Here is a 72,089-nt window from a genome sequence, read left to right as displayed (position 1 = left end):
TTTTTAGAGCTTTACTGGGAGAGAGGGGGAGGGGGGGAAAGGAGAGAGGGGGAGAGGGGGGGAGGAAGGAGCGGAAAGGAGAGGGGCGCACAGAGGGCACATCCGCTTTTTTAGGCTGGGACACCATCAAAGGCTGATGACATAATTAAGGACAGAATCCTTACAGTTCTATTTAAAAACTTTGTGTGTATGTGTGTGTGTGTGTGTGTGTGTGTGTGTGTGTGTGAGCTTAACTTTTTATTTTATTCTCAAAAATTAGGTCTGAATTCTGTGCTCTTGTATACAAAATGGAAACTAATAAAATGGAGCTTTCCAGAGCTTAAGTGTAACTGTAGCTTTTATCAATCGAGTGTTTTATTTTTGCTTATATTTACAGTGAAGCATATGTCAGAGCATGCTGTTGTTCTGGGTCCCTTAATTCTATTGACTCTTTTTGGTTTATGAAAAGATAAAAACAAGTCCAACTTTTATACATGCAGAAAACAGACCTCCACCCCCCACACCACACCACCCCTGCCCATCTGAGATGTAGTGGATACTTTTCACTGTACCTCTTTGTTTCCACAGATCTAAGTTGAAAAGGTTGTGCAGTCTTCTTAGCAGTTGAGAGGGATTTGGGAACAGGGCAAGGCTGCTGTAACATTAGAGCCGCCTCCATTACTGGAAGGTCTTATGCCCGTGTCATTTACTAGTTATAGTGTTTTTTTAGGCAAGGGCACAGGTATGGAAGGAGGCAGAGCTGCCCTTGTGGGCATAACAAGCTGTGTAGGGCTCCTCCATGACTGAGAGCAAGTTTTTAAGAACCACATTTTGTCTTCTCAAATGCAAGTGGATTTTCTTGAGTAATCTTTCCATTTTCTATTTTTGTTTGCTGCACATAATGAAATGGTTGGGACTTAAAAATGAATACAGCAGTTATTATATTTCCATTGTCAATGAAAGGCAATGAGAAGTTCTTCAAGCAAAATAGATCTACTTATTACCTGCTTAATGTCAACAGCAAGTTTTAAAAGATCCAATTGAACAATTATTTATTTCTAACTCTGTATTCCTCTTCTAATCAGTTAAGCCCAATTGAAAAGCATAATTACATGTATGTTAAACAATGAAATGTGAACAAATCCCATCCTCTGTATCATGTGGACTCAGTCTGCTGCTTGTACTCATAATTTCATCACCTACTTTGTGTGCATCTTCAACAAGCATGTACCTACACTGTGCCTCATGCTAAAGGTGAAGACATCTGCTACCTTAAGGGGCTTACGAGTTCTGAAGAGACATAGAGTAACCATTACCAAAATCAAAATCTTAAAGATAAGCTCTGAGATAGAACTGTCCTGGAAATGCTAGGAAGATGCATGACAACATGGTGACCTCTCTACAGGAAGAAATGCCCATAGTCAGGCTCCTTCTAGCTTAGATGCAGTGAACCCCTGTGGAGTCTAGGCTATATGTGCAACTGGGAGTGGTCACAAAGATCTAACAGAGTACTGGGGACGCTTGATGGACAAGAACTTGCTGTGTAAGGTGTCCCAACCTAAAAAGAGATTTCTACAGAGTGCAGTTTTTTACAAGTCTGGAGATATAAATTCAACTATTTATATGTAACCACAAAACGTCTAATGAAGAGCTTATTCGCTAGATTTCCCATAATTAAAATGACTACGCAAATTAAGAAAAGGTAATTTTTTTAGCTTTTCTATCATTCTATCAACAACCACACTATTCACAATATTGATGAACTATCTATCTCCATTAACAGCTGTCCCATTCTAATTGAGACCCTAAGTGTAAAAGTATGTGTTTATAATTTCTTCAAGATGTGACATTTTCTTTTAACAGTATTCCACTTAAAATTAAAAATATAATTTTATTCATTAAGAACAGATGCAAGAATCTAACTACTTTATTATGTCTTCAGGTATGCATGGGTTCAATTGTTCATATACTGAACTATGTGAATATTATAAATCCTTTTATTTCACCTATATGTAATTGTTTTATACAGACTTCAGTTTTGCTGTTACAATTATGAACTGTAACATTCAGTTCTTACATGCACATTTTAATAAGCTTTGACAAACATATACATCCATGCATTCAACACATCAAAGCATAGAACATGCTCTCGGTCTACTCACTTTATGCCTCTTTGTTGTTTATTCTCTTTGCTCTCTATCCTCAAAGGCAGCCAGTGTTCTGATTTTTAGTCTAACTGATCAAGTCAACTGCTCTTAGACTGTTTTATTTGAATTTAGTCACCATCGTGTTTTTGAGATTCATTCATTTTGCTTTGCATATCAATAGTTTTTCCTTTTTCCTACAGAGTAATATTTATTTCATTGTTTGAATTTGAAAGTTTTGTGTGACATTATTCACACATTGCAAAGGTATCTTTCAGATTTTTGTTGAGAGTACTGGATCTGATAGACTAAGGACCAACAATACAACAGTTAATAACACAAGACAGATAGAAGCTCCAAGGGTGAAATGCAGGTTTTGTTTCACTTGGTCTTTGATGGTGAGTTATATAACTTCTGCAAGCCTTTGCTTCACTTGTCTTGAAAACTAAGAATCGTAACATTGCCTACTTCATAAATTTGAGAATAGGTAATGTATATATGCTTTTGCATTGGTCAGCTTCATGTTACTGTAACAAATATTTGAAATAATCAATTTATGAGGAGAAAAGCTTATTTTTCCTCCCAGTTTGGGAGATTTCAGTTCATGATCAGTTACTCTCACTCTTTTGTGCAGCTGGTAATGGTGCAAATGACAATCACAGAGAGCACATTGTGGAGTAAAGCTATACTCCTCAAAGGAGCAGGAGAGAAAGAGTGTGGGATCCACTATCCCTTTCAAAATCGTACTCCCAATAATCTGAAGACCATACCATCCACTATGCCCCACCTCCTGAGGGTTCTGCTACCTCTGGGACAAAACCTTTAACGCATGGACCTTTAAAAGACACTGTAGATCCAAATTACAACAGCTTGACTCACACACACCATCCAATTCCTTGAGCATACAGCACAGTAGAAAATTGTTCATCATGTGTCTAAACTACTTTGGGACCTGCTTTTTTCTTCAGCTAAGGATATGCACTGACTGGATTCTGCCTCAGCTGCCCACTGATGGGAGCTGGCCCCGTTTCCAGCAGGAAGTCTACCCCTTTCACTTATCTAACCCAGGATGGTCACCACATGACAATATCATTTGGTGGCTCCGATAAAAGTTATGAATAGAGCTGTTGCTCCTCTTGTGAACGAAGTGAAGGCCACAGCGGGGCTCAGAGAACTGGAGAAAAAGCTAGGCTAGAAGAAAAAGGAGGGTCACAAGAGGCATAGCCCCAGCTCCCATAGCCACTTGACCACATAGGATCAGGGACAAGGCCCTAAAGAATTCAAGGAGTGATCCTTGAAGAAAATATATCCAACAAGGTCAATCAGCACTGACTCTCTAGTGCCAGACAGGAGCAAGGACAATTGTGTCTTATGAGTGGATTTTATAAATACACAGATTCACAGAACATATACCATAACAAATAACTGGAACCAATTGCCATTACTCAGGTTAGCAGAGAGCAGGAAATTTCACTGAAAAGGAAATCTAAGACTATAGTTTTGCATCATCCCAGGCTAGTTAGTGTATGATACTAGAGTAGAAGGCCTACCCCCAAATACTGATTTTTTTGAAATCTAGATTCTTTCTTTTCTGGCCCAAAAAAGGTCAGAATTTATGTTGTAAGCCTAAGAAAGTACAGTAGTCATACAAGTGCTATGCTCTGTGGCTTCTGAAAGTTCCAGAAACAGACCTCAAGCCCCTTTTTCATATAGATTACTTGAATCTAGTTTGTCTCATTTTAGCAGTATGCAGGATAGGCAGAGTCAAAGCACCCTGAAGACACTTCAGTAGTGGCCTCTGTTGCAAGGCTCAGCTTAAGAAGCTGACCAGAAATCAGAGGAGTCTTTCTGGGAGGAAAAAAAAATCTGTGTACCAATTTATAGTGTGAAGTGCTTGCATTTACAGAATTGTAGGTGATTTCAAACAGCTAAGTGTGGTCAGATTGCGCAGACGTGAAATCTCAAAGGCCAACAGGTGGGAACTGCATAGGGATTGTCTAATTTCAGCACGTATGGGAATCACGTGGGTAGGCTGTTAACCCAAGGATTGTTGAGCACAGTTGAGTTCATGAGTGAGTGGTTACTGGATGAGCCTAATAGCTGCATTTGTAGCAACATTTCAGATAGAGCAGAGCTACTGGTGTGGGAAAGCACACTATGAGAACCCCTGCCTAAGGATTATCTGTAGCCTAAACACAGTCTTATTACATTGTTACTTGACCTGGAGGAGGGAATTATCCTGGGAACTTCTGACCATACCAGGATCCCATGAAGGAAGATCATGGCTAAGATCCAACTAGAAATAGGACCTGCTCTGCGCTTGAGTTCTCATGATGCTAGGACCCTGTCTTTTGACTTCAAATGGTACCAGAGTCCCGATTCTACTCTGAAGGTGCCACATGCCACCTTCAGAAAGTCACCAATTTGGGGGCCTGTTTCCCTGTACCAACTTTTCAAGCTGGCCCAGGGCCTGTACAATTAGCTTTTCAATATTCCCTGCCACTCCTGGGAGCTTTTATTTAGGCCAAGGGCAGTCAGTCTAAAGAGATCACTTTCCCATGGATAAACTTTGGGCTGAATTATCTAAAAAGAGATAATCAGAAGAGTTCGGTGCATCCTCCATCTTTACAGTAGATAAAGAAAAAGTAAAAGAACCACTTGGTTAAACAACATTTTATTTGAATAAATCAACCTAGAATATATACAAGCAAATTATGCATTTTTAAGTGATGTAGAACTATATCTTCTTTAATGATTCTGTATTGTATGTAAAATGTATATCAAAACAGTAAGTCTCCTTGGGGAAAACAGCATGTGTTCATAATTTTTATTTTAAATGGCATAAATAATCAAAATCAAAAGTACTATTATAGTATTTTGTTTTCTTTCCACACTAGAACTTTACATTATAGTTGGAATGTCTTCAACAACGTGTGCCAATATCTACACATGTGACATCCACATGCAAGAACAAATTGCATTGGCTTTGGGACAAAATGAAACAATAAGTAATTCTTAGAACGTATCCCGTCTTTTCTGCCCTTCTTGACTTGAAAGACACTTAAGATCAGTGTTTATCTTTCCTTTGTTATTACCTGGAACCTGTGTTCCAACTTTCAAATTGGAAGCCATATCTGCCAAGATTAAAATTCACTGATCTTTGGGCCTTTTGTAATGTTAGTGAAAGTAACTTCCTGATCCCTACAAGTAAAAGCCGACAAGCCATCGGAGGTAGATACATGTGGGTTGGATTTTCTTACAAAAATAAATACAAGTTCACATCTAAGTGGAGAAGGGTTAGGCTGAAAGCATAACACTAGAATTCTGCTAAATGTGATAAAACAACCCAAACTGTCCCAGTTCACTTTCCTACTCCTAATGAACCCCCTCCCAAACAAAGATATATGTGTTCATTTCTTTCACAAAGAATCTAGACTGTTTCACAGCCCTTTTGTGGAGAATGAATTTTTATGGCTAAAAATGGCTACTGAACACACAATATACGGATATGAATGATCCATCTCACAAGGACAGGACAGGGTCAACCTGAGAATGAGTTATCTATTTTGACATAGAAAAAAGTAGCAAGTCCCCAGATCTAACCTCAAGGAACTATGTCAGATAACCTGTGAACAGAATATAGAACTGACTTTAAAGGAAAACTATGTCATGGTAAATGCAATTCAGAAAACAGAAAATCTCCTAAGTCACTGTGGTGACTTGCACTGTATGTTTGAGAACTGAATTTTTCAACTCAAAACCTTAGGAATTTTGGACTGAAGTTGTGCTTCCTGTTCCATAAACCACCTAACCCTTCCTCCTAGGCTATGCTGCTGATGCTCAAGGAAAGCCATAATGCCTAAATAACAAGCAACTGTGTAGTCTTCCTTTGTTCTTTTTGAAAAAAATCCATCCCAGCATTTTCGCCCCAGGTATCCCCACTTAGAGCCTTTTTTGGGTCTAAGCACTGAGCTAATTAATGTTTTTTTGTCTTATGTCACAATATGATCTAGAAATGACTAGTTCATGTTGATTAGATTAAGAAAGGATGGCAATTCAAAATGACATCTTGGGGTGTTCAGATCATAAGGCACCCCCGCATCAAGCTTTCTCGCCTTCCCATTTTGTTTCAATGCTGGGTGACTACTGACTGGTTCGTGCTGAGTCCTCAAGCATCTTTTAATGTGGCTCTAAGATCAGTATGCTGATTGCTCTCAGTTGGTTGTTGTCAGTTTACAGTGACCAGCCGTCACTCTCCTCAACTTTGTCTCTACTGCAAACTTTTTGGGCCACCGTTGCACTGGATGTTTGTTAACAGTTTCTGGGCCGGATTCCAGGTGAGGTTGTGAGTCGCTTTTGCTGCTTTATGACCCATTTTGAACTCGGAAAAGAAAAATTACTAAAATTTCTTATTTGTCTAACATCATCCCATAGTATAATATAAATATAAAATAAACAGCCAGTAATAATAAGTGATTGGCAAAAATACGAAGCAAAAATTCTCCATTAAAATGATGTATGACATAATCATTTTTGTGAAGAATAGATTCCAATACCAAATGATAAATTTCAACAATGCAAAATCTACAGCTTTTGCAAAAGACTCACATTAGGATTATTCTCAATTCTCTCTTTGCGGAAGAGACTGAACAACTCATGAGGATCAGAGCATAAAAATTGAATCTGGAGCTTTTTGATCCATAATTAAGCAACAATCATAAAAAGCAGCAACCAGGCCATCTGTTTTACTGTTGAGGGAACCAAGGCATTAGAATATCACATTGCTCACTAAAACCTCCCAACTGGGATTAGAATCCTTAACTCCCCTTATGCTTGCTGTGCTCTCTCTGTCAGTGAACTCTGGCTTCACTAAAGATCAAAAAAAAAAAAAAAAGTAGAGGAAAAGTGACTGAGAGAGATAAGGAAGAGGATACCATGGGAGGAAAGCCATTTGACAGCCTGCCACATCCTGGGGCTCTCAGAAGTCATGAGATAATGAAGAGAAAGGACATTTGAACTAGACTGTGGTGGGAGTATGAAAGGATGACTACATTTTAAATATGAAGGGAACTGAGGAAAACATGGGATGGGATGGACAAGACGCAGCTCTCATTTATAAGGGGAAATTTACAGACCTTGTGTAAGTGTTGGATAACTGGAATGTCAGGCACATTGTAAAAGTGCCTGGTCTACCTCAAGAACGAGATAGACTTTTGCAAGTTGAAATAAGGAGGGGGAGTCTTAGGGAAAGAGAAAATCTGTACTCATGTTCTCAGACCATTAAACTGAGATTTCCCAAACTATTATAACAGAATTGGGAACTGTAGTCAATTTTAACATGACTTATTGTCTATAATGTAACACATTATGTACTCATGACTTGTAATATTATCTCCTTTTATCCCCATTACAAACTTGTGAAGGTAGTACTGTTGTCCCTATTTCACACGAAAAAACTGGAACACTAAAAGGCTAAGTGGTGTTAATTTAGCGGGTGAAGCAGGAATTCTAGCTTATCTGAACAAAGAAAGCCACTTCAGTATTTTTTTCTTTGTTGCTGCCTGGTTTTATGCATCTAAACGGGTGTAGGGTTACATGAACACTGTATAAAACTTTGATAGAACAGGACAGTGGCTTTCATTATACTTTCACACACTCAGAAGCATGCTTCATTTCTTCTGTCCATGTTTGGCTGCTGGCATCTGGCCTTGACAAGGGAAATCCTGCAACTGCCCTTCAGCTTCCTCCACTTTCATCTACATTTTCTTCCAGGATTGAGGTAGCAGCATTATGAGGCAATCAATGCCAAAGATTGTTGTCAATTTTCCACTGCTTTGGCTTAAATAAACACAGTGTAAGCGAGGGGTACAGGTTGGGGGGGGAGGGCGCACTCACATAGATGCACTGTTGCGCAGATACACACTCTCACAAAGACACACTTTGTCATGGTTCACTTGGAAAACTCCGAAAGGAAAAGGAGGAGGTAGATGAATGCTAAAGCCAGGGAGAAAAGGGAACTAATTTAGAGATAATGAGTGTAAGACTGCCTCTCTAAAGAAGAACAAGTGTGTGTCATTAGATGGAAGCTTAGCCTTTGGGCAAGCTTACATGCGAAGCTCTGCTCCAATTACCTGTTTTTAAGCATAAGTGAAGAGGAAACATAAAGAGAGGGGGAAATGCTTATTCTTACCAAACTGTAGTAACACTCAGAGAGAACTGACAATTGCTCTCGTAAAAAGATTTTTCCACACTCGTAACTGTGAAAGGTAAGAACCTACCGTGCATATAAGAAGCCCTGCATTTGATCACGGGATGGACTCCAGTTCCATCCGGTATTCAAGAAAGGGAATCCATGGAAGTGTTTCTCCAGATTTGCGTCTTACCTAAACATCTGAGGATCTAGAAGCCTCCACACAAAGCAGCAAGCCTCCGTCTGGGATGACCTGTTGGAAGCACGGGTCAGTTCATGAGAATGGGGCTCTTTTGCCAGTAGGCCTAATGACAAGGTGGGAAAGCCTGCTGATGAGAAAGCTGTGAGCCTTGGACAATGAGTACAAAAGCCTGGCTAAGGAGCACTTCCAAAGTCACTCCTCCCTCACCTCACCACCGTGTCGGAAGGTAGGCCTGGGGTGGAAGGACAGAGATGATCAAGGAAAAAGAACCATAATAAGAGGCTTATCTCTGAATGACTCAAACATCCTCCTTTCCAGATATCGACTCTATTACAACTGATTGCCTTAGTTAATTCTAAGTCAGTCTGGGCTTGAGAGGTAAGCAGGAGATATTCTTTTCACAGTTTCCTGCTCTTCTCAAATGTCCAGCTTCCTAAAATCCCCTTTAATAAGGATGGCTGGAATGTAACTCAGCTTCCCTTCCGATGCTATAACAAGTATGCCTTGTAATCCAGAGAAAGTACAGGCTATTTTTTTTTAAACCATGTAGCTGGGTGAGTATTTCCTGCCCACAAGTGAAATTAGCACCTGCCCCTTCAGACTCCAAAATATTTACAAACATGTCCCCAAGAAAGTTAGGGATTCAAAATCCTTCCATTTGCTCTCCACAGGGAAAACCAGTTTGAGAAAGCATTCTCAGATATCTTGGATCCACTTGTTCTCACCTTCAGGGTCCTATTAGGAGATAGATGTCCATGTGTGGAACATTTGTCAACTTCAAATAATTGTGAAACAAATTTTAAGAATATTTAGTACGTTATTAAATTAAAAAGGATACATAAGTATTGCTATTGGCACAGCTTCAGAATGAGATGGTAATTTCAATATATACTTTAGGCTAGTCTTCTCATTTTTACAGTCTGTCAAAATATATCTTCAGAATTTAGTTATAAAAAGTCTAGGAGCCCATCACACTGGGCCTCTATTCTTTATTTCCTGTCCAACAACACTGATCCATAGATAAATCTGAGAATCTTTGAGGAGACAGGCAATCATCCATAGATAAATCTGAGAGTCTTTGATTAGAAGAATTGTGATTAGAAAAGCTTTAAGACTTTGGGCTGACTCCTATCCATGTCTCCTAGTGGCCTTAGCTCTTAGACATCCTAGCTCTGTTTGTCTTAGCTAAGGGCAGAACTCTCAAATACTTAGTCCAATTGTCCTTAGTTCTACTAGCCACCAAGAATAAAGACAGTAAGTCAAATAGGAGCCCTGAGGACTTCCTTTTCCAGCTTTCCTCTCTCTCTCTCTCTCTCTCTCTCTCTCTCTCTCTCTCTCTCTCTCTCTCTCTCTCTCTCTCTCTCTCTCCTGACATGTTGTGTATAACAGATACCTGAAGAATAAAAGATACTCTTTTATTATAAAGAAGTTCCTCATCACTCCCTTCCAAAGCCTTCTCCATCAACTCTAAGGTGTTGTAAAAAGATTAATCATTACCCCTACATAAACTTTTAATCATAAAAAGGTCATTTATTTAAGTAAGAGCTCTGTATTAAAGGACTCTAGCAAAAATTTCAGTTGTCTATTGGATTGGAAGTTTATGATTACATCTAGAAAGTAGACCAAGGTTGTAATTCCAACTCATTTACTTATCAGGTCAGAATGTACGATAATTTATGAAAACTCTGGGCCTTTTCTTCTTCAGCTCTGACATGAAGACACTCAAGCTTATATCAATAAAATGAAGTATTTTCTAGAAAGCACATGGATGGGCATGATAGACTCAAAACCAATATTACATTATTCTCTAAAATGAAACAAATCTAATCTTCAAAAAGATCAGCTAATTTCTAATTTATTCCCAGAAAGACAAAGTTATGAGCCAAGATACACAGGAAAGGGAACATGAGCTCCTATCTCTAGGGCCTGGGAAGGAAAGCAAAATATTAGAGAATTACAGTAGAGAACATGAGCAATACCGTGATTTTGTTAAAATCCACATTTGAAGAGAATGAGAAGGAGGCTCAGCTCACTTTCCTTAACCAACCATTTGAGTGACAAAGCAGCCATGTGAGCATCCTACCACACCGGATAAACCGACACAAATGCCGTAGCTCATGCTTCATTCAGCCTAAAACATAAGCATTTATGAGAAAAACAAAAAAGAACTTTAAAAATTGCTAGGTTAAAAAAATTAGCATTTTTTTCATTTTAGATACATTATTCCGTAATACTATATTTAATCACTAATAACATCCCTATATAATTGCTATAAATGCACTGCTTATTTTTAAATTTTTACATGCTTTGTTTTCTTGCCAGCATCTTCCCTCCCAGACTATTAAAAAGGCGTTTAACATAAATACTTTCAGTAGGGAAAAAAAAAAACCTTCCCAGGAATACACAGTACTACATTTCACAGCTCACAAAATTAACAAAGCAGGCAGTGATAAGAACAAATGATACCCTCTAAAACAATGACACTGGGACACAGTGTTCTCAGTCTTCACAAGAGCAAAGTGATGGCTGTGTGCCCACACAAGTGAGGGGGATGATTAGCTGGATACCCATGGAAGTTTAAATAGTGTGCAACAAAACATGCATGGGTCCAAACATCCTTTCAAACGGGGGTCGAGTCTCAATGCTCTCTGTGGGCCTGAGTCACTCACTATCGGTTGGTAGGGCAAGAAAGAAATAATCTCCAAATCTTCCAAACACCTAAATACCCAAGGAATTATGACAAATCAGCTTGACTATCACATCTGAGAAGAAAAACAATGTCTCAAATATCAGCAATGCACCACATGCTTTCATTTATCTATCTCATTGGTCACCACAATGGCCCTACTTGGAGAATAGTATTGATCCTAGTCTGACAAGTAGAGAAACTAAGTCTCAATGACTTTCCCAAGTTATATAGACTTGGTGCCAAAACAGATTCAGACTTGTTTTTGCCTGACTTGAGTGAGTCTGTGCCTTTCTATTATGAGTCCAGTGCATTCAGTCTTTGCTATTTTTTCACATCTAATTTCGTTGTCTTTTATAATGCTGTTACTATACTCTGAGCCTTCTCCTGTCTGTTTATCAGTAATAGGAGCATGGAAAACAACTTACACTTTTTACATACATACATATATGTATATATGTGTGTGTGTGTGTGTGTGTTTAATAGCATCTTATGTTATTAAAAGGAATCCCATGTTATGAGAGTGTTTCACACGTAAGAGAGTTTTTACTTTACTACAAGAAGGATCATACAAGAAATTCTGCTTAATTAATAATTGTCCTACTCAGAATAGCTGAAAATATAATCAGGAGGAAAGAAACGAAGCCAATATGGTGATCTAGTACCAATGTGAGCCTTTAATCTGCCTGATGACTGCAAGAGGTAATCTATGTGTCCATTTTATACATGAGAAATACAGATCTAAGTGATTGCTACGCTGGGATCTGAATCCTCATTTCTCTTTCTTAAAAAGGCTTATACTTCTCTTGCGTTGTGTTACCTTGCCTTCAGGCCTTGTTTGATCTCTCTCTCTCTCTCTCTCTTTCTCTCTCTCTCTCTCTCTCTCTCTCTCTCTCTCTCTCTCTCTCTCTCTCTCACACACACACACACACACACACACACAGTGTTTGAAACATCTAAGGTGTTTTGTGATTAACTTCAAGATACAGCTCCATCTCTCCAAACGTCTCTGATTTTCCTTCTTGGTGTCTTTTACTGATGACTGTGGCCAGGTGCTTGTCCCACGTGACATATCAGGAAAGTGTGTAGCCTCGTTCATCTGTGTTATTTTTGGCTTAAGTAAATATATATTTAAACTGGGCCTTGAATAATGTTTGAGGTTGGGATCAGTAGAAAACTCAGGGAGGACGAGAAGGGGTAAATGAGGAAAATGGATAAAAATGAAGTGCTGGGAACTTAAGAACAACCAATAACCCACCCCACATGCAACTGTGAGCATTTTTAAGGAGTACTTAATTGAGAATAAGTGAGGAATCCTCCTGAGACTGGACCATTCCTCTAAATATGTTCAACTGTGAGAGTGTGAACTGGTATTTAAATATGGGGTGATAGCTGAGCTGAAACACCAAATTAATCATCAGGCTATGGTATCCAAATCAATAGAGAGTTAACTTAGATACATTTTCAGCTAACAAAAGGAGGGAACCAGGGAGAAACACACTTGGGGTAATTTTTTTTTTTAAGAAAAAACTTCTTATTCATTTTACATACCAAAGATCCCCCTCTTCCCTCATCCTGTTCCTCCAGCCTCCCCCTCCCAGCTCACTCCCCATTCCCTCCCACAAGAAGGCAAGGCCTCCCATGGGGAGGCACACCTAGTAGAGGCAGGTCCAAGCCCCTCCCCTGTCTCCAGGCTGTGAGAGGTGTCCCATCATGGGGTAATCTTAAAGGCAATAAATGTTTACAGTCCGTCCTATTGATGAATTACATAAAGATGTACTACACGTTATTATGAATTTTCCTATCTAGAATTAGTGTCATTCCCTCCAGCTAAATGCAAGTTTGGTCTTAAACTACCCTAATACAGCACTGCTGGCAGCAAGCTGAACCCAAGGTTGAAAATGTGACGCAGCCCTTCCACAGTGTACTTTCCCAAGGATGAAGACTGCCTCCCCTCCTGCCTACAAGATGCTCTTTCAACATGTTCTTGGTGGGAACAAGTCTATAATCTCATCAAAGGAAGCCAAGTGGCAGAGACTTTCTCCATGGGGGCAGCTAATCAGCAAGGTGGCTTTTCTCTTCTTCCAGTCCCCATTCTTTGTTTTCCAGGGGACCTAATTCTCTGCTTTTGAAATGTCTTGAGCCCTCTTAACCCTCCATCAGGTTTGAGGAAGTGATGGTGTCTCTCTGGGATTCTTTCTTTTAAACTCACCCTTTTGAACTAAAGGTTTTACTTGGGTCTTAGCTCAAGATGTGGACAGCCTGGCATTGGGCATTTTGCAGTCTTCGTTAACAGTCTGAAATGGGTCTTGATAGTGAGGCATTAAAAATAATTATCTTTATTCAGCAATTTTATTTTAGGTCCCGTCAAATAGTACTAAACATAAGGTCATCTGATTCCCTCAGCATGTATCCAGTCTTCAAGACCAGAGTCCTATAGAGTAGGCTGTATCCTATCGAAATGATTAAAAAACAAACTCTCCTTTGCAGAAATAGGAAAGAGCCCTGTAACAAATCCCCCAGGTATTTAAGCAGGTTTATTAGAAAGGTATCCCGAGGGATAGGCCCATTAACTCTTGTTTTTTCTTAACACTACAAAGTATGGCAATCTTGACTTCCCTTTTTCTTTTCAGTTATTCACAGAGGGGACTAGAAATAATTCTCTTTTAAAAAAAAAAATGGAGGCCATTGGCTTCCCAGCTAAACAAAGATACCTGCTTATTAGGTAAGTCAGTTTCCTTTCCCCACCCACAGCTTTGGCTTGCCATCCAAATACCCATTAGTGAACCAGGTTGGTGTGTCTGCCATAAATCATGAGACAGGTTGGAAAAGAGGAATACCTGATCATATCCTATTGATTTAAAAGTCTTAAGTTTTTAACTATTACTTTAATCAACTGGTATAGCTGGATGACCTTTTTGATGTTGTTATCAAGTCTACAGCTGATTCAGCCTCTCTCTCTCTCTCTCTCTCTCTCTCTCTCTCTCTCTCTCTCTCTCTTCGGTGAGGAAATGTTTGTCCAGAGGTATTGCTGGAAGAACACACAATTTCTTGATAAAAATGAGTTGTATTGTTTATGCCGTGAATCCTGCTACCTGTTGTAATGTCAGCTATATTGCAGCACAGTTAGCCAAGATGGGCCAGACATTGTAATAGCTTCAAAGGCTCCGTACTCTGCTTTTCCAGCTCCCACTTAGGGAAGGAAGCAGCTGAAATCTGAGAAGGAGAAATGCTTCTGAGTTGGTTAGGAGCCTCCGAAGACCGCCCAGTTAATTATAGTCTTTATAACTAGCACTGAGGGATGTAACACTATCCGAGTCACACAATAAGTGTCAGTAGTTGTCAAATGATAAAGTTTCCTTTCCTTCTTTCCCAGCACTAGAAAAGCATCCTGTGTCTGGGACATTCTCTAAACAATGTATGCAGGACACATTTGGATACTTCTACTTACAAGCGCAAGCAAACAGCTGTTCAGCCTCAAGTGATAGATCTTGGAGTCTGCCAGAGAAATAAACACTGAGCCATGGAATTATTCTCATAAACAGCTGAATTTATCTCTTGGCAATTTTCACAGCACCTTCAGCAAACAGGGCACCCGTGCGTGAAAGAGAAATAATTAGGCACATGCCCTTAAGTGACAGGCTTTAGCGTGCACACAAAAGGCAGCCTTCTTATTCTCCCATACCCTGCAACCCATTGGTCCCACCCCCAATGCCACTTGAGATAACTATCTGTATATGGATTCCAATCAACCTCCTTCTCTGCAGAAACTCTTCTTCCTCCCAGGGTGAAGTTGACTTTCCAGTAAAACCCCTCGGGATTCACTCCAAATACATTCTGTGCTTGTAACAATAACATCATGTCATTCTTGTGCTTAGTCAAAAGAAAAAAAAAATGGTGTTGTCTTCTAAGAGTCTTTGTAGCCATGCATGGGGGAAGCCAACATGACCTTCTGGTTTTCAAAATGTCTTGAAGTCCTGTAACTACTGGGAGGCACTGTGTACATAGAGTCAGTGGTCAAGTGGGGAATTTCTGGGCTCCAGATGGTAGCTTCACTCCTTGAAAAACGTCCAGCTTCCAAATGGACAAGTAGTTCCTCAGTCATTCTTTTCTAAAATTTATAGAATTTTTGTATGTGTGTATGTGCTCACATGTGTTCAGATACCTGTGTACATACATGCTCAAGCGTGTGTGGAGGCCCAGGGACAACCTGTTATCCCAAGGAACACTATCTTCTTCTTTTACCACATGGTCTCTCATTTTGGTGGAGTTTACCAATTCGAGTAGAACCAGCTGGCCAGTGAGCTCCAGTCTATGTCTTCCCAGTGTTCTACTGTACCTGGTTTTATATGGTGCTGCTGATCTAACCCAGGTCCTAGTGCTTGCAAGGCAAATTGCTTTGTCAGCTAAGATGAAAACATATCCTTAGTCCTATAGTGAATATTCTAGGCCCAGTTCAGAAAGTAACTCTACCACTTACATGGAATTGGTGATACAGAAAGCATCAAATGATACCAAAATGAAAGTCAGGTGATCTGGTGGGAAATATGAGGTTTCCCATCACCTAAAACAGCACTACCACCAGGGAGTGATAGAGAATAGTGAAAGTGGAGGAGGGACAGGTTGGGCTTCATCTGGCTGTATTAGCTTTAAGGGTATGACTTTCCCAGAAAGCATAGTACCTATCTTGAATGCATGTTTACTTCCCCTAAACTTCTGTAAATGGTATCAAACAATCTGCAACAAATGTTTTCTAACAATCCCCTGAAAATTTAAGATTGTCCAAACTGGGCTAATAATGGATGTCCCTGAGACATTGTTGTATCTTCCTCCGGGCCGAAATATTCACTCCTGCAGGGAAGAAGGTGGCTTACAGAGCTCAGGATATTTATGAAACTTAAGCTCAGAAAGTTACAAAATTCACAAGGCTGCTCTCCCAAGTTTTGAAAACAGTAAGCAGGTGCTGGAGAGAGATGTTCTTCAACAGAAACTGTCTGAAAGTTGGGCAGGGAGCTCCAAGGATTTAGCTGTCTTGAGTCATCCCCCACAGTGGGGTGGACCTTTCTTTGATGTAGATGTTTTCAAGTCTCCCATGCACTTGTAAGTAATCTTTCACCCATGCTTCTGTATGTAACCCCAATAAACTCATTGGCTCACCCAGCTCCACTTGAGTGGAATCATTACATTGGTCTGTTGTTGATCTAGGGTGAGAAGACATGTGCTCACGTCTCCCCAGGAAAAGTCACACAAAAGATTAACCTATTGTTGATGAAACAGGCAGTTGTCAGGGTTTGGGTCTCCCTTTCATATATGTTTTGGGAGAGATCTTTGAATTCCAGCCAGGACATCATTTAGCTGAAGATGAATCTGTGTTACTTACAGGAAATAATGTCACCTTCCAGAGTTTTCATCATGATTACACCTAGTGAAAAATGTGATATTCAATATTTATAGGTAATGAACACTAATAAAGATGAAGTCATGTGTCCAGTGCCAGTGACAGACTTGGGTGTGCTATCTTAATTTAGTATTATTTTCTTTACCCAGTGCAGGCTTTAGTAAACCATTCTTGAATGACCTGATACATAATAAATAACCAGCATGTGGGGCTGGAAAGATGGCTCAGCAGTTAAGGGCACTGACTGCTTTCCCAAAGGATTGGGGTTCAAATCCCAGCACCCACAGGGCAGCTAACAACTGTCTGTAACTTCAAGATCTGACACTCTCACATAGACTTACCTGCAGGCAAAACACCAATGCACATAAAATAAAAGTAACTAAATTTAAAAAAAAAACAGCATGTTACTGCATATATGCTTAATATCAATGTTTCTTATTATTTCTCCATTTCTCTTCTTGATTTGGATTTTTTATTGTAACTTATTTATCAGCTTATATATGGTGAACAGTAAAATATCTATTTTTGTTTTGCTTTGTTTTTAGTAGTAACAGAATGTTATCTGGCATTTATTATAGCCTTTTAAAAGTGTACCATTTATTTCATACATACCACTCACATGCTTCACAACTATATTTATATACATCTGAATAGGCCCAGAGAGCTTACAAGACTTTCTCAAGGTAAGTGGTGAGATGTGGAAGGCAGATTTGAGTCCATCATAGGTGGCATTGCTTAAAATGTTGTATACATTGATATCTCACGTATTTATATGCCTATAATATGAATTTATTAGCTAAAAGTCATGAAATTATAAAATGAAGAGTTTCTGAGTAAAATTGATTTTATTTAAGAATGTTTATTATTGAAGTTTTATGACGTTATTAATTTCAAATTGGCAGTTTATTGAAAATGAAGGTGGAAAGTAAAGGTTTAAAGACTATCCAGAGTGATGGCACTATTAAAAAGGGAGACTCTTCTTGTGTGCCTCCAGTCTGCCATCTGTTTCTTCAGTCCATCCACAGAGAGTCCCTGTGGGTGAACATCATCCCCCATTCTATGGAATGGACAAACGTGCACTTTAATATAGTGTGACTGTATATTGTCGTATAATAGCATATAATGTTCAGCTGACACCAAAACATATAATTTTTCTCCTAAGTTGCCGTTCTCCAAAAGAAGAAAAAAGAGAAGCAGGAAAGAATGATGATAAATGCAGAAAAACAACCAAAGAAACGCAGAGTCATGGAGTCTGGAGAACAGAGGGTGAGGGAGGAAATGATCAAAAGTATCAAACAGACACCAAGGTTACGAAAATGAGGACAATGGGCTGCAGTCTTGTTTCAGAAGTCTGATTCGTCTCCTGTGATTAACAACTTGCACAAGAGCAACAAGGCCAATGATTCATTTCTGTTTATTGCAAATAAGCCTTACTGAATTCACTAACTAGACTGTTCACCTCCACAGGTTCAACACCAAGACTTGGTTCAATCATACTTAGAGTGAAAGAGAGAGACAAAAAACTTTATACCAAGTTTTTAACACCAGTACTAATGCTGTGACTTGTCCTTTCTTTAATGTAATTTTTATGTTTAAATAACAGCAGTTATAATTTCTTAGGTAAAACAAGTAGAATAGAAAAGTTATTGCAATGTCTTGTTGGGTTGCACATGGTGTGTTTAGGATTATCTGAGTCACGACTAATAGAATACCCAGGTTAAGGTGGACTTAAAAAACAGCAACTGCCCTCTCCTAGAATAAGGTTAAAGTTGTCATGTGGTTTAGTAGCCAGACAATATCATCAAAGACATGGGTTTATTCACTCCTTCTGGTCTGTCATCCTTAGTAAAAATAACTTTATCACCAATTTTGGTGGCAAGACAGCTGAAGTGATTCCAAGCAGATGCAACATCTCCTAGAAAAGGTGAAAGGGGACTCTTTATGTTCTATCAGGTACTCCTAGAAACTTCCCAGTCAACACCTCTTCTGCTCTTCTAGAGCAGATAATATGCCCACATATTTGCTCAGCTATTTTTCAAACACTGGAGATTATGCCACCCACCTGCAGAGACATTCATCCATATCTAAAAGTACTTTTTGGCTCAACAAGAGGAGTAATGTTAGAATTTGTGTTGAGGTTATCCTCCAAGGCACAGAACATTTCTCTACAACAAGGAATCAGCCAGCACAAAATGTCAGTAGTGCCAAAGTTGAGAAGCCTTGTCATTGACTATTTAAAAATGAATAAAAAAAAGAAGAACTCTTCATCTGGCATTTTGTCACAAGGAAAAGCTGTTCTGGGAGGATAGCTTCAGGGTAAGGAAGCAACACTCTTCTGGAAAGTGTGACATGGGCCTTCCCTAAGGAGATGCAAAAGATATGGAGGTTGTCAAACAAGAATTTGTGAAGAAATAACTAACATTGTCTGCTGTGTTTGGTGGAATGAGAGGCAGCAGAATAAGATAGCGAAAGCAATGAAAAATATCCTGAGGTCAGAAATGGAAACTGGTAGCTTCCTTTATTCTAATGCAATCCACACATTAAACTTTGCATCAAAGCATATTCCTACTAATGGCTTGTTATGGATTGAATTGTAGAGCCCAAAATTTACAGATCACAGTCCTAGCCCCAACTAGCTCAGAATACAGCATATGTGGAAGATAGCACTTTACAAGGAAAATTGGTTAAAGAAAGGTCATTAATGTGTGTCCTAATTCACTATGACTGCTTCCCTTATACAACAGAAAAATATAGGCATAGGGCTCGGTACATGGGAAACAATACATAGAGATCTGGGAGAACATTGTCACCTCCAAGCCAAGGAGATTGACCTAGAAGAGACTTCCCTCACTATCTTCAGAAAGAGCCAACTCTTGTCCTACCTGGATCTCAGACCTCAATTCTCCATGACTGTGAGATGGGAAGTGTTTACCCTTTAAGCCACAAGTTTGTGGTTCTTTGTGGTTGCAGTCCTAGCAAACTAATGGAGTTATGTAGCTCTTTGTGAGTCTTTGTGGCGGAATCTCTGAAAGTAACTGACTTATTTTCTGTACATCTGAATAAATAAGAAAAGGGTAGTGCTAAGAGAAATAAGAAAAGATCTGACCAGTTCTGTATCCACTGTTCCAAGACTGAGAAATATCATGAAGTTACTAAGTCACCACTTAAACACTAAGACAGCCAGATGTAATTTTATAATTTTTTTTCTTATAATCAGGAATTTATTGATTCGGTGAATACATAATATGGCGATCAATTGACATAGTTTGGTGAACAAATTATCCAAGCATTTAGGTTTAAGTCTTGGAAACACAAGCAAAGCTGGGAATGCGTTAGCCTGTTTGAGTTTCAGCAGCTCCTCTAGGGTACTTATGGAGTACTTGACCTCATTCCTGCCACAGAATGCAACTTTCTAAAGTAGGCATTATTATATTAACAGCTTTGCACTCTATATGGCAACATGCAGGATTAACTTCGCAAAAGTGGCCCCATCTGGCCTGCAAGATCTCACCTAATTGTCACAATCTTTCCAAAGGGATTTCATGATTAGTCACAGTGCCCCCATTATACAGATGCAAAAAGTGAGGTTTGCGGGGTCAGATACTTCAAACAAGATGATTCAGCTAGTCGAAGTAGCTGAATTCGCAAAGTAGAAGGCCTATCCGGCCCCGAAGCTCACGTGCTAACCACAATCGCATTCCCTCTTATCTCTCTCTTATGAAAGAAAATGGAAAGCGATCCTGCAACCTCTCTTGGAATTGAAACAAGTGCAAGTTATCAGGAACAGTGGTTTCATCTGAGCACACAGCTTTTGGAGATTGGCTTGCCAAGCTCTAATTCCTTCATGCTGTGCTCAAATAAAGGCGACCTGGTATTTAGGCTTTGGGGAAAAATAACAATTAGTTTTAGGAAAACATGGGAATTGTCTCCTGTGACATTTAGCAAGCAACCAGGCTAGGAACTTGGTAGGCTGGGGAGAGCGGACACATTATGAGCTGAGGGAGAGAATGGTTTGCTCCTGCCACTCCCTCTCGTCCTGTGCCAGGACACAGCTGGTGGGTCAGCCTGCATCCCAGGCAATACGCTTTTTCTGACCTCAGGCTTTCGTCCATATGGCTGTGGCCCCCTAACTAGAAAACGAAAGCTGCTTGGTTCGATTGAAAATCAGGTTTATATATACATAGTGTTGACAAAGGCATTACAGGAATAAGAGCCATTTATTTGTTAACTTGTAACTTAGCGAGATGCCCTAGGAGAAAAAAAGGGCGCTTCAAGGAGCCAGGAAAACGCCTGCTTACTGTTTGCTCAACACTAATCCCTCGGATCCGTGGCCTGAAACCAGACAAAGGACAAATTACATGGCTCTTGAGGAGTTTATTTTTCCAGATGGCCAACCTGAAGCTATAGTTCACTGGCAAATTAAATCTCCTACAGAAAAATCTACCCTGACCATGTCTTTAATAAAAAGCACAAAGTGTGCTTCTTAAACCAATTGTTTGGAAATGTGGAAGACGCTGGAGAGAGCTCTGAAGGGGAACCTTTGCCATATATTGGGTTTTGTCTTTCATGTTTGGTCAGTTGGTAGGAAAACAAAGCTGTGGAAACCACTTTCCAATTGTCTCTGTGTCTGCTGCTTACACTGGTCTCATTCTTCAAAGACAACTTTTGCCTTACTACCTCAGTAAGGTCAAGCCGCTTTTGTTGGCAGTCCAGTGAACTGATATTTTTAATATTTCCCCATAACAAGGAAATAAATACCTGAATATGGTAGATAATGTGTATATGGGGGTATACAAACACACATGCACACACACACACACACACACACACACACACACACACACATTTTGTGGAGGTAGAAAGTGAGAATAAGCTAGAATAATAAGGGAATATAGATATCAACTCACCTTAATGTTTAGCTGGCAAGACTAATTATTATAATCTTTGTTATAGTAATCTTATTTTTTGAAAACAGGCTTATATTGAGCAGCAGAGAAAGGAAGATAAATGGTCTAGAACTCAGAACCTACTCTTCATGACATTGATAGTAATGATCACAGCTCAAATTTAATTCAAGAAATATGTACTGTGTGCCTTGGAAAAGGCTAAGCCCTTTGCATATATCTGTGCTTTTAACCTCCCTGAAATTATATGGAATTGGAATTTCCATTACACAGATGATGAAATGGGCTTAGAAGATGGTTGTCTTGCTATTAATTGGCAGAGGAGCCAGAACACAACACCTGCCAGTCTTACAGCAGTGCTTACACCTAACTCCTCCTATGTTCTACCACTCACTTCTACAGCAAACATTCACTGAATAATGCTCTACACCCTGCCTCACCCAGGTACTGGGGATTCAGAAAAAGACACTCTTCCTTCACTGAATTTTCCATCTATTGGGAGAAACAGATGTAACAACTGAAGTACAGAATGATGAGGTGTTGGCTAGACAGGAACTGTGAAATGGTTCCCGACAGTTCAAAATAAAGTGATCTCCTCTGACCCCTTCTGGAGGGAGGATGAAGAATGTTTACAGGCAAAATCAGCCCCCAGAACATATCCTTTTCTTAAACCAAGAGAATGCTCTAAACAGGATTCATCTAACAGAAGTATTTGTTTGGATGATTGTTTTACCCTATGATTCCAATTCTTAATCTCTTACAACAGAGCCCCGGAAGTATCTTTCAGACACGCTAGGACTGCTGCACGTATGAATTCACAGAGTCTGTGGCAGCACACACCAAAACCTGAACAGGTTCAAGCCAAAGGAGTCCCCACCACTGAGAGGGAGATGACAACGTAGGTCCCACTCTCAACCAAGAAGCAATTTGCGGTTGATTCCTGCTGGCAAAGGTTAAATCAGTTTTCTCCAATGGAGTGTCACTGCACACATAAGCCACACTGCAGAGCAGGCCTCATACTCAGGAATAGTTGGTCAGCACAAAACAAACTCTGTGGGACTTTTGTTTCACTTTGTTTTAGTTGGGAGTTTTGTTTGTTTGTTTTGATTTTGTTTTTGTGTGAGTTGTTTGTTTTGTTTTTTTGTGTTTGTTTGTTTGTTTGTTTGTTTGAAAGAGGGGGAGAAAGAACATAAAGCTATGTGTATAGGGAGGTAGGAGGAACTGGAGGTGGGAAATAAATATGATCAAAACATATTGTATGAAAAGGAATTTAAAATAAAATAACATTAGAAAGTTCTGGTTAAAAGATGGAAGAATCTACACTTACCTGTGGGTGTAAGGATAAGGGTTTGGAATAGACTTAGAAATTGCATTGGTTTAGGAAAATGGCAGTAGCAGGTTCTTCGCTAGGGTCAATGGTATCTCCAGCCACAGGTAGTGGATTGGGTGTAGAGTACCAGGTATGAATTTCCTATTTAGTAGGACTACAGTCCAACTAGACAGTATTGGATTGGATTGTATCTGTTAGTTACCCCCAGATGAAAGGACCATGGTTACACCATTGAGGATATCTTACTGGGCTTGTTATTGATGTGGTCTGTAGGCTTTACAACTGGATATGACTACTGATTCCTTTCCTCCTTGCATAGTACCTTCAGCTACGTTGAGAGCTAGGTCTCATAGGAGAGGTTTCCAGGTCGGTTCCAGCTCAAGTATTCTAAGTCCTATGTGTGCAGTGTGTGGTGACTTCAACAAAAGGGTCGTACCTTCAAATTCTGAAGGCAATCAAGGGCAGTCGCAGTGGTCTATATCATCTTGGGATTCTCTTGGACTCCCCTGGCCAAAAACTTAAGAGAAAGTGTCCTATGACTGGTTAGGGTTTTTTATTAGATAGTTGTGGTGGTTTGAATAGGAATGGTCCCCATGGGCTCATATATTTGAATGTTTGGTCATTAGGAAGTGACACTACTTGACAGGGATTAGGAGGTGTGGCCTTGTTGGAGGAAGAGTGTCACTGGGTATGGGCTTTGGGGTTTCAAATGCTCAAGCCAGGCCCAGTATCTCTCTCTTTCTGCTGCCTGTGGATCCAATTGTAGAACTCTCAGCTCCTCTCCAGCACCATGTCGACTTACACATCACCATACTTCCTGCCATGATGATAATGGTCTAAACCTCTGAAACTATAAACAAGTCTCAATTTAATGTTTTCCTTTATAAGAGTTGCTGTGGTCATGGTGTCTCTTCACAGCCATAGATAGAATACCGACCAAGGCAAGTCTATGGTTCTTGGGAAGAACATTATCATCCTACATGGCTTAACTATATAAACTATACACGGGCACACACATACACATTATATATGCATTTTAAGTAAGCTTATGAAGTAAATAGTTTTCTGCCGGTGGCCATGTCAGAGGAGCAGCAGGTAGCAATTGAACTTCAGCAGTTCAGCTCACTAGAATGCAAGGCAGTGATAGGCGAATCTCAGATAGGCAAGGCCCCAAGGGCTTCCACTTCAGAATGTCTCTCGTTACTGGTGTGCCTTTACATGTCTGCTGCTGCATGAGAAGCATGTTGATTTTTACTTGTATTCATTGTAATCATTCACTTAAAAAATATAATGTAACCACTTTGTAATTTTTATATTGCTTGAAAGATTTTGCTGGGGTGTATATAAGCTGTAAGGGAAAAAATAAAAACGTTAGAAGGACGACATCAGGAAAGAAGAAGAAGAAGAAGAAGAAGAAGGAAACATCAGGGTAAAAGAAAAAGAATAGAGTAGAACAAGCAACAGAGAGAATAATAAAATGAAGAATTAAGCTTTGGTCCTAAGAAAAGACTTTGTGCCGGGCGGTGGTGGCGCACGCCTTTAATCCCAGCACTCGGGAGGCAGAGCCAGGCGGATCTCTGTGAGTTTGAGGCCAGCCTGGGCTACCAAGTGAGTTTGAGGAAAAGGAGCAAAGCTACACAGAGAAACCCTGTCTCGAAAAAACCAAAAAAAAAAAAAAAAGAAAGAAAGAAAGAAAGAAAGAAAGAAAGAAAGAAAGAAAGAAAGAAAAGACTTTGTGTGTCTGTTTGTCCAATAGTTCACCTACTCTGCATCTCCTCTTCAGTTTCTCTGACCTACTGAAGGCTTGCCATTCATCAGCACCCTAGGAGAGATCCTGGAGATCCTGACATATTGAGATGTGTGTGTGTGTGTGTGTGTGTGTGTGTGTGTGTGTGTGTGTGTGTGTTTCCCTTTTTCACTGACCCCAGAGAATCATGTTTTACTCCCTCAGACAGAAAAGTCAATTGAATGATTAGTCTGCCAACTCCATGGCTCCCCTTCAATTCCTGAGCTGCTGAAGGCTGGTCTTTCCAGCAGCAGTTTTCCTGTGGCTTTCCCAAACATCCTTGGTATTCCCTCTTTCTCACGCTCCCTTTACATAAACCTCCCTTCCCTATCTCCAGTTCAAGTCTCCCATCTGATCCTCTCTTTCTCTCTTCACAGTACCTGTGTTCTACTCTTCCCCTTCCTGAAGCTCCTCCTTTCTTTCTCTCCCTTTATGATTCCTTTCGATTTTCCTGGTTTCTTCAGTTACTTCAGGTTATATACTCAAGTCTGCAAATTCAGAGCTAAGATTCACAAGTAAGTGGGGGAATGGGGTGTTTGTCTTCTTGGACCTGGCTTACTTCACTCAGTATAATATTTTCCAGGTCCATCCATCTGCCTGCAAATTCCATGATTTCAAGAATGTCATTTAAAAGAAAGAATATTATACAATGTGACTTTGCTGTTACATCAGCAATAACATTTTTTGCATTGGTGAAAGAAATCACCCATAAAAATGAGAATGATGTATGAAGTCAAGATCATGGAAGACAAAGGTTGTTATTTACTCATTAATATACTCCCAACATAAAACTTATTGCTGGGCATAATGATACATACCTGAATCCTGGATGAGACAGAAGGATCATACACATCCAATGCATATAACTAGGTGGAGGTCAATTTGGGACACATAATGAGACCCTGTATTTAAAACACCCCCTTCTTTTACAATGGTGATGGAGATACAGAGCTTCTTTTGATTATTAAATTTCTTCCAAAGGCTATATATATAAAGGACCATTCACCCCCATTCTCAGTAATCCTTTAGAAATATACACTAATTTCCTAGTCATCTTATATTAGTGATGAAGAGGATAAAAGTTCTAACAAAGAATCCCTGAAGATGCTTTTGAATTGGTAAGTAAAACTACATCATATGCTCAAAATATATCAAAGCACAGTGCTAAAAGGCTTCTATTATCAGGGAGTGGACCTCTGAAGATGGAATCATAATGGAATTTACATCTCTTTCTTCCTACCAGCTCTACTACCAATAAAACATGAGTACATCTTTTACATAATATCCTTTTCACAAGGCTTTCTATCTACTGCAGTCTCACTCAGTAACTATCATTTGATAGGTGAAGGCAATAGGTATATTAATAGTGATTTTAGGCTTTTGAGTAAGAAACAACAAATAAGAGCCAAAGGCACCCCAAGAGATCTTATAACAGCAATGTTTATGCCTTTGATAGACAGGCAATGGTCTTCCTTAGCCCGGACTGGCCTTTTCTTCCTCCTGTATCTCTCACGCCTCCACATTGACTTTGCCTGTCCATAATGGATCTATTTTAATCTTTTCATCCAGAATTCTTTCCTGGATTAAAAGCTATTTGCACCACATCTGTTAGGATCTTATGTTTTTGTTTCAGTCTATCTTTGTATCTCTTAGAACTTGCCCCATACAGAGAAAGAATCTTCAGCATATACCTGTTGGAAGTTATGATCATGATGGAAAAAGACCTATATCCATCATATTTTCAATACTGCAACAAACACCAGAGAGAAACTATTTAAAAGGAGGAGACATTTATTTGTGCTGATGGGTGCAGAGTATATAGTTCATGGTCAGCTGTCTCAATTATTCTGAGGCAGGTATCATAACAGAGGGGCATGGCAGATGTAGATCCTTGCTGCTACCTCCACCTTAATGAATATCTGGCTCTTTGATCATAAACAGTATACCAAACCATTTAATAAGAAGAAGACTTATGGTTACAAACAATTCCTTATGAAGTCATCTAGGAATACCATATTGTTCAGAAGTAGAGTTGTTCAGAGAATGAGCCTTCTGAAGTATTTGAGCCCATCTTCTCTCTAGTAAGACAAGTGATGGGAAAGCTTATTTAACTCTTCAAATACATGTGATACACTTTTTTGAGCTATAGATGTACAGAAGTTATGTTGACAACTTTGATATAAAATACAACATACCTTAACACTCAAAACAACTCACAGAAAGATTTTTCTTCATTATCTCAAAGTTTTTGACTTATTTATTTTATTAGTGATGTGAGTTTTCTTACTGTTAAGATGGGTAATGGCCATCAAAAATAAGAGACAAATTAACTATAGCTAAAAAAAATCTTGGTTGAGAATTTTCTGATACAGTAACTATAAGAATGATGAGAATGTTGTAATTTTGACCAATCATGTATACAACATAGTTGGCCCCAACAAAATTACCTTGTTTCTTGTTACTGTCTATAAATCTCAAGAAATCCTAGTCTCAGACATGAAATTTACTTTTGTTTCCATAGTTACCCATTAGCCAAGAATGAAGAAATAAGCAGTCAATTGGAAAAGAACAAAAAGGGGTGTGCTAGTCCTCACTGCAAACAAGAAGCACAAGCCTGAAAAGGAGGCTTGAGCAGATGCTCATGGATCTTGTATCTTATTTCTGAAGCTGTGTAACTGTCAGAGTCACTTGGAACTTATCTTTTTTCCTCTCAGCTAAATGAAACAACCCATACACCTATGTTCCATGCTTTGAGGTCAAGGGAGATTTACAGAGTAGGGCAAATGAGTCATTCATATAAACAGTTCACTACAAAAGACAAGATTATGACGGATAAACATATTTTGTGAAAACAATTATCTCTTGATGCTAATAATCTCAGTATACTTTTAATTGATATAATCATGCAGTATTTATAACCATTGCCCACTAGCCCGTGCAGGAATTACCTTTTATCTTTACACTGACTAGTTCACCTAATACAACATGAAAATATCTATTTGTGTCTTTTTATTTGTACTCTGTTGTTACTCTTGTTCTGGAGAAAGTGTCCTGAGCTAACCAAAAAACTGTCAACCCTGCCAGCTGAAAAATACTCCCCTGGGTGATTCATGTTAAATTAGCATTGTTAGTAAAGGCTTTCGAGAAGACTATACAATTATGGCCAGATGAACGCAGTCCTCATACAATTTGGGGATTAATATTAGTCTCTTAACAACCTAGTAACCAAGATCATAATTACCGACTGTGATTTTCTCCCATTGTCCAGGTAACTGGCCCTGGATATATGGCCAATTTGAAACCTGGGAATCTTGGGAGAAAGCATCAGGTCTACTGTTGGAAAATTGAATTCAAGGGCAGCCTTGCTCCCTGAACAGTCATATTCTTCCTTTCTCTTTGTGCTATTTGTTCGTCCCTATTGTGTGGAGCTATCGTTTGTGCACACATTCTGTGTTAGATTTTCTACACGATTGAGCTTGAAAAACCAAAGCTTAAGTACTAAATGTTTCCCTAAGGCCTGAATGGACTTAAAAGGACATAGGTGCAAAAAGAAAAGAAAGGAAAATGGGGGAAGAAAACACTGCTTGTTAAGTTGTTGCAATAATCTCATGCTGAGAATAAAGACCTTCAGAGTTAAGAGAATGAAAAACAGCCTTCTAAATAGATTGCTTGCTTTTGTTGCACAGGTGGCGAGGCCTGGAAATATAAGATATGGGGGAACAGCAGGGCAGCCTGCTAGCATTTCATTAAGCTTAGAGAATAGCAGAATTGTGCAGTGGGTTTTCCCACTTTACAAGATACTTGGGCTTCTTGACAACTTGGACTTCAGAGTGCTGGTTTGCTGGTATGTTTTCTACCGGAAAATACTCTGGGAGAAGAGTGTATCTCCCCGTATTCTATAACAGTTGGCTGCTCTACCCCTCAATTAAAACAGAGCTGCTTCACATGGAGCAGAAATTTGTGATCACCATTGCTTTAGACTTTCCACCATCTAGTTACTTTGAAACCATTAGTGTGAAGTCAGCAACAACTATCAAGTGACACAGCTTCAGAGAATCTAAATCTCTAAATGCCACCAATTAAAATTATTTCAAGTTAATGTTCCCTGGCAATCTTCAACCCCATTGATCCAGATACTAATCGCCCATCTCAAACAAATGAATAATAAACTAAAAACCTAATTACTATTGGTGAATATAAAAACTGAAGGGAAATTTAAATACATATATAAGTGTCAATTGCTTTCACTGGTCTCCAGAAGAGTATAAAAAATAAAATGAATCAACTGGCCCTCATAAGTTAAAGTTCACTCTAACTTCAAGAGGTCTAGTGAGATCCTTGAATATTACACAGTGTTGGTTTTAATTTGCTGGTTACTTCCAATCAGACTCAGTGTCTCTATTTCAAAGCATTGTATCCCCTAAACAATCTTTTTCCACCTTGGGAAATCATTCTGAATTTAACACTCCAACTAGCAAAAGTGCAGTAGAAATTAATAGTTAAAAGTTATTGAGAGCTTAACTTTGCTCTGAGTCCTTTGTGAAATGATTGTCAGTGCAGTACTTTGTATAATTCCTACATTAATTGTGTGATGTAGGACTTACTTTCTTTATCTTAAAAAAATGTGTATACGGGACAGTCAGTAACTTGCCCAAGATCCCCAGGGTATTGGGAACTTACACTTCAGCCACACTCCCACTCCACTGCTTCCCAATATGTAGTACTGACTTCAACTACCAAATTCCCTTTTCTATCAGGACACCAGAAGTACTTGTCTTATTTTTTTAAAGTTTTAGTTAAAATATAATTGAATTACTTCTTCCTCCCTTCCTCCAGCTAGCTCCTCCCAGTTACCCTCTCTGGAAGCCCCGCCCCTCCACTCTACCTCCCAATTCTCAACTTTATAAACTCTTTTTTTTTTAATTATATTTACTCCCTGTGCGTGTGTGCACATGCACAAATATATATATATAAATAGAACCTGCTGGTGCATTTTTGTTATTTGTGTGCATATGGTTTTGAGATTGACAACTCTTCACTGAACAACCAGTAATGGGGCGCATCCTTGCGAAAGGCTCTTTCATCTCCCAGCAGTCAGTAGATCCATTATTTTAATATTATAAAACATTGATAAAGTAAGGTTTTAGTACATATAAAGGGGATTGGAGGAAGCAAGAGGAAAAAGCAACTCATACTTCCTGAATACAAAAGGCAAACCCAGTGACATACATTTCTTATTCATAAAGTCAGTCTTCACCTTGTATAACCTTGGGATAGAAGGTATGCTGTATCACCTTAAAAACAGCAAATGTTCAAGGAGATGGTGCAAATCAACTGTGTGAGTTAATCAACTTTCACTTCAAAGGGAACCAGAATGGAAAACCAGTTTTCTACTCCGTCGTCTCCATTTGCTCTCTCTCTCCTTCCTCAACCTACCCAATTCTCTATAAGCCATCTTGCTCTACCTGCCTCAGGCAATGTCCCTGAGGAACATCCACTTCATTTTAATGGTGAGGGAGATGTATCCAATACCCCACCTAAGGAGGTGAGTTCCTCACTCAGTAACAATTCATGCAACACTCATCCAGTAGTAACAGAAGCTTGTCATTGACTAAGTACGAAAGCAAGAGATTCCTCTGCATCTCAGGCCTGAAAATGATCTTAACTTTACATGTGCACACAGGAGCTAAGGAAAGGGATTGTGTGTCCCAAAATTTCACAAGTTCCAAGTCTCTTCTACATTCCTGCTTACCTTGAGAAGACAAACCAAACAATTCAAAGATAAGCCACATAAAAAGCCAGTGTCTCCATGTGGTAAACTGTTGTAACATTCATTGATATCTAAAAACAGAGTGTGGCTCAGAAAAGATAAATGGGTTTCTTTAAGTAAGTAGTTTAAGATCTAGTGAGAATTTGAAAGTTGTTGCTTTCAAGCTCTGGTTGGTTGCTAAATTCATGTTCTTTAATATCTTCTGCCTTAGATCTTTGGACTGTCAGAAACATAATTATTCAAGAAATGAGAAAACAAATCTAAAAATCAGTTTCAACTTTATATACTTCCAAAGGATTGTTAAATATATGGTTTGAAGCTAAATGAAGGTGTAGATCAATTAAAGCAGAGGACTGTGGAAAAAATATGTGTATAATATTACATAATTATATACAATTATAAACAATACATAATATATAATATTCATATTATATAACATAAATGTGTAATTATATATTATTAATAATATATATTACAAAATTATATCTAATACTCTATAAATATATATTGATGAGTGCCAACTAGAACATATGATGTAAAAGCTCAGTAGGCATTAACTTTGAGCAGATGATGAACTTTCTAGAATAGAACTACAAAACAACAAGGACTTTAAAGTCTGGCATTGTCTACACAGCTGCCAGTGCTGGCCCAAGCCAACAGCCTTGCCCCTCCTGGGTACAGTATTCCTTGCCTCCTTTAACTGTTCTTGTGTCCCAAGCCAACAGTCCATACCTGACCTGCTTTCTAATCCTTACAGAGTAGCTCACTGCAGTGTCTCTGCGGAGGCTGCTAGTTGTCACACAGCTACTCGAAGTTGAGTAATAGAAGTGAATCAATGTAACATCACCTTTGAGAACCAGACCTGGCGGCCAGCTATTTCTAGTCACTCTCCTTGGCTAAGCACAGATCATGACTGATTCACGTTGAATATAAAGTCTATTTTACATACTTTGGGGCAGATATTACAATCTTGAGGTAATTTTTAAGCACCTCCATTTGACATTGGACCATCCCTTCTATAAAACCATTGCAAATGTTTAATATTAGGAAAGCTGAGAGTAATTATCAGCCCGCCTTCCCATTTCTGTATAAGTGAATAAACATGGGGGCCTTAAAAAACAGTTTGGAAATTAGTGCACTGCTAATCAACCCAGCTTTGTAACAGATATTGTGGCCTTTGCTCAATGAACTCCTCTATTTCTAACTGCCTTGTATATCTTTGACCCTATCATTTTGTTTACATTGTTTTGTTCCTAAATTTGACCTTCAAACCTTCTCAAAAAAATATACTTTTTTGTTCCCATTTAGTCTTCAAGTTTCAACTAACATGTAGAGTTTCTTAACAATTTTTCATGTTCAGAAGCTAATCTTGCTTCTGAAATCAGCATTCATATAACCACTTGCTTAGTAAACTTCTTAGGAGGCAGTTCCAATGCAACATATCCTAAATTAATCCCACCATGTCCTCCCTCTTTTCCCAAGCATGTTTCCCTTTCTGTGATGGTAATGAATCCTATTTTCAAACTTGGTACTTTGGGATCATGCTGATTCTCTCATAATACTTAATGCCAGATTTATTTGGTAAGTATCTTAATCTTTTGTGTAATTTCATTGGAATTAATCCTATCCTTCCTAGTGTCCTTTTTCCAATTCTTTCTATTTTCCCTTGTCATAAAGATATCCAGAATTCCTATCCAACAGCCACATTTGTGATGCCACTTACCCCTGTCAGTCCTCCACATGGACACCCTGCTCATTGTTCTCAAAACAGAGATTATCAGGCCAATTTTACAGGGGTGAAGACCCATGCAATTCTCAAGACATCATAAAACTCTCACAATCTGCCTTAACAGCTTCTCTTAGACCATCTCACTCTTCTGGTCACCACCTGTGGTGGCTTCAATGGGATGCCCCTATAACTTTAGGTATTTGGACACTTAGTCCTCATTTGGTTGCACTGTTTAGAAAGGCATGGGGAGGCTTAGGAGGTGGCCTTTCTGAAGGAAGTGTATCACTAGGAACAGTCTTTAAAAGTTTAAAGACTCATGCTACTTCTTAGCTCTTTCTTTGTTTCAAGCTTGCAGAACAAGATGTGAGCCTCAGCATCTGCTGCTTGATGCCATGTCTCCTTGGCAGGACAGACTCTTGTCTTCTGGATCCATAAGCCAAAATAAACTCTTTACTCTATAAGTTGCCTTGATCATGGTATTTTATCACAGCAACAGAGAAATCACTAATACAGCATCTTGTGTGATTTTCTACTTAACACAAATGTCTCCCCTATGTTCTCCAGCCAACTGGTGCATTTGGCAAATTATTAAAGATGGTTCTCTATTTGCAAATGCAGTTGATTAAGGTTGGCTACATTTCTGGAGATCTGTTTCCCTTCTCCCTGAATCTGGCAGACAGCTAGATGTGATGCTGTCTTTCTTCCAGGCTCAACCCTGAGGCAGTCATTACTTCAATATCCTGTCTCTTGGAGTATATGCTCTTGCAACTCACTTGCCATGCTGTGAGAAAACACAAGTAATTTCAAAGCAAGATTCCAGTTCTAGCTCATTGGCCAGCCAGAGACCAACTGTTCAACAACTTGCATAGCCATTCCCCTTATCGCCACACTAAGTAGCAGCCATCACCAGGTCGTATTTCGACTAAAAGTTCATGAGGAAAATTACTAAACCTGGGAACATCTTATTATGCAGCAATAGGTACCTGAAACAGCAACTAATAGCTTTCCATTTCTCTGCCTGACTGGTTTCTTCTCATTGTTAAAGATACAATTCAAACACCATTTTATTTAAGAGCATAAAGTCTTCCCCAACTCATTGAGGTAAATTCAATTCTTCTCTTTTGTGCTCCTCCAGCACTTAGTACATTACCTTTTGTAGTGTTGATGTTTATCTTCCAAAGGCATCTGAATTTCCGTGTGAACTGGATTTATATCCATCGTCATACAACAGTAACTAACATTATTGAGATATTTTGGACATTCAGTGGTGAAAGCCCTATACTATAATAACTTCTAATTTTGACTTTATTTCAGCACCACAACATTTATTGGGTACTATAAGCCAGAAGTATATTAGGAGACAGACAGGGCTACAGTGCAGAACAGCTGTTGCTTCTGGCCTTCAATAAACATGGCTCTGAACTATTTTATTCCACCTTCCATGTGTTACGTGCACAGATACCTATGATGTCAACATTGCTGGAAAAAATATTAATCCTTAGTTATAGTCCCCATGAGTTCTAAGAAAAATAAATGGTAACTATTTCAATGGCTCAACACACACACACACACACACACACACACACACACACACACACACATACACACACATACACATACACACCTCGATTTGACTCAAAATTTTTTCAAGAAATCTGGGCATGATGGTGCATGCCTTCAATCCCAGTACCTAGTAGTCAGAATCAGATGGATTTCTGTGTGTTCAAAGTCAGCCTGGTCTATATAGCAAGTTCCAGGTTAGCCAGGGCTAAATAGTGACACCCTGTCTCAAAAATCAAACAAATTTCACAAGAAAAATGTAGTTCCCTAATATACAGCATCTAAATGACCCATAAAAATGAGAAACATAAGGAACCCTGACTATCTTATGGCTGAAGATTTACCACAGGCTCCTTTCATGGATCTGCTGTTTGAGAAAAACCATGTAGTGGACTTTAGAGTCTTTGTCCTTCAGTTCTCACTGCTTCAGGTGAAATGCGTGATCCTGAAACTATGGCCTCAACTAAGACAGCATACCCAACTTAAGATTTAATAGCATGTCCTCAGGTTTATGCTGAAAAAAAGTCATTTGAATAAGTCTTATTTCTAATTTTAATAAAATATATAAGTACAAAATTGTTTTATAAAATTATTATGCATGAATTTATCATTAATTCTTTGAAGATAAGGACTTTGTCATATAATTTACAAACTTTAATACTTAATGAAATGTTTGATCATGTAGCAGGGCTCCAGAAAAACAAACCCATTTGTTCTAGAAAGAACATATGAAGAGGCAATAACCTTTACTTTTGGTATGGTGTCAGAAGAACGTTGAAGCTGCTCAGAAAACCATGTTTCCTGTGTCAGCAATGAGCTCTAGAGGACTACAATCCTTCCTCCTTATTCTCTCAGGACTCAGAAAATTGCGGGCTAATTTCTACCCTGCCACAGGTTTTGCAAAGATGTCAATTTTATTTTGGAAAATTCAGATCGCTCTTATTCATTTGTGAGTTTGTATATGTGTTTGTGAGTGTGTGTGTGTGTGTGTGTGTGTGTGTGTGTGTGTGTGTGTGTACAAATTTTGTTGTTAGCCTGATTCACGTCTCTATGCTTGAATGTAGCAAAATTGCATCTCACTTAAAATAATCTCTACTTCTCAGTTGTATTTCCTTGCCTTTCAGTAAACTTATGCCAATGTGATTCTATCACAGTGTAATACAGCTTAGCATGGCCTCAGTCACAGAGTTCAAAGCAAAACTGAAAACATGAAAAGCCAATGAGTCCAACATTTCTGAAAGAACAGTGTAAATTCAAGATTTACAAATCTGTCTTCAGAAGGCCAGATAAACTCTGAGAAAGTTCTACATCTTTCCAGCTCCACACTCTGAGGATGTGGAATGGGTCGCAACAGACTGAGCTCCCCAACACAATTTAAAAGCTGGTATCAGCAGTTTCTCCTAGAAAACCAGCATGTTGTTTTCCAGGGAGAAAGAACTGTTTCAACAGAAGCAGGAAAGACCATGGTCTCCAAGAGGCAGACAGATGGTCCTCACAACATTAGTCTCACAAAAGCATAAGGCTCAAAATAATTCTGACGTTACTGGCTGCATACAAGTCAGCACTTATGTAGCTCACTGATAAGGAATGGTAATCTCCTCTTCTCCTTTATCAAAGGGATAAATCTGAGTCTGTTTGCATAGACTAAGGTTACACAGAGGCCTAAAATACAGAGGACTCACAAGCATATTTGGTTACAGATGTGATCTCTACCTTGTACCAGCCAAAGAAGACCAAAGTAAATATTTCATAACATTTCATGTGTGGTTAGCAAATACAGTTGGTCCACAGTTGCCCTGAAAGTAGCATCCTGGACGGAGTCAGCTTAGCTGACTCCATAGCCAGCTGCTGAGAGCCCTCCCTTGTAATTTCAAAAGAACAGTCTTTTCAACCATTCAGCTCAGCTGCTGCAAACACTTGTTCCGTGTTACAAATGACTTCTCAGTCCCATTCAATCCGGTTCGTACATCATTAGTCTATGGGAGATGAAATAAATGTCCTGGCATAGTTGAGTTTGGTTTAAAAAAAAAAATTAAAAAAAAACGAAGATCTTTATAAATAAAAAGCCCTTCATATAAAACATGACATCAGGGCTGGCTAGGATTCCTGCTCCGTGAGTCATGGTTACCTTCAAGTCGTCCTTGAAATGTGAACTTCACGCCAGATACCCCAAAACACGCACAGTACTTCTTTCTGTGTTATTTATTTATGTTTTCATTTGGATTCCAAATCTGTCTGAGAAGAATGTGGAATATTAAGCATCAGAGCAAATGACCTTCATGTGCAAAGGGAAAAGAACATTACAGAGCATAGGGGAAATGGTAGCCCTAGAGCCTGAAAATTCCATCACTGAGCTATTCCTCACTCTGACTTGCCACACCGATACTCAAAGACCACCCATCACTTTCTCCATTTATCATGGATAATAGTCATATTCATGCTTGCTACAATCTCCACTTATGACATACATTGAGGTTTCAGTTTTTAAAACTTATAAATAGGCAAAACATCCCAAGTCGTTTTAAATTTTTCCGTTTGAAGTACTAATGCAATGTTGATTATGACTGTAAGTAGGGGAGATTACCACTTAAAAAATTATATTTTCATTAGAGCCATCAGCTGTTGGTTATTAAGAGCTGTCATTACGATACTACCACACTGGGGTGACTGATGTCAGCCTCTTCTGTGGAGATGCTGTAACTGCTACTCTGAGACCTCCCTTTGCTAAGATGTCATTTGAGATAATGTATTGCTCCCCCAGTAGCTACATAACAGAAAGGAAGTTTGACAGTGCAAGCTAGCTCTTCCTGGGAATACAGCAATTTCATTTTGCTCATGACAGTTCCTTGATACTATTAGATTATAGTCAAGGGCCCAAACCCATCTGGAATACTTAGTAATTCTCAGTTCCCCATAATTCTACTTGCAGTGTTTCTCAAAGCAGATTTTACCTGAGAATTTTCAAGCACTGTAGATGTTTTCAAAATATCTACTTTATACCAAGAAGACCCTTAGATGATGTTTTAATGAGACTTAGTTTTTGTTAAGATTAAAGGAAGGAATCCTGGTGTGGTTGTAAACCTAGAACTTACTTAGAAGCTGAGATAGAGGGATCATGAGTTCAAGGCCAGTCTTGGTTGCATATGTAAAACTCTGTCTCAAAAACAAGAAAGAAGCCAGGCGGTGGTGGCACACGCCTTTAATCCCAGCACTCGGGAGGCAGAGGCAGGTGGATCTCTATGAGTTCGAGGCTAGCCTAGGCTACAGAGTGAGTTCTAGGAAAGGCGCAAGCTACACAGAGAAACCCTGTCTCAAAGAGAAAGAAAGAAAGAAAGAAAGAAAGAAAGAAAGAAAGAAAGAAAGAAAGAAAGAAAGAAAGAAAGAAAGAGAGAGAGAGATTATAGAAAGGGAAGGTAATTTGATCATTGTATCTTATGGCAAGAGTTTAAGATACACTTGCATCTCATTTAAACTCCAAACCAATCCTCATAAAGAATGTATCATTATTCTTGCTTTGCAAATAAAAACACAGAACCTCACAAGGGCCTTCACGTTTTCTCTCTTTCAGAAATATTTTAAACACATTTGGGTAATATGACAAGACAAAATTCTATTGAATTTTACTCAAAGTCTATGGCCATATCACTTTGAATGTACTTATTCTTATCTTAAATTTACCAAAACCATGGAAGATTTTTTTCATCAGAAACATTACTAGAAATCAAATTAAAGAAAGAGAAAATTCTTATAGACAAAACCAGACACATTAAAAGCAAGACTATCCATTGGCTGTGAGGCAAGCGAGTCTTTGGAGGAATGTGTGGAGCACTGGTATTCTAGGCTAAAGCTAGAATTGTGAGCACCAAGGTGAAATAGCCAGATGGTTCCAGGTAACTGGGACAGAGAGACCACACTCACAAGAAAACCAGTGTCAAGCCAAATAGCATATCCCAACATTCTACATGATCCAGAAGCAACCCAAATAGAAATACTATCCACAAACAAGTGAATGGGGAATTTTGAATATAAAGATGATGGCATGACAAAGAGTCACTATGTGTCACACCAAAGAGATAACTGTTCTACACAAAATAATTGCAAATTCAATACTAATAAAACTAGACAGGGTTGCCGGGCAGTGGTGGCACATGTCTTTAATCCCAGCACTCAGGAGGCAGAGGCAGGCGGATCTTTGTGAGTTTGAGGCCAGCCTGGTCTACAGAGAGAGATTCAGAAAAGGCGCAAAGCTACACAGAGAAACCCTGTCTCGAAAAAAACAAAAAAATAAAAAAACAAACAAAAAACCAAAAACTAGACAGGGTCATTCAGGAGAGACAACAGGGTGACTTGTTATGCTAGATATCAAAACAGGACAAAAGTATGAAAAATACAAGTTGTATATTTGTTCATAAACAAACATGCAAATCACTGAGACAAATTGGATACCTGGTAGAAAGAGACAAATATGTTACTGTGTTACATGTACAGGTGTGTATATATGTGTGTTAATATGTAAGAGAAAATAGACATTGGAATTAGCAGAGAAACAGCTAGTGATAAAACATGATCAATGGCCATTTAAATTAAGGTTAAATCAGAGTCCTATGGAATACCATATATATAAAATAACTGTAAAATATTAAACAACAAAATTTAAAAATATAATAGCAGCTTATGAAACTAGAAAACTAGTAAAGGGCCTTCCCAGAAAGATTTTAAAACAAAAACAAACACAAACTAAAGAACATGATTAAAAGACTTACTAGGTAAAAATCTTGAAGCTTTTTAGCAAGATCATCAAAATAATATTGAATAATGTTTACAAAAAAGTTTAAGAGACAAAGTAGTAATTGTTTTTATAGAGATAGTCTCTATTATAGAGCTGGAGAAATAGTTCAGTGGATAAGAGAACTGGCTGCTTCTAGATAATCCAGGTTCAATTCCCAGCACCCACATGGAAGGTCATAACTGTTGTAGGGGATCCAATGCCCTCTTTTGGCATCTATGGGCACCAGGCACACATACATGGTGCACAGACATACATACAGGCAGAACATCCATAAACACTAAAAAAAAAAATGAAACTCCTGGATAACTAGAGAAGCATCGTGATGTGATTTTAAAAAAATAAATAAATAAAAAGAAATATGTAAGCATGTTTTCAGAGGTAGATGCACACACTGAAGTGGATTGAATTTGGCCAGGCATAGTGTCATGAACCTTCAGTCCCAGCAGTCCCGAGACAGGTGTATGTCTGGAGTCTGAAGTCAGCCTGGTCTGCATAGCAAGTTCCAGGCCAGGCAGTGCTGTACTGAGATCCCTGTGTGGGGAGGGGCAGGAGGAGAACCTGCTGTGGAATAGTGCTTTTGTACACTGGTTTAATAAAACGCTGATTGGCCAGTAGCCAGGCAGGAAGTATAGGCAGGATAAGCAGACAAGGAGAATTCTGGGAAGAGGAAGGCTGAGTCAGGAGACGCCATCCTGCCACCCAGGGAGCAGCATGTAATGGCACACAGGTAAAGCAACGGAACACGTGGCAACACATAGATTAACTGAAATGGGCTCAGTTTAAGTGTAAAAACTAGTCAGTGGAAAGCCTGAGCTAATAGCCGAGCAGTTTAAATTACTATAAGCCTCTGTGTGTTTACTTAGGTCTGAGCGGCTTCAGACCGGGCAGGACAAGGGAAAACTTCAGCTACAAGAACCAAAGTAAAATAAAATAAAAACAAATAAATAAATAGAAACTTTAAAAAGGAGTCCCTATATTATTAAGAAAAAATTATAAATAAGCAAGAAAAGAGTTCAAGAGGAAAAAGTTAGAAAATGAATCCCTTTAAAATGATGCCAAACTGTGTTCCTCGGGGTTTGCAAACTTAACAGACTCATTGAAGTGTATATATTCTCATTCTCATTTTTATTTATTTATTATAATTGAGAAATTTTTTAATGTAATATATTCTGATCATACTATCCTCTCCCCAAACTCCTCTCAGATTCTCCCCAAGCCCCCATTCACTAACTCCATCCCCTTTCTTTCTCTCTTTAAAAAAAAGCAAACAAAAAAATAAGAAACACACACAAACTCCATAAAAACACAAAAGTAGAAACCAAAATACATAAAAGACAAATTATACTAAAAAAAGAAAAAAAATGCCCAAACACCAAAATTTGAGATAAAATGTATAAAAATACCACTGAATTTGTTTTGTGTTGGCCATCTCTTGCTGGTTATGGGGCCTTACCTTAAGGGTAGTTTGTATCCCCAGGTAAGACTCCGTTGGAGAGAACTAATTTTTCATTTGTGAGGAGGTGTCAATTGCAGATAGCTTCTTGATTATGGTTGGGAGCCCTGTCCAATTCCCCTCTCAGTACTGGTACCCTGTCTGACTTGAACCTGTGCATGCTGCCACAGTCTGTGTGAGTTCATATGTATATAAGTCCTGTTGTATCTGGAGGACACTGTTTCCTTGGAGTCATCCATCTCCATCTGGCTCCTACAATGTTTCCACCTCCTGTGCTGCATGGCCCCCTGAACCCTAAGGGGTAGGCTTTTGTGAAGACATCTCATTTAAGACTGAATGTTCCAAAGTCTTTCACTCTATGCATACTGTACAGCTCTGGGTCTATGTGCCAGTTTCCATCTACTGCAAGAGGAGGCTTCCCTGATGATGGCTAAGGAAAGCACTTATCTGTGAGTATAGCAGAATGTTATTAGGAGTCATTTTCTTGCTATGTTCCTTTGGAAGAACAATAGTACTTGGTTTTCTTCTAGGCCCATAGCCTATCCAGTCCCAGGGTCTTGACTGCTGTAGCCATATCAGGCATAGGTTCAATCGCATGGCGTGGGCCTGGAATCCAACCAGAGAGCAGTTGGTTCCTCCGACAACATTTATGTCATTATTGCACTAGCATATCTTGCAGGCCATTTGTTCACTGATGTCGATCACAGGGTTTGTTTCTAGAAGGGTTGATGATTATCTTTCTCTTCTGGCAGTATACAAAGTACCTTTCAAACCGGATGCAGAGATCCATGGCCAGGCCCCAGGTGGAGCTCCGGGAGGCCAATTGGTGAGAAAGAGGAGGGTTTGTATGAGCGAGAATTGTTGAGACCAAGGTTGGAAAAAGCACAGGGACAAATAGCCAAATGAATGAAAACACATGAACTATGAACCAATGGCTAAGGAGCCCCCAACTGGATCAGGCCCTCTGGATAAGTGAGACAGTTGATTAGCTTGATCTCTTTGGGAGCCATCCAGGCAGTGGGACTGGGACCTGTCCTCAGTGCATGAGCTGGCTGTTTGGAACCTGGGGCTTATACAGGGACACTTGGCTCAGCCTAGGAGGAGGGGACTGGACCTGCCTGGACTGAATCTACCAAGTTGAACTCAATCCTCAGGGGAGTCTTTGCCATGGAGGAGATGGGAATGAGGGGGAGCATGGGGGGGAGACAGGGGGGGGGAGAACAAGGGAATCCGTGGCTGATGTGTAAAATTAAATTAAATTATAAAATAAAATTTTAAAAAAAGTACCTTTCAATATCATGAATGCTAGTCCATAAGGTTGAATCTTCCAATCAGGCACCAGCTCAATATGCAAGTGTTGAGAGGAGAATGTGTTTTTCCATGACCCATTGGGAGGAATTTAAAATTCTAATCATTTTAAAAGGTACTTTTTAATCAGTACCTATCAAACATTAACTTTACCACCATAAGTCAATTTTCATGAATTTTACTGTGAGATATATATATATATATATATATATATATATATATATATGCATATATATAATACAAATAAATACACATGTGCCCTAAGACTCACATATAAGAAAATTTGGTGCCTGGTTATTTAAAAGAAAAATAACCCAGTGTAATCTCTGTCAATCAAATAATAGTAATTATAAAGTGTTAATTCTGGAGAAGCCAAATTGTTTAGTAAAAAAAAAGTCTATCTATATACATGCATATATGGTATATGTCTATATAGATGAACAATAAAGAGGTATCAAGATAAGTTGTTAATAAAGCAATAATCCATGTCATCACAGAATGGCAAGGTCTCATTTACATTTTCCAAACATGTGTGAGTGTGTGTATGAAATTGTCTGTAAATGCATAATCAAAGACGAGTACAAGTATCTGCTTAGAATTCTCCCACCAGGAGATGGTGGTGTACTTTGAACTAAGCTTAGTGTGGTAAAGAAATGGTTTGATTTATGTGATGCTTAGAAAATTAAGCTGAACACCGTTGTGATGGTTTGAAAACAGAGGTGGAGGAATGAGCAAAATAAGATAGACTCCTTGTTCTGTGGTTGACATAGTTGTTAGACTGTGGTGATATTCACTGAAATTGAAAGATGACCAAGTTAGGGGGAGAGATTTTATCTTAATTGTGTGCATGCTCATCGTCGGAGGGCTCAGAGGCATCTAAGAAGTGATAACAGGGACACAGAGGATGTTCAAGCCTGAAGCCAAAAGGAGAAGTTAGGCCTTGCCACCCATCATCATCTGTGTAAGGATGGCTGAAGGGGCAGAGAGGCGAAGGGAAAGAGGAAGGCCTGAGGTATTTCACAGAAAGAAACCCAGAAAGTCATCAAATAAGATTCTTAAAGTTTTTTTTTTTTTTTAAACAAAGTTGGCTAAGGACTTAAAAGAATGTTCATTCTGTCTAATGTTATGAATACTGTTGGTAATCTTAGTGAAATAATATATAGGAAGTTGTTATTTGTTTAGGGGAATAATTTATATAAAGTATACAACACAATTTTAAATATGATGTCCCTGGGAACAGTTACTAGATAGAGTACATAAATTTTGTCCCTGGGGCCTAAATTAAGCCTTTGAATATCAGTTAAAAAAAATTCTTTAGCTTTTTAAGTTATGTCCAGTAAACATTTTTATTCCCTACGGAAATTTCACAGGGAAAAATTACAGCATGAATAAAATCTACGTGATTGATAAATTTGTTTAAGACAACTTGCTTTAGTGAGTAATTCAATTTTGTAAAACTGATTTTCTTTTTGAACTTTCAAAACCAAGGTTGCAAAATATTTAAATAAGAAAGAGAGCATTGGTCTAGTCTAGAAGAAAAAGTTTTCTAGCAACTTGGTTGTTAGTGTTCCTCTGAGTTTTTACAAGACTTTCAGTCATTTTGACACTTATTCCATGAATAAAAGTTCTAACCTAACTCCAGCTACTTGACTATTTGAGACCACATGCATTTAAAGTATGAATAACAAAAATACTTGCTACAAACCTTCCCTCTATTTTGACTGAGGAAACTACTATGCTCACACTTGGCAAGATCCCTAGCATAATCTAATAAACAAGGCAGCTAATGAATTTCACATTTTTTGTAGGCACAATTTATGTTGGTGTTACAAAACAGCTTTACAAATTGGGTAGTCTTATAGAGTTTGTAAAAAATTAAAGGTAGATTAATCATTTATTTTCAATATTTTAACTAAAGTTGTTTATGCTCAAAATTCAATAATAACTGGGAAAGGAAAATGGAAAAAAATCTTTCTCATTATAGAAAATCTCTTGAAAGGTTTTTCTTCTTTAATTCTAATCAAAATCCATAAAATTATTTTTGTTTGTTTCATTTGTAAATTTTGACAATGCTCATATAGTTCCTACAATGAGAGACATGAGAATTGAGAGAGTTCCAAAATTATTTTTTCTTTTTGCACTGGGGTATGTGCATACGCTGTATTTGTTGTTTTTGTTTGTTTATTTGTTTGTTTGTTAGCTCCTTGTGAATGATACAACTGATTTCAACACTACTCACTGCATGCTGACCTTCGGAAATTGTAAAGCCTTCCGCTGAAGCAAAGACAAAGATGCAGTTTGAGCATGGAAGGCAGGAGAGTTTGCTTTTGACAGGAGAAGGGGGCTCTCTGAAGACACATGAAAAGAGTTCACCATATTTTATACATACAGGTCTGAGGCAATTTTGCAAGGGCACATTTTAAATGTAGCATTAAAATAGAGGCATTGTTGCAGTTGATGAACTTTGGAGTTCTGAATATTTTCCTTTGTTGGTCTCTTCCCTGTTAGAGTCTGAATTACATGAGAATAGGAATGTGGTTTGGGAACATTCTGTGTCCTCACAACCTACCACAGTGAAACAATAGTGAATCTATTATTTGATCAATTAGAAATCAAAACAGCCATTGTTGCATTACATAAATTGTTAAGACAGATAAACTCTCTACTATGACTTATCATTTATTCAGTTGCATGTTTAACATTTACCTTGGGGAATATTTTTAAAGCATGAAGAGTGGTTCATATTCTCGAGAAGCTATAACTTGGTCAAAAGAAAAGACTAGAACAACACTCTGAAGCCACAGCAACAAACCAGCCAACCCATGACTGAGTTTTGAACCTTCAGAGTAAGAAGGTTCAGGGACCAGCTGCCTAGGAGAGAGAGGAGAACATCAAGTTGGATGGATAGGGAGGTGGCGAGGATTGGGGAGGAGTTGGGTGTGGTAGTATTTTAATAAATAAAGTTGCCTGGGGTCAGAGCTATTAGAGCCATAGCAAGTGCGTGGCAGTGGTGGTGTACACCTTTAAGGACCTGGAGGGTGGTACATACAGGCAGTGACAAGGCAGTCACATGATTGGGTTTACAACCAATCAGAAGCCAGAACAGAGAGACTATAGAGACAGACACATAGGAAGGAGGACTCCTTTTTCGGAGAGCTCTCTTGGCTGAGGAGGATCCCTGAATCAGGAAGGGTGAGGCTCTTGGCTCTGACCTCTTGGCTTTCTTCTCTGAATCGGCTCTGTGTTTTCTGTCTGATAAAACCGTTGGTTACATTTACACTGAATTACATCTATAGTTGGGAGAGGGGAAAACATGATCAAAATAATATTGTACGAAAAAATCTAACAGAAAAAAAAAAGAACACATTGTGAATCTTCCTCTTCTGATCCTTTGAATCAAGACCTCTTTGCAGTGTATATTCGTGTTCTTTTAGATTATGACTCCATCTCTGCTTTCATTCCTTCTTTCATTCACAGTCCACTAGAATGCTAGGTCAGGAGTTACTCTTGGTTCTCTAGTGTTGGATGGTTCCTCTTGCTTCTCTGTTGAGAATCTAAATTCATAAAGATTTCAAGCTATAACTATCAGCTTTAGAGGTAGAGACATAAAGAAATGGACAGACAGGCAGATGGAAGATGATAGATAGATAGATAGATAGATAGATAGATAGATAGATAGATAGATAGATAGATAGACAGATATCTTAAGTATAAACTATGTTCAATTGCTCATAGATCTGTGTGTTCACTAGAGTTGGATATTGAGGATTGGGAATGCCTGAAATAGCAAGCAAGTTCACTAATGTTCATGCTTAGAGCTGACACATTGTCATTTCTTACTTATCCTGTTCCCAAAGTTTGTCATACAGCCAAACCAACTGTTAAGTGGAAATAAAGGCCAAGGTTTAACAAAGATCTGTAAGATGGGAAAGGTTGATCTTTTCTCACTAAACACCTTCACAAAGCCCTACATGGTTCTTGTTTTCAGTTTTAATTTTGCAATATGCAATGTTTCATTAAGAGGTGAGGAAATGGGAATAATACATTAAAATTCATGTATGTTTTCAATTAAATATAGAGTCAAGCTAGGATATAAGTTTCCCTGACATCTTTAAAGACATTTTTTTCTATAGAGTTCTATTGTTTTGTTCCTTTAACAATCTAAAAATACCTATTTGTTTTATAATTATGTAATAGAAATTTGTACTGGACATCTTTATTTAGTTTCAAATAAGATAATCGTGTTTGGCAATTTTCTTCTCAGTAGTTGCAATAAAAACTGTTTCTCAACTTCATGCCATTATACTACTGTTTATTTAAAAATCAACTATAAACAGTATAATGTACTCATCTTCTTAGTAGGAAAAGAATTTTAAATCTCTGATAAAGAGACACAATATTCTTAATGGCATAAATTGAGTCTGTAAGATCAGAAATGCTAATATCTGTCTAAATGCCTTCACAAAGTCCTACATAGCTCTTGGTTTTCAGTTTTAATTTCACAATAATTCATGTATTTTATAATCTCTAAATCAGTATGATGTTGGCCAACTACACTATATTTTTGTGATTAGACTATACTGAAATAATCTATCTGAACTGTTCTCCAATTTGGTCACCATTTTTTGAAGTTGATTTATTCTATTTCTAGAATAAATTATTCTATATTCATTAGAAAACAATGAAATCTTAGTGATTTGTATTAACTCGCTTGTAATAGAACACTCTCGAGATTGAGCAACAAAAATATAACAACAGAACAATGGTATTCCTTAAAGATGAATCAATATAAGAGAAGCTAAAGGAATCAAATATGTATGTGATTTAAAGATTTTAACCTGTGGGAATGTCAATTAAAGTTCAGAGGAAAGTAAATGGCTATAATTAATACCTGTTAACTGCTTTTGGCCTTCAGGCTTGCCCTGGCCAATGATGCATAATAATTAGAAAACATTTCATTACCAGCTGGCATCAAAGGATTAAATGTGCATGAAAGAGCATTGCAAACTGCAAAGTTGTGAAGCAGGGTAACTTCCATTTCCAACATGTATATTAAATGATGCATCATTTGAAACTGTACCAATAAATAGTGATTGAAGATTCTTGAATACTGTTACTTACATGCCATAACTAAGAGATGCAAAGATTTCCTCTCCCAATAATCATAAAAGTGTCTGTCACATTAATATTTGAGTGACAGTTGTTTCTACTTTTGTGATTTTCATGTTACCACTTTATTCAAAAATACAAATCTCTCATAGAATTAACATGAAAAAGAACACTTTCTATGTATCACAACCCAAGCAGTGGGATTATAAACAGGCTTTATACAGACTTTTACATGGGTTCTGGGGGTCCATACCCAGGTCCCCACACTTGTGCAGCAGATATTCTACACATTTCCAACCTCCAAGTGGCAGAAAATTCTCACACTACTACCGTATGCCCATCATTACTCATTAAGTAAAACAATTATTGATCAGTGTGTCAAATAGTGCCTACTGTCATGAAACTAGTAAATACTGAGTGTGGGACAGGAAAAAATAAATTAAATTCCTTTATATCATATGTTTTTGATATAAACTATTAATGTAGAGACTCAATATTGGGACTGAAGAGGTAGCTCCATGGTTAAGAGCACATACTACTCTTAAAGAGGATACAAGTTTGGTCGCAACATCCACATCAGGTGGCTTACAATCACCTACAACTCCATCAATAGGAAAATCTAATGCTCTGCTCTCTGTGGACATCAATGTTAATGTATATATACATGTATGCACATGCATACACACAATTTAAAATAAGTTTTTTAAATATTAGAGATTAAATATTATTACATGGGAATACATGAACATTTTTAAACACTAGTTACTAAATTAAAATCCCATACAAATTTGCGCTACCAGAGTGATGATGCCTCCAAAACATGTGAAAGAAGGGTGAAGCTCTGAGTTACTAACTCTTTACATCTCCAGCATTAATCCATGGAAAAGATCCATTTCCTTGGGGCTTGCAATTGTTGAGTCTATGTTTTGAGATGCTTTCCCATGGGTCCTGCTAACCACAGAATGCCATTCTATACTCCACATTCAGATAAGATCGACTGACCAGCCTGTCCCAAGTGTTGGCTCCATTACTCACTCATTTATCAATTCATTTAAAGACTTTCTAGGTCCCAGACATTTTGCTAATATCTAGGAATATAGGATCAAGCCATCCTACCTGCCTTCAAAAAGTTTACATCTTTGTAGAAAAACAGTACATAGAAAATATCTAGATGATACCACATTACTTACATTTGCATCACTGTGACCAATACCTGACAGAAATAATTGAATGAAAAGGTCTACTCTGACTCACAGTTTGAAGGCATTCCAGTCTACCCTATGCTCACAGGGAATGCTAGGCGTAGCTCCACCCATGGCCCCAGGACCATAACGGCGATCTTTTTCCATGGTTGCAGAATGGAAATGGGCTTAATTTCTTTGGTACCCACTTTCCTTATTGATTACTTTTGTATCTCTGTAACCAAATCCCTGACCAAAACAATGCAAGAAACAGAAGGTTTCTTTTCACTCATAATTTTTGGAGGAATTGCAGTCCATCTGGCATGGCAGAGTAGCTCCACACATGGCAGCAGCGAGTTACTGAGGCTTGTTCCTGGGATGGGAAGCAGAAAAGGCAAGTCAGGACCAGGGATGAGTATGACCTTCAAATTCCCACCTTTCCCAGCCTCCCTCCACCTCCTAAAGGCTCCACAGCCTCAAAATAGAGCCACAAGCTGAGAACTGAGTGTTCAAAGCATTAGCCTTGCGGAAACTACAGATTCAAAATGAAAAAATAAAATAAAATAACAGGTTAATAGCTTTAATAAAGAATAGATCTGCCTGGAGGCTGGGAAGATCAGAAAATTAATGGATGTGTTTTCAATAGTGCACCGTGTGCCTTTAAGACAGGACTATGATGCTCTGAGGGAGGAAAGTAAATGGTTCCATAAAGCTGTAAAGTAAAGGATTGTGGGCCAGGAAAGTCAGAAACCAGCTGATGGTCTTATACTAGAGTGGCCCACAGCCAGGTGTGAGGGCTGGTGCCTGCCATCTCATAGTCGGGAGGCAGGGGCAGGGCAACTGCCACTACATAAAGGTCATTGTGGGCTTCAAGTGACTTCAGGGTCAGCCAAGGCTTCAAAGTGAGACCTTGCCTCTAAAAAAACCATTTAAAGGGGAAGTGAAAGGACTGTTAACATCCACATTGAAAATGAGAGACCTCTTGCTGTGCCTGCATAGAGAAATACGAAATACGTGTCCTCCTTATGCACATGTATCTGTATGTACAGGAGAGGTGCAATTCAGTCTTATCATCTGGGAAAACTAGAATTGTATCTATCTATCCAAACCATGCAGCTTTCAGCACTTAGTCTGAGTTTTCACCTCTGTAGCGTTAAGATGTCCAATTAAAGGACCTCTGGCCCTCAGAACTCTACATTTTATAATTTCAGCATCAGGTCACGTCAGGCACCAGAGTCCAAGGAAGCACTTATCAGGAAAATCATATATGAATAAATAAAAGCACTTCAACATTTAGAATTCTAACTACTAAATGTTAACTGAGGCAGACCTACTTTGAAATCAGCAGCATGAAGATGCTTTATTACTTCTTTGTTATCTATAAAATAAGGCCTATCTCAAACTAAGTAAACTTACCATCTGTTCAGTGCACGACCTTATATTTGTCACCAACAAGTTGCCAGAGTCTCCAACCCTAAATCATAAAGAAAGAGTTTGAGTTTTCATAAAGATGACAAAAAAAATTCTCAGAAAGTCCGCGTGTGTGACAGCAAGCAATAACATTGGTTAAACTACAGTTACCTTTGTAATGAATAGTCCCCAAACCATGGCTGCCATTCATCAAATTACATTGTGCTCTATTCCGTTGTATCGGGCATATTTATACTTGACTTTCTGGATCGTTTACACAAGTAATTCATAAAAACGGCTATGCCTAAAGATCCTATTTCTCTCATGATCATCAACTGTGCTCAGAAAATGTAACTAATATTTTCCTTAAAGTAACGTGTCAAATGCCAGGAAATTTTGACTCTGTGTACCCACCTCTGCCACCTTGCTGGCACAGACATTAACTCAGATCACCCTAACACCATATGTTATAAAATAACTGTTAATGAGATGTCAGGTTGTACAGTGGAGACTTGATACTCTGATGGTCCCATGTTACCCTGTTAAAACTGAAACTAATTAGCACCGACTTTGAGTGTGAGTTTCACTAAGTATAAACGGGGAAAGAAAATCTTACAGATTAAAACCAAGTTAGACTGCAATATTCACGTATTTTGGAACACATAGCTTGATTTTTGGAAAATAATAATGTTTCACCAAAAATAAACTAAAAAGCAAAAATAAAAAGAAAGACCTCAAATCTCAGCTCTCCTTGTATCCTAGAGATGCATGGAAAACAGGAAGCTTTAGAAGTTAGACTGTTTTATTGAACTTGTTTAGGAAAATCTAAAAATAATAGAAATAAATTTAATTTTTTTAAAAAAGCCTTTCTTTCTATTTGTCTAAGATTTACCAATGTGCTCTATTCTCTTAGTTTTAGAGAAATAATGAAGAAGAATTTCAAGTAACAACAGGGAAAAGAATGTATCCTTCCATGTCCAATTGGATCGGCACTACTTTAAGTCAGCACTGGCATTGCACATTAAAGTTGGCAAACTATTTTTGAAGGCCAGACAGTCTTGGGGATAAAACTGTCAAAAGCAAACTTATTCCAGACTGGGGGCTACTTAGTGATTTTTTTCCCAGGAGGTTTTCTGATATCAGTTTTCCCTACAATCTATAGTAAATCAACTTACCAGGTTGGATCTTAGGAAAGAATTTATTTTTTTTCGGAAATAAAAAAGATATATTAGATGATATATTTACTAAAAGTTAGAAGAAAGAATGACATTCCTTATTACACAGTGTACTATCATGCAGTATGCACATGTTAACTGAGAAATCACACCGTCACCAAAGCTAAAATGTAAATATTTGAACTTCAAAGAACAGCAGTGGTGGCATCCTAGAGGAAACCTGCAAAGACTATGATATCATCAACCAGAAGTCATTGATGCCATCAAAAAGAAAACCTGAAAACATGCATACAAGTGACATGATTGGGACTGGACAGTTTATATTTGGGAATATATATTTATAGACATATATATGTGCATGCAATAACAACTGGTGAGAAAAAGAGGCCTTGAACTTGAAGCAGGAGAGGTATATGAGAGAGCTTGAGGGGGAACGGAGGAGGAAATGTTGTGATTATATTATAATCTCAAAAATAAAATAAAAGAGAAAACATAAGGATATTGCTTCATAGCATTCTTGGAAATTAGAATTAATATTTGCCATGCCTATTCCACATGACCTTTGTAAATATGCATTATGGGCATATTTGGGATGCCTTAACACTATGAGCTTATTTGTGTAGGAAGAGGGGCTAGAGAGTGGTTAAGAGGAATTACTGCTTTTCAGAGGACTGAGTTCAATGCCCAGGACCCACGGCAGGTGACTCACTAACTGTCTGCAACTCCAGCTCCAGGAGATTCAACACCATTTTCTGGTCTCAGAACATCTCCATACACCAACCCCACCCACCTCTCTCACACATATGGATCCATACACTAAATCTTAAAAATATCCAAGGAGAACCAACATTGTTAGGATTCTTCAACTACCCAGGGCACAAAAATCTTAACTGTACTTAACTGTATGAATCTCACAGCATCTACCCTGCTCATGTGCATTTGTTTCAAAAAACAAGAGTTCCATTCAATACAAATAAACAATAGTTTTGATCATTTATATGAGTCTCAATCAGATATCTTAAATTCATGAGTTCATTCTTTTATTTCCCTATTGTGTCCAGAGTTCAAAAAAAAAAAAAACTAAGGGAGGAAGACTTGGTCTACTATTTTTGTTTTGGTAGTGAGGAGGGGGCCCATAAGTCAATGAGTGTGTGTGGTCTCAAAAGCCTAGAAAGTACAAGAAAACAGTATCTTCCAGAAGTAGGAACCAAGCTCTGCTGGCGTTTTAATGGGTCAGTGCAACTCAATTGAGTTCTGATGTAGAACTCAAGTCAGTGTTGAATGACTTAAGCCAAGTTTGTAGCAGCTTCCTATAGCATTTTAGAAAAATAAAAAGTCAAGTGTGGTGCTACAGTGGGTCTTGAGAAGCACAGACTTTGCATTGTAGATCTTTCATGTAGAGGAGAGATTATCTTCCCAAACTGGGATGGAAGGACTTCCCTACTTGTAGAAGAGGTAGGATTTAGAAATTGGAAGTTCCTAGCCTCATCATCCTCTCCACATACATCTCCATCTTAATTTGGAGGACCCATTCATTCTCACCTAATGGCCTAACTTTAGCAGAAGACAAGCTGAACAGTTTATAATTCATTTAGGGTTCAAATTCAGACACAGAGTGAAATTGTGAGTTTTATTTTCAAAAATGTCAACTCTATAGCTTTAAGAGATAAAGTTTTGATTCAAGATCTATTTTATATGCTTTTCAATCATGTATGTGAGGCCCAAGTTGGGAACACAAGTCCTCCCTTTCTCCAAAGTTCATAGGAGCCACCAGAAATCCCCTTTGCACTTTTTTGAGATTATAGTATAATTACATCATTTGCCCTTCCACCTCTTCCCTTCAGTCTCCCATATAACTCCCTTTCTCTCCTTCAAACTTATGATGACTCTTTTGTTCACTGGTGTTACATACATGTGTATGTGTATTCCAAAATTCACAAATACAACCCCCTCAGCCTGTCTAATGTCACTTGTGTGCATTTGTTTTCAGGGCTACTTGGTATCGGATAACAAATTAGTGTGCTCCTCCCTGGGGAAGACTCATTCTCCCTCTCTCAGCATTCCTCAGTTGCTTGTAGTCCTTTTCATAGAGTAGATAAAACTTCCTTATGGTTCTATTCTTGTATCAGCCAAAGACCAACCAGAAAATCAGAACCACTGTAGGATATTTACTAAGAAATTATTGAAAGGAATTGCCTAATACAACAGTAGGGGTCCAATGGCCAAGTCTAAACTGGTGGAGACAAGTCTATCACTTTAACTTCCAAGTGTGAGCTGAAGCTGCTGTGCACTTGAGAACTGGAGGACTTTCAGTGGTTTAAATCAGGCCCAGCCATAGTATCTGGAATAAATTCTCTTAGTTAAAGTCAACGGATAGTATACTTTATTCACACCTTTGAGACACCCTATAGCAACAATGCCTAGATTAATGTTGTATTAAATAACTATTGATTGTGGCTTAGCCAAGGTGATACATCATAAAGATCACCATAAGGGATATAGTCAAGAAATGGAAGCAACTTGACAAATTGCCTTCATGAGAAGGAGAGTTCAGCTGGAAGACCGTTATTCTTCATGCTGTGGCCTGTTCACATCAAAGTCAGGACTGGACTTTTTCAAACAGTGAAGTCAATGCAAACCATGTTCTCTCTTCTCTGTTTTACCTTTCAAGTGATCAGCATCCCTTCAAACAAATGCTGACAAATACTTTAGTAATATTGGCTTCTTGGGCCAATGAGTTACTCAGTTTTCTGGGATGACTACCTATCCCAGTTTGGCCATGCTCCAAGCACACTTTTAGTTGGTCATACAAAAAGCAAAGCCACCTGTGAAACATCTGGCCCACAATCAGGGAAAATGATTTGTATTAGTCAACTCAGGATGAATAACAGAAGGCCATGGATTTAAACAAAGAGAACTTAAAATAAATGCATTTTCACCCAGTTCTTGGGGCTAAAAGTTGAGATCACAGTGTTTGCAGGTGTGGATCTCCAGTGACTTTCCGCTTGGTCATCAAGTGGCAGCTTCTCATTGTGTCCTCACATTGTCTTTGTTCTGTGCATATCTATCATGTGTGCCTCCCATCTTCTTCCTCTTGTATCAAAATAAATCTGATTGGATTAGGGCCCATTCTAACACCCTAATTTAGCTTAACCATCCCTTTAAAGTCACATGTTCAACTATAAGAATACTCTGAGGTTCTGGGTAAGCCAGCGATACATGAACCCAGGAGATATTCATCACACAAAGTAATTCTTAAATTTGCAGCTTATGAATTCATCCCTCAGGCCTTCGTGGCATTACTACATATCATCTGCTCACTGAAAAGAAAGTAAATCATGACTATATTCTATGGTAAACAATATAGGCAACACTCATAATACCATTAGAGTTCAGATCTGGAGACTTCAGTTATGCTTTTACAAGCTGGGTACATCGTATTTGGATAAAAATATAGGAAGTCCAATTCTAAAGCACTGACTCTAGGGTGAGCAACTGTCCCCACACCCTCAGTGCTACACTCAAACATACATCTGGGCTATCATGATCATCAGTTCCCTTCCAGCAGAAAAAACGGGCCTCATAAAATCCAGCCCTTAGGTAATAGATGATCATCATGATACTGATACACATTATTGAGCTTTGGGATATTTGCTTTCCCTTTGATCCCCATGGCACACAGCCACCTTTGCCACACATGCAGCTGTTCTCTCAACATGGGATGAACACTCTGAAGTAGGTGAGTAGATGCTGAACTGTATAATAGCCACAAACCAGAAGATGATCTCAGTAGGCACAGGAACTTTTGTTTCTCATGGGTTTCTTAGGACAGTAAGAGAACTGCTAGGGGGTAAGGAGAACAGAGACGTCTAGAGCTGAGGGGAGGTTTCTTCCCATCCTGAAGATGCATGCTGGAAGCTGTGTCGTGATCTCTGTTACCAGGTGTAGGGCCTGTGGTGTACCCTCTCTGAGATACAACAGTCTTAGACCTGCATATGAAAAGTCAGTCTCTCTAGACTTCTCTTTGGTAGTATACCTTTCTGAGATGCTAAAACATGTATTTGTTTAAGCCAGGCACTTATTCTTTTTTATTAAAAATAATTTTTTTCATACAATATATTCTTGTTTTTTATTTTGCAATACAATTCAGTTCTACATATCAGCCACGGATTCCCTTGTTCTCCCCCTCCCCCCTCACTTTCCCCCAAGCCCACCCCCCATTCTCACCTCCTCCAGGGCAAAGCCTCCCCCGAGGACTGAGATCAACCTGGTAGACTCAGTCCAGGCAGGTCCAGTCCCCTCCTCCCAGGCCAAGCCAAGTGATCCTGCATAAGCCCCAGGTTTCAAACAGCCAACTCATGCAATGAGCACAGGACCCAGTCCCACTGCCTGGATGCCTTCCAAACAGATCAAGCCAATCAACTGTCTCACCCATTCAGAGGGCCTGATCCAGTTGGGGACCCCTCAGCCATTGATTCATAGTTCATGTGTTTCCATTCTTTTGGCTATTTGTCCCTGTGCTTTATCTAACCTTGGTCTCAACAATTCTCGCTCATATAAACCCTCCTCTTTCTGGCTAATTAGACTCCCAGAGCTCCACCTGGGGCCTAGCCGTGGATCTCTGCATCCAGATCCCTCAGTCGTTGGATGGGGTTTCTAGCACAACAATTAGGGTGTTTGGCCATCCCATCACCAGAGTAGGTCAGTTCGGGCTGTCTCTCAACCATTGCCAGCAGTCTATTGTAGGGGTATCTTTGTGGATTTCTGTGGGCCTCTCTAGCACTTTGCTTTTTCCTATTCTCATGTGTTCTTCATTTACCATGGTCTCCTATTCTTTGTTCTCCCTCTCTGTTGTTGATCCAGCTGGGATCTCCCGCTCCCCCAAGCTCTCTTTCCCTCGACCCTCACCCTTCATTACCCCCACTCATGTCCAGGCTGTTCATGTAGATCTCTTCCATTTCTCCATCATTGGGTGATCCCTGTGTCTTTCTTGGGGTCCTGTTTTCCAGGTAGCCTCCCTGGTGATGTGAGTAGCAGTACAGTCATCCTTGTTCCACATCTAGTATCCTCCTATGAGTGAGTACATACCATGTTTGTCTTTCTGAGTCTGGGTTACCTCACTCAGGATGATTTTTTCTAGATCCATCCATTTGTCTGCAAACCTCATGATGTCATTGTTTTTCTCTGCTGAGTAGTATTCCATTGTGTATATGTACCACATTTTGTTTATCCATTCTTCAGTTGAAGGGCATCTAGGTTGTTTCCATGTTCTGGCTATTACAAACAATGCTGATATGAACATAGCTGAGCAAGTGCTCTTGTGGTATGACTGAGCATTCCAAGAGTGGTATAGCTGGATCTTGGGGGAGATGGATTCCCAATTTTCTAAGAAAACTCCATATTGATTTCCAAAGTGGTTGTTCAAGCTTGCATTACCACCAGCAGTGGAGGAGAGTTCCCCTAGCTCCACATCCTCTCCAGCATAAGGTGTCTTCAGTGTTTTTGTTCTTAGCCATTCTGACAGGCGTAAGGTGGTATCTCAGAGTTGTTTTGGTTTGCATTTCCCTGATGATTAGGGAATTTTTTTCATACAATATATTCTGATCATGTCATGAGAGGGTGCCCACACCTGATACTGCCTGGATGGTCAGGAACCAGAGGCTGGATAGCCCAGACACCTAGGATAGAACCAAATACAACTGGCAAAAAAAAATTCAGTGAAATGATTCTTAATAATATTCTACTATACTCATAGGTTGGTACCTAGCCCAGTCATCATTAGAGAGGTTTCATCCAGCAATGGATGGGAGCAGATGCAGAGACCCACAGCCAAACATTAGGCAGAGCTCAAGGAAACATGTGGAAGAGGGAAAGAAAGTATTGTAGGAACCAGAGGGATCCAGGACAGCACAACAACATAGCCCACAGAAACAACTAAGCCGGGCTCAGAGGGGCTCAAAGAGGCTAAACTAACAATCAGGGAGCCTGCATGAGTCTGAGCCAGGTCCTCTGCATACATGTTATGGTTGTGTAGCTTGGTGTTCTTGTGGGACTCCTAGCAGTGGGAACTTGGGGTGGGGGATGTCTCTGACTCCTTTGCATGCTCTTAGGCCCCTTTTATTTTTACTGGCTTACCTCGTCCAACCTTGATATGAAGATTTGTGCCTATTGTAACTTGCTGTGCTGTGTTTGATTAATATCCCTGGGAGGCCTGCTCTTTTCTGAAGGGAAATGGAGGAGAAATGGCTGCAGGGGAGAGGGTCAGGACTGAAACGAATGATGGGAGGGGAAACTGAAGTCAGGATATAATGTATGAGAGAAGAATAAATAAAAATAAAATAATTGTAATAATAATAATTTTTCATACAATATATTCTGATCATGATTTCCCCTCCCACAACTCCTCCAAGACCCTCCCCACCTTCTCACCTCCCCACTCATCCACAAGACCCTCCCCACTTCCTCACTCATCCACCAGATCCTCTCCATGTCCTCACCCATTCAACTCCATGTCTTCTTTCTCTCTCTCTTAGAAAACAAATAGGCCAACAAACAAAAATAATAAAAAAATTAAAAACCTGACAAAAGCACAAGAAACATATAAACACTCACACAGACACATATAAAACTCATAAAAACACAAAAATCCATAATATACAAGCAAAAGGCAAAAATGCTCAAACATAGCAATATGAGTCAAGAAGTGTACAAAAATACCATTGAGTTCATTTTGTGTGGCCATCCACTACTAAGCATGGTCCCTGCTGTAAGTATGGTTAATGTACCCAGTGGGACTACACTGTAGAAAATTAATTTTTCCTTTGCAAGCAGATATCAGTTGAAGATAGCTGTTCCTTTCCATATTCCCTCACGTACCCCCTCTTCTTTCCCCTCTCCTTTAATTCTCCCAGTCTCCCTCCTGTCTCTCCATAACTGTATGTTCTATTTCCCCTTCTTTGGGAAATTCTCCCCACTTCCCATTCTTTTACTCTATACCTAACCTCTGTGGTTACACAGATTGTAGTTACATCTATTGAAGTCTTAGATGCTAACATCCACATATAAAAGAATGCATACAATGACTGTCTATTTGAATCTGGGTTACCTCACTCAGGCTGATTTTTTTCTAGCTCAATTCATTGACCTGTGAATTTCATAATTTCATTTTTTAACAGCCAAGTAATATTCCATCATGTAAAATGTACCATTCATCCATTGATGGACATCTAGATTGTTTCCATTTTCTGGCTGTTATAAATAGAGCAGCTATTTGAAAGGAAGTGTAATGAAATGGGAGATGGATGTAAAGGAAGACTCCTGAAATACATATAGTTCTCTAACTTTTTTCTTTTACATTGAAGATGTATTTATATAGTGTGTAATGAAACATGAAGAACATGACTAAAATAAAACAGAAAGCACTGAGACATATAGAATTCTACATGCTAATAAAAAGCTAGCCAAGAAAAGTCAAATTAAAAACAGCAAGTCTAAAGTGACCTCATAAGTCCAATATGAGGGAAAATGTAAATACACTCAAAGCCAACTGATAGCATGCATAAATATGAGGATCTATTTCTGGGTAGTGATATAATTAAAAGAAATTTTAACTTCAACATTTTGTCATTCCTATACTATTTAAATTTTTAGTTTTAATCTGTGTTGATTTTCTTCTGATCAAAAGTTGGCTGCTTGACAGAGTATTATGACTTCATTTACTTGCTGTTGTCCTCAGTGGACTTACTGGCTTAGTTCTCTCTTGTCTCTTTCTCTCTCTGTGTCTTTCTGTCTCTGTCTGTCTGTCTGTCTGTCTGTCTGTCTCTCTCTCTCTCTCTCTCTCTCTCTGTGTGTGTGTGTGTGTGTGTGTGTGTGTGTGTGTGTGTGTGTGTGTGTGTGTGTTGCTGGGAAGTGAGCATATGGCCTCTTGTACACTAGTCCTTCCTGGCTAGTTTTATTGGACTAATATGTAACACTGGGCTGATTGTCCAGGACTCTTTCTTTAACTCTGTATCCCAACTCATTACACTTCCTTTCCCATTGGCAATCATTGCTGTCAGTTAAAATATGCCCTCCTACTTTTTTCTCTATGCATTTTTTCTCTCTCTCCCTCCCCCCTACCCTCTCAACAGTTTTTGGATTTTCTGCTTTCATAAATGAAATGATGAACAACGTTAAATTTCAGTCATTATCAAATTTCAAATACTAAAGAACACTCAAGAAGAACTGCAGTCCATTGGTTACTCCAGCCCTCTTTTCTCAAGGCCGTCCCCTCCTATCTTGCTGGTATTTCTTGTATTGTAGCCACTGAAAACATATCATAATCACTGGGAGTTGAGCCACCCAAAAGAACAAGGTGTATTAGTAAGCATATCAGGCCCTTAGCTCTCTCTTCTTTAAGTTTTAGCATTATAAAATCAAGCCAAGGAGAAAAACGATGGAAGAAAAAGGGAGAGATATTGGCATTTTGGGGCTCTTGGGTACCTAAGCCATTGGTTTTAGATACAGTTCATTCCAGGACTCAGGCTGCTTTGCCTCTTGCAGTCAAGGAGATGGAGATGGGGCTTGAAGCATGTAAGATCTTGGATAGAATGCAGCAAAGAAAGTCAGTGATTGGAAAAGAAATGTGCAAGATCCAAGTGGGAGCTAAAGCAAAGGTGTCTTGGAAGTTTGATTTAGTGAGTTAAAATTGCAGCCTCTGCCCTGTACTTCCCAGAAATAACCTATAGGAACTTTGTAAAGCCCCAGAATACTTAACTAATGTATTTAAGGCAATTTTATGTGTCTATTTGTATACAGATTATTTGCTAAATTTTGAGCAAGAAATGATCTCTAAATATCCTTGTGTCTACTAATATCCTAAGGTAAAGGAATGCTCTGGAAGGCTTCCCATTTTCCAAATGTAATATTTTCCAAAATAAATGTTGGAGTAACTGCAATAAAAAATAAATGAATACTAGAGCAGCAATTAACATGGATGAGCAAATGTCTCTGGAGTAAGATGTAGAGTCCTTTGTGTATATGCCAAAGAATGGTATAGCTGGGTCTCTAGGTAGATGTCTTTCCATCTTCCTGAGGAACTGCCACACTAATTTTTATAGTGGCTGTATAAGTTTGCACTCCCACTAGCAATGAAGAAGTGTTACCTCTCCCCACATCCTTGCCAGCACGAGTTGTCATTTTTCGTCTTGGCCACTCTGAGCAGTAAATGTACATTTTTGAAACCTCTCAAAAAAGTCACTCAATTACATAACTTTAAACTTATTTACTATGATGAAGCAATCATGAAAGTAGGAAAAATATTACTTGGAGTCCTGAAGGTAATGATGATCATCCATTCCTTTGAGTCAGCAAGATGAACACATGCTGTATTTCCTCAAGTGTCCTGTAGTAAATCAGAAATATCACAGCACCACTCTACCATGTACTCCAATGCCTGCCACATCCTAATGTCTGATTCCACTTTTATAAAGATAAACTAGTAGAATTCCTAAGTATCAAATAATACAATGTGTATTCAGATTTCCATTCCAAACCTATACTATGAAGGTTTTTTACAATTCTGATCAACCTAGAAATCAAATTATATCTGTATATGTGCATTTAGTTGAACAAAAAGCATTGATTTTACTTCAGAAAACTACCTAATGCCCACACATAGCCTGAATTTTATCCTTTTGTTTGTTTGATTGATTTGATTGATTGATTGATTGATTGATTGATTTTAGGACTGGATAATGAACCCAGGTTACATACCACTGAGTTATACCCCTAGCTAGAATTAATGTTAAGTCTGTGTACTCCAGGTTTGATGAGGCCTTCAGTTAACATCACTAGTAGGAAGAAACTGCCTCTTGCCTTTGAGACCATTAAGGTGTAGTGGTAGGAACAGCAAGAAATTCCCAAGGTAAACATCAATCTCTGAAGATAGGAACAAGGCTTGTGCTCCACCTGGTCTATATGTATAAACCTTCCTTCTAACTACAACATTCAAAGGAGAATGGTTTGTGTTTGCTAGCAGAAGCAGGTTTTTGTTTGTAAGAGACATCTCACAGATTGGTTAGCCCAAAGGAAAAAGTACGAATAAAGGGAAATGGAAAGAATTCTAAGTAATAAAGTAACGATGAGCGCCAGGCGGTGGTGGCACACGCCTTTAGTCCCAGCACTCGGGAGGCAGAGCCAGGCCAATCTCTGTGAGTTTGAGGCCAGCCCGGTCTACAGAGCGAGATCCAGGACAGGCACCAAAACTACACAGAGAACCCCTGTCTCAAAAAATACCAAGGGGGGAAAAAAAACTCGGTTTCTTTAGCCGGGCGGTGGTGGCGCACGCCTTTAATCCCAGCACCTGAGAGGCAGAGGCAGGTGGATCTTTGTGAGTTTGAGGCCAGCCTGGTCTACAGAGCGAGATCCAGGAAAGGTGCAAAGCTACACAGAGAAACCCTGTCTCGGGGAGAAAAAAAAAAAAAGTAATGATGAGCATACCAATGCAATCTTCTCAATTTATTCTCAAACAAACAAGATAGAACCATATGAAGTCTACAGAACTAAACTAATCTCAATGGCTCAAAATGAAGACTAAAGAATAATATTAAATAATAATCAATAAGCTTTGAATAATCTATTAGTATTTAACACAAGATTTTCTTTCCCTACATCAACGTCCTAAAAGACGTTTCATAAGACAGAAGGTAACACTCTGCTGCAGACTGAAGAGGAAAAGCATGAACTGGGATCCTTGCAGTCTTCTCAAGCTCTCAGCCTTGTCAGAAAATGCAAAGGACCAAAAAAGCCCTTATCTACAAAATTACTGCTCTAAATAAGGTAGAAAATGAGAATCTCATTGGCAAAATTCCCTCCTCCTCTCCCTGAAAGTGATAAAGAAATCAATAACAAAATATTCCAAACTGAAATAAATATATTCAATTGTAAAATTGATGATATAAATGAGTACCTTGAATTGGAATTTGAAAACTAACAATAGAAATTGACCTTCTAAAGTTTATTTTACTCAGAAAATAAATATTTTAAAAAATCACATTATAAAATGTATACATTTATTATATCCAATGAGGAAGAGATGTGAATGAAAACATTTTTTTTTTGTTTTTTTGAGACAGGGTTTCACTGTGTAGCTTTGCGCCTTTCCTGGGACTCACTTGGTAGTCCAGGCTGGCCTCGAACTCACAGAGATCCGCCTGGCTCTGCCTCCCGAGTGCTGGGATTAAAGGCGTGCGCCACCACCGCCCGGCGAAAACATTTTAAAGGCATTGAAAAAAAGGAAAAAAGCAATCAAGAGAATAAAAAGTGAAATGAAAAGCAATTAAGGGAGCTGGGGAGATGAGGAGGGGCATTGGAAATGAGGTCACAAGGCATAATTCACCCAGAAAAACTGCATCTCCTAAAGGTTATCTAAGTTCCCCCCAAACAGTGCCAAAGCCTACAGAACAAGTGTCCAAACACAAGAGCCTATGGGAACATTTTTTTTTATCATTAAAACTACAATCCACATAAAATTAGGGGTCCTGAAGAAAAATAACAATGTACCAAATTCATATTTTATATATGTTTAAAAAAACATAGCAACAAAAAAAATATGCCTGGCTTTGGCAAAACCATAGACACAGTTAGTTGACCAATAGTTGCCAGGAACTGGGAGTAAGGCAGAGGGTGTGAAGCGCAGTGCATCACAGTGAACCAATGGATACATGGCATGCTTGTGTCAGCACACAAAAAAGTGAACACTACTGTAAACTATAAAACGTATTGATAATAATGTGCCGTTATTGATTCACCAGTTGTAACAAATGTACCACACTAGAACAATATACAAACAATAGAGGGAAATAAGGAAAGTAGGAGAGAAGAGAGAGAGAGAATATGCAACAATACTTCCCACTCGGTTTTTTAAACCCAAAAGTATTCTTAAAAATTAAGTTTATTAATGTACCTTTAAAGTACTTAACTCTAGATATCAGAAGGGAACACCGGAGACAAGAGAGATTGAATTAAATAACACGTTCCAAAACATAGTGTAGCAAGAATATTAGATCTAAATGTAAGGAAAAAAATCCTCAAGGCCTACACGTTAAAAGAAAAATCAAATAAGTTACAAGAGGGACCATGGATTAAGCTGGCAGCAGACTTCTCAAAAACAACATACAAAGCGAGGTACAATAAAAAGGCATTTTCAAGAAATTCAATGAATAACATTATGAACAAAATACATCTAGATAGCTCTCTTGTCAGTATCAAGCTATAGAAAAAATAAATTTTAAGCGTACAATATATCAAGAAATCTATACCCCTAAGCTGTTCTTCAGGAATCGATTGGAAGATAAACTTCAACAGCACAAGGCTGACTGATCCACAGATTCAAGAGTTACAGCTAAAGCAAACCTCATTTGCAAAGCTAAGAAATATGCAAGGGTGCACTAGGTAAATAAAAAAGATATGAAGGATGATGATATTGATGGCAAAACCAACTTTTAGCCAAAAACTAAAACCACTATATGTAAAAAGAGAGATCTCTGTTAGTCCTCAAAAAACACAATGTGGTCAAAGGCATGAGGATCACATGGGTGATTCTCTGGGAGATTATGGTGTTATTACTATTTCTTTAATAGTGTGTTAAATCTAGTGATACACGATTATCAATAATGTTTAGAAGGCAATGCCAATTGTTTTAAATGTCTCCCTGGGCATATGTTAATTCTTTAAGTTTTTTAAAATTTCTGACATTACAATTTAATTAAAACATTTCTCCCTGCCTTTTCCTCCCCCAAGCTAATCTCCTCCCTGCTTTTCTTCAAGTCATAGCCTCTTTTTTCATTAATTGTGAAAGGCAACTTTGCTTTAAAAAAATTAAGTAAATAAATAAATTTCATAATATAATGTAGTGATATTAAAGCTTATACAACTATCTTTGTTATGTCCATGCAATATCAAATAAATCTACCATTTAAAGAGCAAAAAAAAAAAAAAATTAAAAACATGAAGAGGGATGTAAAAACAAACATACCAATAATAGGATAACAGATATGATGCAATTAGTAACAAAGAGATCAAGTGGCCAAGAGTCTGGATATGGAGGATGGGGTACCAATGGTTCTCTGGGTAAAACATTTACCTTGCGAGTATGAGGGTGGGATTTGGGATCCCAGAACACTCATAAAGCTCCAGTGCAGTAACACACCCCTGTAACCTAGCACTCCTATGGTGAGATGGGATGTGGAGATAGGAGAATCCCCCCCGCCAAGTCCTTTGGGCCTGCTAGCCCAGAATTCCCCATGGGGAACAAGAGATGATCTCAAAGATGCACTATGAATGCCAACACCTGAGGTTGTCTTCTGATCTCCACAACCACATAAACATCCGCACTCCACATTCACATATCACACACAGAGATTACAGATCTGAACGGCCAAAACAATAAGGTAAAGGATATGTATCTAATTTTACACTCTTATTTAGAAAAGTGCACTATTTGTTAAGTTTAGAAGGAACCTTTACAAAATTCCTATCTTTTGTAAATTAGATAAATTTACAAAATTTACCTATCTATCAAGACAGAAAAAAAAAAAGACACAGGTTTTTGTTTGTTTTTTTTTTTTTTTTTTTTTTTTTTTTTTTTTTTTTTTTTTTTTTTTTTTTTTGGTTTTTCGAGACAGGGTTTCTCTGTGTAGCTTTGCACCTTTCCTGGGACTCACTTGATAGCCCAGGCTGGCCTCGAACTCACAGAGATCCGCCTGGCTCTGCCTCCCGAGTGCTGGGATTAAAGGCGTGCGCCACCACCGCCCAGCGACACAGGTTTTATAAAAGAGAAATATTAAGAAAAGTTCCTTTTCTGGTCCAGCCTGGGCTAACACCACTAAGGAAAGCCCCTGGCCAGGCACGCAAGTGCTGCTTGGTCCAAAGTAGCAGCAGCCATGCTCTGGCACAGCTCCCGTTCCCAACAGGCCACCCTGCCTGCCTCCTTTCTCTTCTTCTCCCCACTTGCCCAGAGTGGCTCTGCAGAGCAAAGACCTTTTCTCACCCAGGGTGTCTCATGAAAGTAGGCGTGACCTCAGGTTAAGATGGAAGACAGGACACTGTATTTGAGAAGGTGGGTGAAAATAATCAGCCCCTTCTTCATTGAGTTGCTTTTATCCGATTATTTTATCACAGCCACAGGAAAAGCAACTAAGACATCTCCCACAAAGAACAGCACGGGGCTGATAGACACATTTACTGCTGTAGCTCTGTCAGACTTTCAAGGCAGATCCATTCTCCACACTTTCAAACTGCTTCACAAAATATAAAAGCAAAGAGCATTACCAAAGTCACTCTCCAAAACCATCATCACCCTGATGCCGAAGCTGGGTACAGATCTGATGACAACATGAGAAAAAAAAAAAAAAAACCTCACAGGTCAATCTCCCTGATGAACATAGATGCAAAAATTCCCAATAAAATTCTAGCAAATTAAATCTAAGGACACACTGAGAAGACCATGTAGCATAACTAGGTTTGTTTCATCCCAGGGAGCCAAGTCTGGATCAAAATATGGATCAGTAAGTGTAATATACCACATAAATAAACGTGTGGGAAGAAATCACATAAACAGCTCAATAGATGAAGAGAAGGCACTTGATAAAATTTAATTGTCTTCCCTGATAAAAGTTCTAAAGAAATTAGGAATATATGGAATATAAATCAAATAATAGAGGTTATATGCCACAAATATATATAGCTGTCACTATACTAATTTGGTAAAAACAAAAACAAAAACTAAGAATATTTTCCCCTTAACCCAGAACAAAACAAGGTTGCCCATTCTCTCCACTCTTCTCAACATGGTAGCCCAAGGCTTACCTGGAGCAATAATATAAATGGAACCTATAAAAATAGGAAATGAAAAATTCAAATTATCCCTATTCAGAAATGGCATGTTTCTGTGCTTTAAAAAGCCTACAAACTCCACCTTATATCTGATGAACACTTTTAGTAAAGTTTAAGAATACATAATAAGCATACAAAAATCAGTAGCTTTCCCAATAATGTACTTGCTAAGAAAGAAATTAAGAAAAATATCCCATTCACAATAGTTCCAAAACTTAAAAATCAAATAAAAACAAAGTAGCTAAGAATAAACTCAGCCAGGAAAACAAAGATCCTGTCAATGAAAACTTTAATACATTAAAAACAATATAACTAAAGATACTAGAAATTGAAAAGATTTTCGATGCTTCTGAATTGGCAGACTTCATATAGTAGGAGGGGAAAAGGCTATATGTCCAAAAGTATATAGGCTCATTGTAATCACTGTCAAAATTCCAGTTACTCAAAAAACTAGAAAAACTCCAAAATATCCCAGAGTTCCTGTGGGAAATAGCAAAAATAATCAACCAACCAATCAATACTTTAAAACCTTAGTAAATGAAAACACTGCTACAAGCATCACAATATCTGAATCAAATTCTACTATAGAGCCATAGTGACAAAAGCCAGCCTAGTACTGGCATGAAAAACACACATACAACACAACAGAACAGAAGAGCCAGAAACACATACAGAGACTCGGCCACCTGATATTTGACAAAGGTTCAAAATCACACAATAGAAAAAAAATGCCCATCCAGCAAATGATCCTAGCAAAACTAGTTATTGATCCCCATAAGAATGAAATCAGACACCTGTCCCACCCTACATAAAAATATCAACTCAAAATGAATCAAAGATTTTAGTTTAAAAACTAAAGAAAATACATCAAGATATACACATAGGCAAGAACTCCACACAACATAATCCCAAGAACTGACGAAAGAGATTATATGAAGTTAAAAAATCTTCTGCATACCTCTGCAGAGCAAATCCAAGGCTTAAAGAATGGGAGAAGAATTTCCAGCTATGCTTCAGACAGGGGCTTAATACCTAGGTTATATCAGGAACCGAAATAATTAAATGCCAAAAGAACAAAACTGCTAGTCAATAAACTGAACTGATGAAATTAATATACTACTCTCAAAAGAAGAAACACAAATGTCCAGAAAGTAATTTTTCAATGTTCAAAATCATTAGCCACCAGGGAAATTTTGAATTAGGGCTACTCTGAGATTCCAACTGATTCCACTCAGAATGGCTAGCAATCAAGTAAACAAGAAAAATGCTGGAGAGGATGTGGGTAATTCATGGATGAAGAGAGAGTCAAGTGTTGCATCCATTATGGGAATCAGTACAGAAGCTTCCCAAAAATTTAAAATAGAAACAGCTATGCCATTTCTGGGTATATACTCAAAAACTGTATCTGACTACAGAAATTCTTACGGTACAAAGCTCCAGGTAAGGATTGTTGATAGGATGGCCTAATGCTGAAAAGAAGTGGAGAAACTGGGGATATATTTTGGAGGTAAAGCCAACTGGACTATTAGATATAAGTTATACAGAAAGGAGAATAGAGAAAATTTTCTAGGATTTTTTGTCCCTGAGACTAAATGTCTGTGTTTATGTCTGCTATTCACACAACTGAGGAAATGGAATGAGGCTAGATGTCCATCAACAGATAAGTAGATGATAGAAATGTGATGCGCAGTGCAGTTTTGTTTAGCCATAAAGATGAAATCATGTCTCTTAACTTGGAAGTTCCTCTCCATGGTCCCTTAGTAATTTTCTGACCTATATGAATATTCCAAATGTAAAATGCATGTCCAAGGATTCAGTCTTCTGGACACAGCAAGACAGTGGCACATATGAACTCACAGAAATTTCAATAGTATGCATAAAAGCTGTGCAAGCCCAATCCAGACCAAATCCCAACGTGAAGAGGGGAGTTGGGCACACAACCCCACCCTTACCCATGAAGCAGTTAACAATCGTTAGCTGTTGGGAAAGGGACAGCCATTTTTCTCTGAGAATGTAGCTGCTAGTAAGTTGAGCATAAGCCAGTGGAAGACCACACATCTAAGAATATCTGGGTAGCATGAATTGGTCCTGAAGAATTTCTTAAAAGAAAACAAAAATGGATTGAGTAAGTAGGGAATGTGAGGTCGATCTGGGAAGAGTTGGGAGGCAGATATGATCAAAACACATTGTATGAAGCTTGAAACTTCCAAAGAACTAATTTTTGAAAACTGAGAAAAGGGGGAAAATGAAATTTACAGGAAAATTGGTGGCCCTGAAAATATACTAAGTGAGAAAACTCAGACTCAGAAAGACAAATGTTCCATGTTGTCTCTTATATGGGGGTCCTAGCTTTTTTTTTTTTTTTCAGAGACAGGGTTTCTCTGTGTAGTTTTGCGCCTTTTCCTGGAACTCACTTGGTAGCCCAGGCTGGCCTCAAACTCACAGAGATCCACCTGGCTCTGCCTCCCGAGTGCTGGGATTAAAGGCGTGCGCCACCACCGCCCGGCTCGGGGGGTCATAGCTTTAAATGTTTATATATGTATATGTGGACATGTGTGTAGGTATAAATCATTTAACCAGTAAGTGGACAACAAAAGAAGAAAGTAAAGGGGGTTAGGAAGGAGAAGATAATAGAGCAAGTGTGCCATGAAAGCAAATGAGATACTTTCAGGAGTAGAAGGGTTTAGGGTAGGGTAGGGTAGTAAGATGTGGGAGGAGAGGGGAGGGGAATTTGAAATCCTAATTGAAAATGCCATAATGAAAACTTATATTTTGTTGGTAAAGTTTAAAAAAAGACTAAAATAAATATAAAAATAACATCCACAGATGCCAAACCAACAAAATAAGGAAACTATTGAAAAATAAACAAAAGTGAAACTATCATAACTGCCTTACTGTGTGTGTCTTCATCACATTTCTGACACTGTGACAAAATACCAGGACCAAGCAACTTACAGGAGAAAGATTATGGTAGAGCAAGGACAGGCTAGCAGGAACAGCTGAAAGCTCACATCTTTATCCACAAGTAGGAGGCAGAGAAGAGAGAGACAGGGACAGAGATACTGGGAAGGACAAGTCTTTTGAAATCTCAAAGCCTTCCCCCAGTGACTCACCTCCTCCAACAAAGCTGTATCTCCAAGGCTATTTCCTAATCTTTCCCGAACAGTTCATCAACTAAGAAAAAAGTTTCCAAATATAGGAGCCTATGAAGGTCACTTTCATTCAAAGCACCACATTCCATTCCCTGGCCCCCATAGGCTCATGGGAATATCATAATGTAAAATGCACATAGTCCAACTTCCAAAAGTCCCCATAATCTTTCACAGTTTCAATACAATTTAAAATCCAAAATTCAACATCTCTGAGACTCAAGGCAATCTCCTAATTGTAATCTCCTGTAAAATTAAAAGGCAATTTACAAATTTCCAATATATAATGGCACAGAACAGACAGCTAGCTAGATATACATTTCCAAAAGGGAGCAATGGAGGAAACACCAGACCAAAGAAAGGTTGAAAACCAACAGGACAAACTCCAAATCCTGCAGCTTCATATACGATGTCAAAGGGTTTAAATGGTCTGTTCTTCCAGCTTTCTGCCTACAGCATACTTCTCTCCCCTAGACTGGCTCTACTCCCTATATGCAGTTCTCTTTGGCAGGTGTCCCATGGCTCTGATATCTCTAATGCCTTGGGGTCTTCAACACAACCCAGGCTTCACTTTCACAACTTCATACAGTGCCTCTCAAAGCCTCCATTCAGGGACTCCTTGCCACATGCCTGGTCTTAATGGCGCCCCTTAACCATGGAGGAAGATTTCACAACTCATTTATTTGAGAATCCATGATGATTCTAAAGCCAGAACCATGGGGACAACACTGCCAAGTCTGGCTGCCTGCTTGGGATGGAACCTGGCCCTTTGAATCCCACATACAGCTTTCCTTGGTTGTTGCATTTTAGGAACAAAAAGTTCCTCTGCCTTTTCTTCTGTGCACATTGGAAGCTCAGCTATCTGAGATCCTGTCCTGGGGATGCCACTCCCTTTACTTCATTTCAGAACAGGCCTTTTCTTTAATCTTATCTCATTCAGCACAAGGTTTGGCTCCAACAGTAAATTTCCCAGCACCCTTTTTCACTTCAAACTGTGAATTCTCTATTTCTTTTTACCCTGCTTGCTTGTTTTCATTGTAGACCAGCCTAAGAGTTATTACTAATAACACATGACAGAGTCAATATTAGGATGTCTTTAAATTCCATCCATTAGGAAAGCTAATCCAATATTTCACAAGTTAGTCTCAGAGAGACTCTTAGGACAATGGCAGGAAGCAGCTACATTTTTTTTTTTTTGTCAAATATCACAAGAATGGTCTCTATCCCAGTTGCTAATATTATTACCCTCTAAAACCTCTGGGGCTGGGCCCCCATAATCCACATTGATCTCAGCACTACTGTCTTCCAAGCTCCTACTAAAATTACCTGTTAATCCCCACTAACAATATTCAACTGCTTTCCTAGTCCGAAGTCCCAATGTCTTCCCCATTCAGAAAAGAAAAAGATAAGAAAGTAAAAGAAAAAATCAGAATAGTCAGGTCTGTTTTAGCAATAGAAAAAATCAGAATATTCAGGACTGTTTTAGCAATAGCCAACTCACAGTACCAATTTCTGTCTCAGTTACTTTTCTATTGCTGTGACAAAATACCATGACCAAGGCAATTTATAAAATAAAAAGTTTATTTGAAGCATCTGGTTCCAGGGGGTTAGGCTCCATGATAGTGGAGCAAGGATACAGTGGCAGAAATAGCTGAGAACTTACATACTGATCAGCAAGTAGGAGGCAGAGAGAGGGAAAAAAAACTACTGAGAATAGTGAGAATCTTTTGAAACCTCAAAGCCTGCCCCCAGAGATGCACTGCCTCTAAGCAGGCCACACCTCCTAATTCTTCCCAAATTGTTCCACCAACTGGGGACCAAGTATTCAAATATATGAATCCATGGGAGATTCTGTCCTAACTATCACACTATTCAAGAGTTAAATAATCTTTTTATTTAATGTACCCTCTGAAAAGGGGGAACTTAGAAAATTAGAGCTTTTTTTCAAAATATGATAGCTAAAGCACTGTAATGTGATATTATATGATCAACTGTGAGATATATTTAAAGAACTAATCAGAGGAAAGTCCATCCATTGCTCTTATTACTTTGATCAATAATAATAATTAAGATAAAAATTATTTAAAGGCTGATGATATGGCTCAGTGGTTAAAGGTGCTTGGTGACCTGAGTTGAATCCCTAGATTCCATGATGGGGAGAGAGCGCAGTTTATATCCTCTACATCTACCAGCAGGGTGTGATATAAGTGTGGGTACATGTGCATGTACACACACACACACACACACACACACACACACACACACACACACGGGGGGGAAGGAAGGAAGGAGGGAGAGAGAGAGGGCAGAGAGACAGGAAGACAGATTCAGGCAAAAAGCAGAGTTAGAGAGACAGAGTGACAGAGAGAAAGACATCATGCACAAACAATAATAATAAAATAATTTTTAAATTACATCTGTAGCTTGAATAAATACAAAGAGAGGGGTAAACCAAATAAGACAAAAAATATATAGGGAAAGAAAGCAGAGCTTGATAAAGTGAAGAACAGAAAACCAGTTGTCAAAATTATCATCTTTTGGCCTGGAGGGATAGCTCAGTAGTTAAGAGGACTAGCTGCTCTTCCAGAGGTCCTGAGTTCAATTCCCAGCACCCACTTAGCGGCTCACAACCATCTACAGTGGGATCTGATGTCCTCTTTGGGCATAAAGTCAATAGAGCATTCATATACATAAAAATAAATAAATAAAGCTTTTTTAAAAAATTATAATTTTTAAAAGCCAAATCTGATAATCCAAAATGCATATAACATAGAAAACATTTAAAAACTCAAATACAAAATAAAACCATTTAAATTTTTATTAATGGATCTATCCATTTAGCACCAGGGGCTGGAGGTACATTCATTGGTGCTCATGTGGAGCACAGAGGACAGCTTACAGGAGTTGGTTCTCTTCTTGCATCATGTGGCCCCCAGGGATTGGACTCATGTCATCATACTTGGTAGCAAGTGCCTCTAACACCCCAACCATCGCACTGTCTCAAATAAGACATTTTAATCCAAAATTAATAATCTGCCATCATAAGCATAAAGAAGCGCTTCTTGAAAAAGGACTCTAACAGCCCAGGAAATAATTCCATAAATTTAAATGTGGAAGTACATGAAATTAAATACTCTCACACAACTAAGGAAGCAATTAGCAGAGTAAAGAGACAACCTAGAAAATAGGAACGACGTCTTGGCCAGTTACACATAGACAGGGGATTCATATCTAGAATATATGAAGAACTATAAAACAAAAAGTACAAAAAAAGAACACCAAATTACCTAGTCAAAAAAAAATAGGCTAATGAACCAAACAGACAATTCTTAAAACAAGAAATACAAATAGCCAATGAATATTTGAGAAAGTATTCAATATCCTTAATCTAACAGGAAAATATGAATTTTGAGATTTTTAAAATTAAACAATCAGGTAAATAAACCTTAGTGAGAATCTGTGAGCTAGGTTTGTATGTAGTTTTGTGTGATCATAGTCTAGTCATTACATGTAGCATAATATAATGTGTAATGTGAAAGAAAAAGAAATGAGTGAATAAATACACACATGCACAGACACGTGTACACATGCGCACACACAAATACATACATACATACATACATACATAAGAGGCTATCAACATGAGAGTTGGGGGCCATGGGAGGGGTTAGAGGAAGGGTAGCTGGGACAAACTAGAGGGAGGAAAGGGATGAGGAGAAAGTGGTGTAATGCTATTTCAACTAAAAATATTTAAAAGAATAATTATATCCATTAAAAACAAAGATCAATGTTAAACAAAATTAGATATTTTTAATTTTTGCTTCTTTTAGTTTTGAGATTATAATTAGATCATTCCCTCCCCTCCTTTTCTTTCCTCCAAACCCTTCCATATACCCTGCCTTGCTCTCTTGCAAATTCATGTTCTCCTTTTTCATTAATTGTTATTATATGCCTATACATTTC

Source organism: Peromyscus eremicus, chromosome 2 (genome assembly GCF_949786415.1).
Source record: "Peromyscus eremicus chromosome 2, PerEre_H2_v1, whole genome shotgun sequence".
Lineage (NCBI taxonomy): Eukaryota > Metazoa > Chordata > Mammalia > Rodentia > Cricetidae > Peromyscus > Peromyscus eremicus.
This window is presented reverse-complemented; position numbering follows the sequence as displayed.